Source organism: Cryptomeria japonica, chromosome 11 (assembly GCF_030272615.1).
Source record: "Cryptomeria japonica chromosome 11, Sugi_1.0, whole genome shotgun sequence".
Classification (NCBI taxonomy): Eukaryota; Viridiplantae; Streptophyta; class Pinopsida; order Cupressales; family Cupressaceae; genus Cryptomeria; species Cryptomeria japonica.
The window spans coordinates 417,970,909-418,042,997 of NC_081415.1; the positions used below are offsets into that span (position 1 = coordinate 417,970,909).

Below are 72,089 nucleotides of genomic sequence, written 5' to 3' on the forward strand. Positions count from 1 at the left end.
TGCCTAAGGCAACATTGGAATCCGCCCTTAAGGGTTAGGCCCTTTATCTCTTCAAAGGGTAACGTGTACCCTTTAGGGTTGGGCCCTCTCTCATGCCACATTGTGTGTCTAAACACCCAAAATGAAACGTCCTAAGGAATAGGGTTGGACCCAAATACCAAACGTGGGAAGAGCAATTAAGAAAATAAATTATATTATTTTGTTGCAAGTCGACCTAGATGTTTACCGCCAAAGGGGAAGATATATATATATAACAACTTCAAGATGAAGTAAGATATTCATACACACATTACCAGCAAATGCGATATGCTCTTCTACTTTAGCAATCTGCTCTCCTACACTTGGCGAATCTGCTCTTTGGCGAACTCCAAGGACATCTAGTTATAATTCTGCTTCAGCCTATTGAAGTCATTTTTTGCTGATTTGTTCTTTGGTCATCTACAGCTAGGGCATCATCCTCCATCACCTTGGCAACTTGTTGTTTGGACAGCAATCAGAGATAAGTGTTGTAATCAGAATATTGTATAATTCATAATCAGATCTGAGGATCTCTTCTTGTTGGGTTTTTCCTCCTAGGAGGTTTTCCCAGGGTAATGTTGTCTTGTCTCATTCATATGGTTGGTTGCTTGCTTGCTCTCTATCATTTACTAAGTTGAAAACCCTAACAACAAACATCTATTTTCTAAGTTTATTGTTAATCTGAAGATAAAACTAACATGGTATCAGAGCCCTTGGTTACATATATACATAGATTCTTTCAGATTTCAGTAGTCTTTTATTTCCAGTTTGTTGTTTCATTTTCAGTCAGGACAATGACAGGAGTGAAAGTTGAAGATAGGCTCGAAGGGGCACTTAACTTTGCTGCCTGGAAGGTTCGCATCCTACTTGCTCTTGAGGAAGATGATCTCCTTCATTTTGCGCAAGACAAAGAGCTGACTGCGCCCACAGATCAAGAAGAATTAAAGCAATTCAAAAGGAATGTCCTCAAAGCCAGAAAGTTCATCATTGACTTAGTTAGAGATCACCTTGTCACCTTCATCTCCAAGTTCACTACAAGTAGAGAGATATTCAAACATCTAGAAGGTATTTATGAGATCAATAACCTCAGTAGAGCAATTGCATTAAGGCAACAATTACTTCTTATTAAAATGGCAAAGGAAGATTCAGTTATGTCTTACTTCATGAAGATCTCAGAACTAAAGGATCAACTAGGCACAATTGGACATGACATAGAAGACAAGGATATTGTCATGATATCATTAAATGGTCTTCCAGACTCATGGGAATCCTTCATTCAATCCATAAGTGGGAGATCTGAATTCCCAACCTTTGATCGTCTTCGGAACGATTGCCTTCATGAGGAATCTCGCCTTGCCACAAGAGGAAAACTCAAAAGTCTTCAAGTGGATGATCAACATATACTTGCAGCCCAATGCAAGAAAGGTGGTAAGAATAATCCCAAGAGGAATAGAGATTTCAGACCACCCAGCTCTCAGTATTCTTAGAAGAAGTCAAGAGATCTCTCTCGTGTTCGATGTTTCAGATATGACAAATATAGTCACTATGCTAAAGAATGTTAGAATGAACCCATGCAAAAAGAAGCCAACCTAAATGAAGTCTCAGAACAAAATGAAGACTTTTTATTCATCTTTGTCTTGTCAAGCAGCATACCCTCAGATAGTAACACATGGTTGATTGACAGTGGTGCTTCCAGACACATCACAGGCTATCGTGAACATCTTTCAGACTTAGTAGAAAAGGACACCAGTCTACATGTGGTAATTGGTGACGATGCTCGATATTCGATAAAAGGTTTTGGCACTACTTTAAATTTAGACTCTGATATTTCAATTCACCTTAGTGATATCTTATTTGTTCCTAGAATTAAAAGAAACTTAATTTTTATTACTGTTCTAGAAGATAAAAGTTATCAAGTAGTATTTTCTGAGAATAAAGTACTTGCTTGGCCTAAGAAATCTAGTTTTAAATATGCTTATGTTATTGGAAATAGATATGATAGTTTGTATAAGCTTTCCTCTAACCCTGTTCAAATCTTCATTAACGAAGCCCCTGAATCCTGTGAGCTATGGCATAAAAGGCTTGGACACTTACACTTTCAAGCTCTTCCCTCTCTTGGAAAGATAGTTAAAGGTATGCCTAAACTCAATAAATTTCATGATGATTCATGTAAAGGTTGTGCTATGGGTAAAAATGTTAAAAGTCATTTTCATAAAAGTGAAAGTAGAGCTAAAGAAAAACTAGAACTTGTTCATTCTGATTTATGTGGCCCTGTGTTTATAGCATCCCCTAGTGGATTTCTTTATTATGTAATATTCGTAGATGATTTCTCTAGGAAAACTTGGATCTATTTCTTAAAGACTAAAGAATCCAATGAAGTCTTAAGTAGATTTAAAGAATTTAAGGCATTGGCTGAAAACATCTCTGGTAAAAGAATTAAATGCTTAAGGTCTGACAATGGAGGTGAGTATACCTCTGGCAGTTTTTATGACTTTTGTATTGAGTCAGGAATTAAGAGGGAGTTATGTGTTCCCTACAATCCTCAGCAAAATGGAGTTGTTAAAAGAAAGAATAGGACTATTGTTGAGGCTGCAAAGGCCATGATCCATGATCAAGACTTGCAGACTTTTCTTTGGGCTGAGGCTTCTAGAACAGCAGTCTATATTCAGAATAGATGTCCCCGTCGTGTTCTAAAGAATACGATTCTTGAAGAAGCCTTCTCAAGATCCAAACCTGACATCGACCACTTGAGAATTTTTGGAAGTCTTGTATATGTTCATGTGCCTAAAGAAAAACGAACTAAGTTGGAGCCTTCCAGAAAGAAAGGAATGCTAGTTGGATATAGTGAATCCTCCAAAGCCTTCAGGATCTACATTCCAGGTCAAAGGTATGTTGAGGCAAGTAGGGATGTTACTTTTGAAAAAGATATTGCATTTAAAAAATCAAAAGGTTCTCCTGTTATTGATGAGGCTAATGATAATCAAGATATGAATGTTGATACTAACCTTGAGATTCAGAGGGAGTCTGTTGTGCCTCCACCTCAAGAAGTGCATCATGATCCACCTGAACCTATGGATCCCACGAATGTACCTGGTGACGTTGTTAGCAAAAAGAGGCCACTATGGGTGAGAAACACCATTCAAGAAGCTGAAAGATTTGCAGCCCCCAGTGGTACCTTCAGAGAAAGCAAGAGACCTCAAGTATTCTCCAACTACGTTGCATTGATAAGCAATCTCATTGAGTCTGAGCCATGCAATGTTGAAGAAGTCTTGAACCAACATGCCTGGAAGTTAGCCATGGATGAAGAATATCAATCAATCATCAAGAATGATGTCTGGGATATTGTGCCTAGACCTAAAGGTAAGTCTGTTGTTTCCTCTAAATGGTTATTTAAAATTAAACATAATGTTGATGGTAGTATTGAGAAAAATAAAGCTAGATTTGTAGCTCGTAGTTTTTTTTCAAAAAGAAGGCATAGATTATGAAGAAACATTTGCTACTGTTGCTAGATACACTTTTATTAGAACTATAATAGCCATTGTTGCAGTTAAAGGTTGGAAGCTACATCAAATGGATGTTAAGACTGTCTTCCTTAATGGTGTCATTGAGGAAGAAGTCTATATTGAACAACCTGAGGGTTATGAGATTCATGAAAGAGAAACTCATGTTTGCAGATTAAAGAAAGCACTATATGGCCTCAAATAGGCCCCTCGAGCTTGGTATGAAAGAATTGATAAGTATTTGGTAAGCTTAGGGTTTTGCAAGAATGATGTTGATTCTAACATTTACTTTAAAGTATCTAATGATGAAATGCTAATTTTGGTTCTATATGTGGATGATTTATTTCTTGCTGGTAAAGATGAACTCATTATTAGATGTAAGAAAGAATTAGCTTCAGAATTTGAAATGAAGGATTTAGGCCTAATGCATTATTTTCTAGGTCTAGAAGTATGGCAAAGACTTAACGAAATTTTCTTAAGTCAAGGAAAGTATACTATTAGTATTCTTAAAAGATTTAGAATGATGGATTGTAAACCTATGTCTACTCCTATGAAATCTAACTTAAAGAAGTTGAGTGTTTCTGCAACTAACTTTGATTTTGTAGATCCATCTGAGTACAGGCAGTTGATTGGATCATTGATGTATCTAGTTAACACTAGACCAGATATATGCTATGCAGTGAATGCTCTCAGCCAGTTCATAAGCATGCCTAAACATGTTCACCTTGTTGCAGCCAAACACATCCTGAGATACTTGTGAGGCATAGTTGGCTTTGGGTTGAAGTATCCAATGAAAACTCCAATAACCCTGGAAGGTTACTCAAATGCAGATTGGGCAGGAAGTGTAAAAGACAAGAAAAGTACTTCAGGCATCTACTTCAACTTAGGATCTGCAGTGATTTCTTGGGCTTGCAGAAAACAGTCCTCAGTGGCACTAAGTACAGCTGAAATTGAGTACATTGCAGCAAGTGTTGCTTCTAGGGAAGCAGTATGGCTTCATACGCTTCTCGCTGGGTTGTTTGGACAACCTTGGAAACCCACAGTCATTCATTGTGATAATCATAGTTGCATAAAAATGTCTGTCAATCCAGTGTTCCATGACAGGTCAAAACATGTGGAAACTCATTATCACTTCATTCGGGATATGGTGCAAAGAGGCGCTATTCAACTGAAGTATGTCAATACTGATGATCAGATTGCAGATATCCTTACCAAACCTCTATCCAAGGTGAAGTTTGTGTACTGCATGGACAGGCTTGGCATTTCGGAAAATGAAACCTTGGTTAAGAGGGAGTCTCAACCTCAGTGATGCATTGTGTTGCATCAACCACCCTCTGCGGGCAATGTAAGGTGGTAGTCTTCTCAGGGAGAAGAGTAATTGTTACCATCCTCTGCGGGCAATGTAAGATGGTAGAAAAGATCCTTGCCACCCTCTGCGGGCAATGAAAGTGGCTCCAGTCTATACTTGTGTGCAAGATGGAAGATTTTTGTTATGTAATTTCATTCTATGCTTGTGTGCAAGATGGAAGTCTATTGTGTTCTGATTATATAATCCATTATTTGTTTGTGTGCAAGATGGAAGATAGAGATATTCTGATTATATTCTCTTCTCCCTAATTAAGAGGGAGTGTTGGTTTTAATTAGGGTGAAGAGCGGATTCCAATTGCCTAAGGCAACATTGGAATCCGCCCTTAAGGGTTGGGCCCTTTTATCTCTTCAAAGGGTAACGTGTACCCTTTAGGGCTAGGCTCTCTCTCACACCACATTGTGTGTCTCAACACCCAAAATGAAACGTCCTAAGGAATAGGGCTGGACCCAAATACCAAACGTGGGAAAAGCAATTAAGAAAATAATATTAAATTATTTTGTTGCAAGCCGACCTAGATGTTTACTGCCAAAGGGGAAGATATATATATATATATATATATAACAACTTCAAGATGAAGTAAGATATTCATACACACATTACCAGCAAATGTGATATGCTCTTCTACTTTAGCGATCTGCTCTCCTACACTTGGCGAATCTGCTCTTTGGCGAACTCCAAGGACATTTGGTTATAATTCTGCTTCAGCCTGTTAAAGTCATCTCCTGCTGATTTGTTCCTTGGTCATCTACATCTAGGGCATCATCCTCCATCACCTTGGCAACTTGTTGTTTGGACAGCAATCAGAGATAAGTGTTGCAATCAGAATATTGTATAATTCATAATCAGATCTGAGGATCTCTTCTTGCTGGGTTTTTCCTCCTAGGAGGATTTCCCAAGGTAATGTTGTCTCGTCTCATTCATATGGTTGGTTGCTTGCTCTCTATCATTTACTAAGTTGAAAACCCTAACAACAAACATCTATTTTCTGAGTTTATTGTTAATATGAAGGTAAAACTAACAAGTGGTTGCCACGAAACTTGTTCAAGATTATTGAGTTTGCATTTATTATTGGGAGTTGCTAGCTTCTTGTTTATGCATGTTTTGCAAGATTATTTCTTTATTCCAATTTGTTTAGTATTTTTGGTGTTCTGGTGTTCTGGTGTTCTGAGGACATAACACATAATTGAGAAGAGAGAATGTCAATGCCCAGTTGTAACCATCCAAATTAAACAACATAGATAACACCTAGCTATAGATAGTTTGCTCATAATTTTCCATGCATGCATAGATGTAGTTAAAAGATGAAGCATGCAACAAGAATGTATTTTGAGACAAACAATTCTAGTTGGCTTTAATGCAAACTCGCCTAATTGTAACCATTTGAGTTTAATACCATATATAGCATGTAGCTATAGATAATTTGCACATGATTTTATATGCATGTATAGATATAGATTAAAGGGAAAAACATGTGACAACAATGTATCTTGAGACACAATGCAAAATTGATGTGAAGACTAGATATGCATAGATCTATACATAGTCTAGGGACCTATGTATTCCTCTAATACTGCATTGTAAAGATATGATGCAAGGTCTTTCATTTGGGTGCATTTGTTGTTTTTTGGTTTAGGTTGGTTTTGTGTCAATGTTTGGGTCAATAAGGTCATTTAAGACCATTTGGGATCATTTTGATCCATTTTGGAATGATTAATGACAAGTTGTAACAAAGATGTCAAAATTGTCAAAATTTGTCAAAAAGTTGTCAATGTTGTCATAACAATGTTGTCCAAAGTTGCATTTTTGGTTATGGGTAGTTGGTGGTTGGTCATAAAGTTAGAATGATTGCAAATGTATATATATGTAATCAAAAACTCGATTTCTGGGGTTGGAGAAGGAGAAACAAGAAGAAATTGTGGTTAGAATTTCATTTTTCAGAGTTTTTCACATGTTGCAGTCTGATTTTCTCATTTTGTACAGACTGTATGGACTTGTAACGACCTGCGCATGATTAAATGTGATAGAGGAATGAATCACCTTTCAATTGCTTTTTGTTTCTTGAATTTTCATTGAGATTTGAGACAGATATAGCAGTTTTGGCATTGTTAGGACTGGTTTTTCCTTCATTTTCCAGTGTTACAGTCTGAAACTCGTGATTGTACGGCCTGTATGTTATTGGTAGGGACCTGCACCCATATGGTAAAGACAGAAATATGTCTCATCTTCCATTTCCAATTGGTTTCACAAGATTTCATTGAGATTTGAATGACACATAGCATTTTTGGTAAAAATTGTCCTGAACCCTACCTAGGGTTTCTAGTGACAAAGATTAATTCAGAACTTGTCTTCCCACAGTTGGAAACTCGTGAAAATGGTGGGAAGGTCTGTAACAATATCAACTACAATGCCTCCAAGTGGCAGGATCTAATGTTTTATTGTGCATGAGTTATGGAATAACAATCCTAAGAGGACAGTGTACGACAGTTTTTAGGGCGGCGAACGGAGGGTTTGATCAAACCAATTCAAAGTTGATTGAATGTTCATAGTATATGTTGTTGAAGTTTTTTATAAAAGGCTTGTAGATCTAGTTCAAGTATCTAGGCATCAAACTTGTGTTGTGTGTTTCTTTGATCCTCGAAAGGGCAGATCCATTATGCTTGTCAAGGGTGGAATGTTGCATTCATGCACTAAGATGATGTTGGGAATATGAAATGAACTTTTCCTTGAATTCAAGAAGTCCTGCAAGATGTTGCCAAACCTGATGAGGATGTCACATGTAAGCATGCCCAAAAGAATGCTCAAGAAGGCCTAATGGTAGTGGTTTAGGGCTGATGGCCTAAGTATGCTCATGGTCTATTGATAGGATCTTCGTAGAACATTTTGTTTTAAGTTTGTTTCCAGTCCTTTCTCTGCATCAAGATATATGAAAATATATGAAGATCATGAAAGAGATGTTGGATAACACATAGTATGATGTTAAACTAAGTATTATTTGTTGGCATGTATTTAATTTTTTACTACACAAGAGAAGGGTTTGTAACATCCTTCAGTTGAGACAGAGATATGTCAATACATGTGTAGTTAAGCGCTTAGCCATTGGTCTTTTGCATGCAAGGAATTCACTGACAAATCTCAATTTCCAAACAAGTAACTCATGGGTTAACAATGGAGATCAAAAAACATGCCTACAATTGAAGAATCTTGTTCCCTCATACAATAGATTTTTCTAGAATGGTCAAGGAAGTTACAATGGGCCTAAGTAAGCATATGACACAATGGATGTCACCAATGCGATGTGTGCCACTAATCAAATATGATATTAGAGAAGGGCAGTCCTACACAATCATGCACGTAAATGCTTCAACTTCTCTTTAGCTTCTGCAGTATCCAACTAATACAAGTCCCTTGACCAAACAAATCAGTTGTGTAATATATGCATGGTGATTGATTGAACAAATCAAGTACAACATTGAACATTTAATCCAGTTCTATACTTTACATGGTCGGCTATACAATGGATATGCCAAGCAAAAGCCGATTGGACAAATATCCATCAATAAAGCCAGTCTACCACACCACCCACCTGCTACAACTACACCTAATGGCAATTGATTTACTGAGTGGAATTGGCTGCAAAGACTTCCCAGAAACGAAGCAAAATTCCTGGTAAAAAGTACACTATGAAAGCACATACTTAAAATAAAAGCCAAATAATTGGATAAGATGAGAAGGGATCTAAAGCCTTGGTTTCATCTTCAAGGATGCATAGCAAAGACAAATTATAGTATGCTCATGTAAGCAAACAAAATTTAATTATCTCTCCTCTTGCGCAAAAGGGGCTGATCCCTGAAGTAAATATATGGTTTAAGAATATTAGAATGCCTACAAGAATAAGCATTTTATACCATAAGGATAAAGTATAAACTAATTTAGCTACTACCAAAGGATCGTGATACCAGCCAGCCTATCAGACAATACAATCAACCCTTTAAATTAACCTCAACTATTTCAATAGATATCTTAAACAATTAGATGTTACTACTATCAACATAGGTGATGCAAATAATTATAATACCTCCTTGCTCTCACTTGCCTCAACATATTATATGAAAATGAGATAAAGAAACTTGAAAAACAAAGAGAAAATATTTGAGGTTAGTCCAATTATTTAAAAACGAAATGCAACCCCATCCCAGATGGATATAGGCAATGCATTACAATTATACATTCCAAGTCAAGTTGGCATGCTCATTGCAAACAAACTTCACTTGCACAATATATGCCGGAAACTGACTCAACTTTTAAACAATCCTGACAAAAAAAATAGCCAAGATGAATATCAGAAAACAACCTACCAGTAAAAGGCCGGCCTGAAACCACTCATGTTGCTCAGTCATAGTGATACATGGCCTGGTGTTGCAATAAGGAGGTAAGGAACACCAAGTAAATGCACCATGCACTAGATAACTGAGTGCAACTTTACATCTTTTGTCTGCTTTATGATGTTTTTAGCATTGAGCTCAGCATTTACTAGTACGATAGTTTTTGAATTTGAAGATTGAACTCGTTATTGAGTAGACTAATCTGCGAAGGCCTTGTATATTTGTGCTGAAAAATAATGACAGCATTCACGAAAAACTGCTGACTAGCACCAGATTTGTGAAGACAGTAAGATTTAACTTTTTGCAGCTTTTTTCTTCTTCTTTCTTCTTGAATTATCCTTTATGGCATCTTGCAAACTCTGAGGTTCATTTGCAGAAATCTTTATAACTTGCTCGTTACTTTGAATATCAGTTGCCTTTAAAGACACTAATCCAGGTGAGATTTTGTCCTGCTCCTCCAGCACAACTGCTGTCTGTTCTACTCCTGATATTGTGGCCTTCAAATCCTCCGTGGATTGGCTTGTCTTCTGCAAACTATTTCCTTGTACTGCATCTAATAATTCAGTACCTGCATATTTCAAGTGTTAACAAATGAGATGTTTGCTTTGAACAAGCAGAACCCACTTTCTAAAAACATTTTCTGATTACGAAAACAAGAAATCATGAATCAAAACAGGAGTAGTTAACATTCATAACATCTAGCAACTAGAACAATGACCAGAACTTTTATATATATATATATATATAAGAGAGTCAGCTCAGCATTAGGGCTAATATTTAAATACTTAGTTAGAAGTAGGTTGTAAAGTCAGTTATGGGGTGTGATGGACATTGTTCAATCATACTCCAAATTAAAAGTTCTGAATCAATAATGTTCTCAATTGTGTGTAATCCATTTACATTGGTCATCTAGCCATGTTCTTCAATATGGTATCAGAGCCAACTGTTGTTTTTAGGCAATCAGATGTTAATCTAGTTACTTAAACTATAATCAGATTGAGAATAAGCAGAAATAACAATAAAGTACACAACACAAGACACAAGTACCCTGGGAAAACCTCCCTCTTGGAGGAAAAACCCAGCATCAAAGATTCAGATCGGTTCCTTTATTTATAAGCAAAGTTACCCCAAGTTTCCAGGACGGGGATGGCAGGGGATGGCGGGACGCGTTTCCGGGACGGCAAATTTTTTTGCCAAATTTGGGGACGGCGGGGGATGGCAAAGGGGACGGCTATATAAAATATAGGAAAAATTTAAAATATATAGGAAAATTTCAAAATTCTAAATGTTCATATGAAAACATGGATAAAGCATGCATACATACATTATATTCATATGAAAACAATAAAACATGGATATAGCATGTGTATGATACTATGAAAAGTTGAAAACATTTTAGAATGTAAATTCTGAACATACAACATTGTTAATACTCAATAGACGATATGCAATTATGCATTCATAAATCAGAATTTCAATTCATTCACATTGTCAATATGCATATCATAATAGATATTAAAGAAATAACATACAAAATGTCAAAACAAAGAGGTTAAATTTTCCCTACTTCTATCAACGCAATTTCCCCCCATATTTTTCAATGGGGGTTTGGGGGCAGCGCCCCCAAGGTGGCGTTAAGGGGCATCGCCCCTTGCGCGCTCCCTGTCGTGATACAAGATGGGGTCGAGGGGCAGCACCCCGTGAGGCCAAAAAAACTTATTTTTTAATAAAGGCGTTGGGTGTTATTTTTCTATTGACTCGCCGAGTTTGGCAATTTTTGGGCGATTTTCTAATCTCTGTGTCAAAATACCCAAAGGCTACACTGCTGCCATATAGTTTCATTGTCAAAATTATGAATTAAATTAATAAATTTAAAATTTAATTAATGTTATCTTTTAATTTTTAATAACAATTTGAATTAATAAGGGGCCTATATTAGAAAATTTTGAAAAAAAATTGAAAATACAACTTTTTTTCTTTTTTTAATATTTTTTAATGGCCTTAGATATGGGGGACGTCCCAGCCGTCCCTGGGACGGATTGGGGACGTCCCAGCCATCCCCGGGACGTACGGACGTCCCCCAAAGCTAGGGCAGGCATCCCCCCGTTTCGGGGACGTCCCCTCAAAATGCAAGACAATTTGGGGACGGGGGGAAACGTCCCCTGGCCATCCCCAAGTCCCCGAAACGTCCCCGGGACGGGGACGGAGGTTTTCAGGTCGGGGACGTGTCCCCGGGTAACTCTGTTTATAAGCAAATTACATGAATCAAATTACTTATCTGATTGTAGTGCCAATCTAGGGCAGACTAAACCAAGTATATGCAACTGTGGTATATCTTCAGAGAGAGCAGAATATGGACACCACTTGGAGAAGGAGATCGCTGAAGTATAGGACACCACCTTGCCCAGCAAGCTGTTCAATGGATTCGCTCAATGATCGGATAGACTTGCAGTAGTATGAAGACTTAGATCTCTTCCTTCCTTTGAAGTTCGCTAACTGAATTTACATAAGGCTAACGGAACTTGATGAAGATGATGTGATGTACTTGAAGTGTAAAATGAATCTTGTTTATATACAAGATTCATGTTGAAGTTTTCCAAGTCGGCTTTAACCAAATTGCTGCTATTTTAAAATATTTTAGTTTTGCCCTTTTGGTGCCCAATTTGGGGCCTACATAACTTGCAAGTTAAAACACGTTTCATTTTGGGCCCAGCCCTATTAGACATGTAGACGCTTAACCTTATTACAATATGATAATATTTTAATTGCCATAAGGAAACACATTAAAATATAATCCGAACTAGCTATTCATTTCAACACTCCCTCTTAGCTAGAGAGGATTCTATGAATAATCAAGTCACATAGTGGCAACCATCATGGCTACTCCTATGGATGAAACAAATGATACGTTCACCATAGCTACTCCCGGAGGGTGAATGAACTCATCATGGAATTTCTTCCATGATACCCACCATACCTACTCGCAAAGGGTGGAATTTCTTCAATGATGCCCACCATACCTACTCGTAGAGGGTGGGTCCACCATGCCTACTCGCAGAGAGTGGAATGAGGGCTTTCACCTCAAACTTCTCCCAAAGAAGAATACATCACCACCATGCCTACTCGCAGAGGGTGGATCCACCATACCTACTAGCAGAGGGTGGAACGAAAAACTTCTCCCAAAGAAGAATGCATTACCCAAAAGATGAGGCTTTCTCTGAAGCTGAAAGAAACTGGCTCCCTCTGAGCTTGACAAGCTCCCTCTGAAGCTAAAGATGTCAAGCTCCCTCTAACATTTCCTCCTTTTAGAAAAGGAAGTCTTCATTTGACCTTTGTTCCTCTTGAGATGTCCCTATGCCAACTTCTGCAGAAGAAGCAAGACCTGAATTTGCAATCTCGAGCAAAATGACCATACTTGTCACACTTAAAGCACTAGATGTGAGATAAGTCCTTCCTTTTAATTTAGGGGCAGGATCTGAATCTATGTCTCTATCCCACTTCCTTCCTTTGCCAATAACCATATGCGAAGCAAGGACTTGATTGTCTACATCATAATGATCACGCTCAATTCCTCTTGCTATCAACCGTGACTCTTCTTGTATGCAATCTGCTCTCAAACGATCGAACTTGGGAAGTTCTGATCTTGCACTAATTCCTTGAATGTAATACTCCCAAGATGTCGGAAGACCATTGAGAGCAAGCATGGTCAAGTCACTGTCATCAACAACCTTCCCAATGGATGAGAGTTGATCTCTCAAATCAGAAATCCTGATGAAGTATGCTATGACGGATACACCTTTCATCATCTTGATGTGATGAAGTTGTTGCTTCAAAGCTAGGGCACGGCTGGTGTTGTTGATTTCGTACATCTCTTCCATTGTCTTGAACATTTCGCTGGTAGTCTTCATCTTAGAGATGATAAGTACAATATGATCCTTCACAGAGTCAACCAGCATTCTCTGAGCTTGAAAATCTTTCTTCCTCCATGAAGTCTTTTCCTCTTCTGCCTCAGGTTCAATGGATGATCTCTCCACAAAGTCTGCAAGATCACTTCCATTTAATGCAAGCATGATTCGGAATCTCCATGACGTGAAGTTGGATGCACCATCCAATCTATCTTCAACCCTGAGACAGTTCAACATTTCGAATGAAGTGATAAGAGCAAATGAAAGAGGACGAATGACTACAATCAATCTGATTACCCCTACTTCGAACTTGGCTCTGATACCATGTTTTTAGGCAATCAGATGTTAATCTAGTTACTTAAACTATAATCAGATTGAGAATAAGCAGAAATAACAATAAAGTACACAACACAAGACACAAGTACCCTGGGAAAACCTCCCTCTTGGAGGAAAAACCCAGCATCAAAGATTCAGATCGGTTCCTTTATTTATAAGCAGATTACATGAATCAGATTACTTATCTGATTGTAGTGCCAATCTAGGGCAGACTAAACCAAGTATATGCAGCTGTGGTATATCTTCAAAGAGAGCAGAATATCGACACCACTTGGAGAAGGAGATTGCTGAAGTATAGGACACCACCTTGCCCAGCAAGCTGTTCAATGGATTCGCTCAATGATCGGATAGACTTGTAGCAGTATGAAGACTTAGATCTCTTCCTTCCTTTGAAGTTCGCTGACTGAATTTACATAAGGCTAACGGCACTCGATGAAGATGATGTGATGTACTTGAAGTGTAAAATGAATCTTGTTTATATACAAGATTCATGTTTAAGTTTTCCAATTCGGCTTTAACCAAATTGCCACTATTTTAACATATTTTAGTTTTGCCCTTTTGGCGCCCAATTTGGAGCCTACATAACTTGCAAGTTATAACACGTTTCATTTTGGGCCCAGCCCTATTAGACATGTAGACGCTTAACCTTATTACAATATGATAATATTTTAATTGCCATAAGGAAACACATTAAAATATAATCCGAACTAGCTATTCATTTCAACACCAACAGAATATTTGTGAACTTGTGAAGAAGTATCTTGACTTGTTAATCCAAGATGACAGTCATAGGAATGGCCTAAGTTCTTTGGAGGAATGTTGAGTCGCTCTTGGGAATTGTAATTGAGGAAGCTGAACTGAAACATGGTGCCAGTATTTCGGTTGCCAAAATTACTGCAATCTGCGGATCTGCCAATATTTCAAATGATAAAACTGTGGATCAGTTTTCCACTGTAGATTACTTGTTTTCTGAATTTGAACAAAATGTCTTAAATCTTCCACTTGAGACATTCCCCAAGCTCAAGGAGAAAGTCCAGAGATGCAAATGTGCATCCTCCCTTGTTATAGCCATTAAACAAAGTTCCAGAAGTACCTGGAACTTGAGGGAAGTGGCAGCAGTGAATGAATGAAATGACAGCTCAGAAGGCGGCCCAGCAAATGGATATATATATGCTCTGGGTGTACACATTGTAATTTCTGACCTGGGGGGTATATGATCAATAGGAGGACAAAATAATGAGACACTTGTGCAAGTCAGTTCATTACCGGATGAGAGAATTACCATTAACTTTAAGCAACTACACATTTAGTCAAGATCTAAAATCTTCCTTTCCAAAAAAATTTAAAATAAACATTCTAACAAAACTGATGCTCAGGCAACAGCCTTCAGTTTTGAAGTCTCTTCATTATCCCAACTTCTTTAGTTAAATATTTCTTGGAAGCAGGTCATTCAGAATCAACCACAGTTTTTTTTATTACTTGGAGGGGGTCAATCTCTTACCCTCTAGTAATTAAGGGCTGTCATCCCCCAACCTGGATTATTTGCCTGATGACACCCCCTCTCTACCAGTCAGCCCACCCAACAGACTACCATCTTCTAATAATTCTGTTATGCAATGCCCTGCTTATTTTGCTCTATCCTGCCTCATCTATAGAGATTGTAAATTGATCTCCTCTTCAGTGCTGATATTAGTTTTTTTATGGGTCTGGGTCTCCAGTTTAGGGACAGTGGATTGGACACATATTGAGAAGGCTCAAAATATCATACTAAATCATACAACTTGTTGCAAAAGGACATTTCTAATTTGCATTGTCCAGACCAAGTTTGTTACCTAGCCCCTTCTTTTGAGAATGTCTTCAGGCTCATTCAAATAGCCCAGAACCAGCTGTAAAGAGTTTCAAAATAACACTTTTTTGAATTAAAAAAGATAAAAACCTAAACTGACCCTAAAAAGTGACATAGAAATCAATTAAAACCAAAGGACAAAAACAAAACAAAATCCCTAGCTTTTGTTCCTCAATCACTCAGAACTCCATTTCAACTCATTGCTCAAAGCTGCAAATTTTCTTTGCCTTCAAACATCATACCCTCACCCTCAAGGAGTGTTAGATAAGTGCCAGGAAGATTGAGGAGTTTGCAATAAAAAGAATCTCCATTCAAGTTTTTGGTGTCTTTTATGTTTGTTTGTTTTTTCCCTTTCCAACCTTCACAAGAGCTTCTGTTGCTTTTTAAAATGGCCTATTGTTGTCTTTTAATATCTTGTTCATTTTTTCAACAAATAAAGGTAGCCAAGGGTTGAATTATTTTTTCCTGATAATTGTTTATATAATACAATATATTCTAGAATTGTTGGGAGTTCTAGTTCTATGGGCCAAAGGTCAGCTAAGGCTTTTTCAAAAAATTGACTCTTTTTCATCAGTTGGTGACATGTGACACAATAATTGAATAGCATCCTAGAGGCAAGGGTTAGTTTTGATGCTGTAATTATTACCAAAATGATCATATGAGCTCCTATAGTTGGTTGAAAGCCCATGTGAGATTTGTTGGTCAAGAAATCACAGCTTGCAGTGAGCTAACCAAACATAGCTTGGCAATAGGACATGTTCTTGCATATATCAAAAAGCATTAGGAAGCAAATAGTGCATCCAAAAAATCTCAATTGAAGTCTCATCCTTTGGCAAAGAAAGGATCCTAGAAGCCACTTACAAGGCTCTCCTCAAGTACTCCAATAGTAGCTTCACACTTCTCTTTCTTGCAACACTGTCTTCAAATGAAAAGCATTGTACCTTTTTTTCCCACCAAAGAACAAAGGATGCAGGCCTTTTATAAATGACATTTCAAAATGAGGTGAAAGACAATACAAATGAGCTCATTGTGCATTGTATTTACACTAATGAGCTTCTTTTCAACTTCATAAGATCATCATACTGGCAGGAAATGGCGAGGGGGGTAAATGAGGCCCCCAAAAGGTATACAAGTTACAAAAAGGTACACATCATTTTATTGGCAAAGAAAAGAAAATTTGCAAATATTTCATTGCAGTTCCTTAAGGATTTATGAGCAGAAACAAAGGTGTCCATTGTTTCTAATTGATGTGAAGATTGTAAAAGCAGGCCCCTAATTAATGTCATTGCAATGTGCCCTAAAGGGCAATACTTTTTGAGGTAGTCAATCATGAGGGGCAAGTTAAGATGCAAACTTCATTGCCAACATCCTGAGAGAATCCATCGAGGCAATGGAGCTCAATAGATAAACCAAATCATAACAAACAATATTAAAAATGATTGAGTTGTGGGGTTGGTTGAGGCGAGAAACGGGCATATATTTTGAACACCATGTGTCGTTCACTCACTCAACTTGATAATACAAAAGCTTCACACATAGATCAAGTGTCTGAATCATAAAACAACTTTACACTAAGGCTAATGAGACACAAATGTTCATAACTAATCACCACATGTCATTTGCTGCCCTCGAGTCCTCAAAGTTGAAAATATTGAATTTAAATTTTTTAAATTTCAAATTATTTATTTTTTGTTAAACTCAGTTTAAAGGTTATTTTACAACAACTACTTCATCTTTTAAATTTAAATTTTTGAGAACAAACTTGATATATAAACTTTAATTTATTCAATTTGTTTTTATTTTTTGAGCACCATATTAAGTTGTTGAGACTCAATTCACCTCTCATAATCATCATGAGACAACCTATAAAGGTGTGAAAGGCATTAAGCACCATGGTAATCAGCAACCTTTGTAGAGTATGAAGGCAGACTAGTACAAAAAGGACCATGTGTCAAAGCACTAGTCCTGAATGATGAGTAGTGGACCTGTGTGGAGTTTGTCTTGAGCTACACTGAGCCCATTTTGACTATGATTAGATTCCCTAATATGGTTCAGCCATATTTGAACAAGATACGAAATGTGATTGACTCCATGTCAAAAAAAATGGTGCATGATAGCAACTACAGAGCAAAACCCATCTTAAAAAAAATTCAAGCAGGTGAAAAGAATTGTAATTGAACGGAGGAACAATCTTCACCCTACTGCAAGGACTAGTGCTTCCTTTGATGCCCAAGTATTATAGCACAGAGATACTTTCTTTGCCCGAATGGGTGCCACTATCTACACATTGAAATTAGTGATGGGTAAAAGTCACCATTCACTACACTCTTCCCAAATCCAGATGTAGAGGACATAGTTGTAGGTGATCTTGGAAAGTTTATCTGTCAACAAGTCGCAGCCTTAGCACTCTTCAACACAAGAACAAAAAAGATGCTTACACACAGTGATACCTTCATCATCAACGGTCTACTTGCAATCTGTTGCTATCGAAGTTATCACAAGTATGTATTCTTTATTTTCTACTATCTTTTATTTGGAAACTGTAGATTGAGAGTTTCTCTTCTGCTAACAGAATTGAAGTTCATATTTATTTATCCACTCGGTTCAGCACGATTCATTTGGTAGCGTAAAGGCAGAGGAACTAGTGTATGTGCATTCCAGCTTGCACCTCCTCTCAACAAGCAAGTCAAGTACACGAAGGGGATTACGAGGTATTCCTCTGTAGAGCGCAGAGAATCCTGACTTGAATGATTCTATTCCACATTTTTCCTTAGTCTCAATCAACAATGAGAGGCACAAAGCTGCAACATTGTACACACATGGTGCAGCTTGTGGGAGTGGCATTGACATTGCATATTGTTCTAATGAACCAACTGATCATGTTCATCCTCTTGATGAAGAGAAACATGATGAGTTGTATTGATTTTCCATGTGCAATTGCACTAATATAAACCATTTTAATTTATCTTTGACAATTAAAATTAAATTTTCAATTTTAGCTATGTAAAATGTATTTAATTTCATTTATTTTGTGCAAATTATGATAATTTATTATATTTTTAATATTTGGTATGTATCATACAGCCATACCAAACACAAGTAAAACATAAAATTGGTGAACAATTGAATCTGAGTGAAAAAGAAACTGGTGAACTACCAAATCCAAGTTAAATAGAAATCTGTGAACTGCCAAACCCGAACCCTAACCAGCAATTAGATCTAAACTAGAATAGAGGAACAAAATAGGGTGGAAAAATTGCCCTTGGTAGAACACTACCTCACGATTAAACATGATACTTTGTTGATAAAGCAAAGGTGTTAGCTAATGAAGATCACTATGTGAAAAGACATTTAAGAAGGCCACTGAAATCATGTAATACAATAAATATTAATAACATTAATAAGGATAGTGGTTGGAAAATTAACAATGCTTGGAAACCTTTAGTTCATTATCTTAATCAAATAAAGAATTGAGTAAGTGTACTTTTTTCCATTACCAACAAAGAAGAATAGACATCACTAGGTATTTGGCCGACTCAGCATAAAACATCTTGCACAATGTATTTGAAGAACAGTGAAAGCAATCCATTAACATATCATTAATCCAAAAACATACCTAATGAGGGATCTAGACTTGAAATGTTGAAAAGAAAATTTTAAAAACATTTGTATCAAAATACATGTATTTGAATGTTAATCTGTGAAAAGATAAATGCACTAATTCAATTATAGATAGGTTTGTTAATTAGTCATTGGTAAAGTTTAATGAAGTTAAATGAGGCTTGCTTAGTAGAATTTGATTATCTTCAACCTCCAGCATAAGGTATTTCTCCAAAGTATCTTGTAGTGATACAATTAAAATCGAGACATAAAAAGCCCATGAAATCTAAACATTCCAATTAGAGCTATTTTGATGCTTGTTCGTAAATAATATAACCATCAATGTGTGGCAATATTCAATATCACAAAATATTGAACCAAGATTTCTAAAAATTATGATTAATCAAGGTAGACTTCGACAAAACACATACCAAGAGAAGATTGCAGAAGCTCCATGGAAAGAGGTGCTGAAATTCCCCTTGAATAAGGATCCCTGCAAGAGAACATAGTTTAAAAAACCAATTATTATGGGTTAAAAGTCTAAATGACAAAAGGGACTATTATCCTCAAATGGAGATCTAAAGTTGTAAAATTAAAAAAGAGTTTCACATGAAACATGTAAATTTTCAAAAACATAAACAATTATAAGAGAGAAGTCAGCATAACCATGAAAGATGAACTTACCATTTTGAAGGACCACCACTGAAAAAACCTGCCATTTCTTTTTTGTCATGAATGTTGTGAACTTCTACAGCTACATCACACTCAACTTCACCTTCTTCCACTTCCATATCAATTTCATCCTTACCATTGCTCTCATTCAAGATTTTTTCAATTTCCATAGCATTGTCAACTTGTTTTTGAGTAGTGTTAAGAGTTTCTTCACTCATTTTAATTTCAGATCCATTAGTTGTAGCAGCAACCTGAGGACGATGACGTTTGATCTTCCTTTGGGCTCTCTCCACTGAATGTGCTTCAACCTGCATTAAGAAATTGCATTTATTTTCCTCAGAATTGCATCTAATATCAAAGATAACAATTAAAAATCGCTTCTCGAGTCATAATAAGTAATATTATATTCTCAGAAGTTTAGCTATAATTTATTTTAAAAGTTCTTTAATTTACTGCAAGGATAAAAAGGAAAGATGTACATGTAAATAAATTTTTGGCTAGCATGTTTTCTTCAGAAGTATCATCAATCACCAGAACTTGGATCTCTATAATAAGGGCGAAGCAACTTCAAAAATGCATGAAATGAATGCAAATGTGAACCATGGATAACAACTTGGCTATTAAATTTGACTGTCTCTTTATGAAAGAAATAAAATCTTCATATTTTCTAAAAATTGGAAAAGATAAGTGAGGAACCATAGGCAAGAAATTGCACATATACAAGACACAACACAACACAAGTTAATATGCTGTTAAGGGCATGGTCTGATGTTTCACTTGTACCATTGTTAAATCAGCCACCCAGTTTCAAATCCCTGCTGTGCCACTGCACTTGCAAGCTTTAAGCACTCACTGGACCATTGAGCTCATGAACTTGGACTGCATTAATGCTGGGTCCCCTGTTTGTGGTCTCACCAGCTGGTGCCCAGTTATGCCTAGAATTTATTGTTAGGAATTAGTCCTCACATGAGTGTTTAAGTTAGCATTATTAATATGTGTATAAAAAAAGAGTTATGTAAGTTAATATCGAGTTGTTGAGAAGCAAATTAATATTATATTATTGTGAGCATGTAATTGTGTGTGAGCATAATAATGTGAGTTGTTAACACAACTCATGTAGAGATTTAGGAGTGAAAAATAGGAGGGAGAGAATTCAGGTGATTGAATAACCCGCCTGGATTTAGTGTGAGAGGTTGGTGGAGTTGTCATAGGAGTTTGACAAGTCATCCTATATATTTGTAATATCTTATTGAACGAAGGGGATCTGTCGAAAAAGAAAAGTATTATTGTGCATAAAATTTTCTGTCTGGCTCTGCACAAACTCCCAACATTTACATGTCAATAAAAAAGACACAGAAGTATATATGGATATAGAATATACACAAATTAAAAAATGTCTATACCTCCATAATACAATAATACCATGCTCATGCAGCCTCTTGGAGTATGGTAAACTTGACATATTGGGCCCTTTAAATAGACTATTGTCTTCTTTGGAGGTGTTATTCTCAGACCCATTAAGTTAACTTCTGTTATCCTTGGAATTGTTGCTTTAGACCCAACAAGTTTATCTGAGTTGTGATATTCTTGGGATCTGTATTGAAATGACACTGACATGCTCTGAGGGTGATTAACACACCTCAAGCTATTAGGATTTGACAATTGTCTTCTATGAATAAATGGATTTTGTACCTCATTTTCACAATGTTTGTTTATCTTGTGTACCTCATAGTGCCAGTTATCTTTGGCCATCTATTGGTACGATACATATATCTGCATCACATTTTGCTCTTCATGCTTGTATGGATTTATCTACAGATAACTGAACCTGTTTCCAAATTCTGACGTGGTATCAAAGCTTAGATAGTAGAACCCACAAAATTTGATCCAATCACTCACATAGTTGTGATAGGTCTCTGCCATCATCAAGTGGACATAACTCTCTGAGTTTCTCATCTGTAGAAGAAGAAATTCATTTGCCAGCTCAAGCTTGAATTTGGATGTTAAGGAGATCCTGAAGTGCTCATCATCACTTTATCATCAATTTACTTCTCCAGCAACTGATTGGTGGAGTTTTTAAAATGCCATGGTAGGCACAGAGACCTTGAACTCTCTTCTCTGCTGTAGAGTTTGACAGTGAGAGGAATTTTAAAAAGTTCACATATCTTAAGCAAAAGGTGGATTTTTCCAGAATTAATTGCATATTTAGAATTTAAGAAACAAACAATCAAGTTTAGTTTTGATTTTTCACTTTTCTGGTTTGTCTATCGTTAAAATTACAATTAATAGCATGAACCCATCATGAGCTGGTCGGCCCAGCATTTCCTAACAGTGTTTTTAAACACCAACAAAATTTAATATATAAATATAAATAAAAAGATCAATTAAATTTGTAATTAATTTTCCTCCTGGCCTACATCATCTCTGGCCCACTTGTTTTGGATTTTGGCCTTGTCAGGTATTTTGTAAGAGCAGATCAAAATTTAATATATAAATATAAATAAAAAGATCAATTAAATTTGTAATTAATTTTCCTCCTGGCCTACATCATCTCTGGCCCACTTGTTTTGGATTTTGGCCTTGTCAGGTATTTTGTAAGAGCAGATTTTGTTTTCAAAGATTTTATGAAAGATTCTGATATTGGGTGTATTCCAGTTTCACATGGGTCTGACAGGACGAAAATCCCCAAATACCATAGAAAGTAGGACGGCACCCCTACCTCTTTATTTATAATTTCTCTTTCAGCACACAGGGCTATTCCAGTTGATTCTTTGAACATTGCAGATTATTGGGCGACGGAGAATTGAGGAACTAGGTGTGAACCCAGACCAAGCAGAGAAGGGCAAATCCTCACAACTAGGCAATCATCAACTGTCACTCCTGTGCAGACAAGGAGGCAAGGATACTTTGCTGTGTCTCTCTCGACACCAGCAAAGAAAGGGATCGATTAACCGGAGCAACCAGTAGGACAGGAAGGGTCATGGAGGCATAGAGCTCACACTCACAGATCAAGCCATATTCCTGAGTGAATTTGTGAGTCTCATCACTCAATCACCTCCAGATCAGGAGGCTTTTCTGTAACAGGTATCATCAGAACTGAGTTTTATTCCTATGCAATGTAAATTTGAATTCACCGATTCATTGTAATCGAAGCCATCTCCAATTTGTCCCTGCAATTTGTTCACTTTGAATAATGTCGATTGCTTAATGTGGATATTGATTCGCTCTGCTCAATTACTATAAATCATGTATTTTGTTATAGAGATTTTGAGTTGATAAATTACTTGGTGTAGTGTGGGATATTTCAGTGGTATCAGAGTTTGTCATCCTAACAGCCAGTGTGTATGCAGATTCATGACTGTTAGTGACAGAGAATTGAGATATCAGCAAAGGGAAAAAAAAAAGAGGCTGCCATGTGTGACAAAGATGAAGACAGCTCTCAAGAATTCATCAAGGAGAGCAAGGAGTTTCAGGCCAACATGAGGGACGCCATGGTTGAAATGGTCCAGCTCCTAAGAGGACTGAACCAACAGCTGAGTGTTGGTAGACCTATTCAAAATGGTATTGAAGGGAGTAGCTCTAGTGGTGATAAGGTCTCAGCTAATCCTAATCCAAGAACCTTTAGAGCCAAATTTCTAGAAAAGGAGGGGCAGCACCCATGGAAGAAGAGCCATCCAGCCGGGGAGATGAAATGACAAGACATCAAAATGAATACAATGCCTTAAGCACTGCAATATAAAGAGATGTGTACTTTACAGAAAACTATGAGATGAGAACAAGGAATGGGCATAGGAGGAGAAAAATGATGGGCAGCCTTGAAAGGACATTCAACACTGCTTGGGGTAGATCACCATTCCTATCTTTGATGGATCTGGTGGCTGTTCAGTAAGAACTTGGTTGCAGAACTTGGACACATACTTCTCCTCGAATCCAATGTTTGAAGACGAGGCCATGAAGTTTACCGCATTGCATCTTAAGGGAGTGGCATATGAATGGTGGTATCATGGCATACTAACCCAATGGCATGACTCAATCACTACCTTAGAAGACTTCAGCCAGAGTTTCACAAAGAGATTTGACAGGAGGGATCCAAAGATTCACTTCAAACACAGCTGAAGCAAGAGGGCATAGTGGAAGACTGTAGCAGAATTTCAAAGGCTTTCGATGATGGTTCCAGACATGACAAAAATGGGGCTCAGTGTACTTTTCGTAGAAAGCCTCACTGACCCCTCAAAGGATTGGTAAGAGCATTTGATCCGAATTCACTGCAAGAATCTATTAGGAGAGCTCTAAATTGAAAAAATCCATGGCTAAGAATAGGTTCTATTCCAAGAAGGCATCTCCTATTGTGCGGAAGAGACCTTCATAGAAGAGCATGCATCCACCCAAGGTATTATCCCCCAAGCCAAACCAAATTGAGGTATCTAATAATGAACTCCAGAGGAAAAAGCTATGTTTCACATGAAAAGAGCCATGCCAACCGGGACATAGGTGTTTGGGAAAGAGACAAATACACCATATAGAGGTGGTCTCCAATGAGGATTTAAAGGATGATGAGCCTGAGACTAAGATAGCTGTGGATGAGGCTAAGCAAGAGGACCAAGGAGAAGAGCATCCAGGAGGTACACTAGCAGCACTATTAGGGGCACCTACATATCATGCTTTCCGTGTTAGAGGAATTTTGCAAGGACAAAGGGTGACAGTTCTTATTGATAGTGGAGCCACTCACAATTTCATTGACGAGGGGCTAGTGACTAAAGTGGGGTTGAAGACAGAAGACTTCAAATGGTTTAATGTTACAGTGGCAAACGGGTGTACTCTTCCCTGCAGCTGAAGGATTCAGCAAATGGAGTTGACTTTAGGGGAGATACAAGATGCAAGATGATTTCTATGTTATTGGCATCAATGATACAAAGTTGGTCTTAGGCGTGCAGTGGCTGCACTTGCTTGTTGAATATACTCAGAGCTATCAAACTATGGAGTTGAAGTTCAAATCTAATGGGAAGGAGGTAGTTCACTATGGCCTTTCTAATGGAAGACCCATGATTGTTTCTATCAAGAAGATGGAGGGAGTTTTTCATAGAGACCAAGTGGCATGGGCAGCTGAGTGTTTGATTACAAATACAAGTCCCTCCAAAGATGGGGTGTCCTACCTAGTGATATTTATTGGACATACACAATAGGATCCTTGATAGAGATGGCACACTCGCCGAAAACTCGATGAGTGACAAAAACTCGCCAAGTTTTTGGACCTGGCGAGTAGTAATGACAGGAAAACTCGTCGAGTTTTTGCCAAAAACTCGCAAAAACTCGCCAAGTTTTAAAGAAAAACTCGCCTACGTTAGCATAACAGCAGGAAACGGCAAAAAATACATGCATTTTTTGTTTTTCGATATGATTTTGGGCTGAGAAGGGGGAAACTCGCTTGGAAGGGCCACGCTGAGAGCCCACTATGCCCTCAAGTAATCGCCGAGTTTTTTGGTCTGTCCGTCAGGATTCATATATGGAATATAACATTTAAGTATAAGTGATACTTTAAGTTACATTCCATATATACTGTCAAGATGTTTGAGAGTGGTTTCGGACCTCCAGGAGTTATAATGCAAAATCTAGTTTTTGGAGGATTCTTCAATTTTCCAGACTTAGTCAAATTTCAGGATCCTTCGGCGATGCCCCTTGACCCAAACTTGGGGGCGCTGCCCCCAAACCCCCGTCGAAAAATATAGGGGGAAACTGCGCTAATGGAAGTAGGGAAAATTTAACCTCCGAGTCTGATTAGGCTCCATATAACAACATAATTAGCATTGAAGAAATCCTGGTATTATACATTTTAGAGTTGAAAGTTTGAAACTATGAGGATTCTTCAATTTTCCAGACTTAGTCAAATTTCAGGATCCTTCGGCGATGCCCCTTGACCCCAACTTGGGGGCGCTGCCCCCAAACCCCCGTCGAAAAATATAGGGGGAAACTGCGCTAATGGAAGTAGGGAAAATTTAACCTCCAAGTCTGATTAGGCTCCATATAACAACATAATTAGCATTGAAGAAATCCTGGTATTATACATTTTAGAGTTGAAAGTTTGAAACTATGAGTATGAGTGATGAAATTTCAAATATGATGAAAGTTTGAAACTAGTTTTAGCTAGAGCTAGGAAGAGGAAGTTGTATTTACTTTTGGTTTTACAAAAACTATTTACTATTTTGCTTCCAGCCATTAGCATTTCTCATGAGGATGTGATTTTGTAGACACTTTGCATTTAAATATATCTAGAATCAGCTTGTTTCTTTTGTGTTATCATTTATTGACTCATTGGATGCATCTTCTCATTAAATTTTGCAAAAAAAATGCATTTTTTATTAAAATTAAGCGTGTTTTTACGTTGCCGAGTTTTTCGCCGAGTTTCGCCGAGTTTTTCCCGAGTTTTCACCGAGTTTTTTTCTTAGGGGCTTGGCGAGTCGAGCCGAGTCGCGAGTAGTTCAACTATGCTTGATACCACCAGATAGAGGTTTCTAGCATATGATTGAGCTTGAGGGAGCAAAACCAATCATCACAACTCCATATTGTCATCCTAGAGGATACAAGGAGGAGATTGAAAAAGCGCTTAAGGATCTATTAGATATGAGACGCATATGCCCTAATTCCAGCCATTTACCTCATCTGTGGTTTTGGTTAAGAAAAAAGATGGGACTATGACGATGGGTCAACGAAAAGACAATCAAAAACCACTATCAAATACCCAAGATCAATGAATTGATTGGTGAACTTAACAGAGCAGTGTATTTCTCCGAAATTAATCTACGACCAAGGTACAATTAGATAAGGGTTAGAGACGAGGACCTACATAAAACAGCCTTCAAATGTCCTATGTGTAATGGTAATTGCATTATTGATTGATTCAATAACAGAGGACATATATGCAATTACTAGATGTAAATTAACTAAAATAAACTAATATTACACTAAATGACTATTAATGACTAATTAAATACTTTAATACCTTCCCTTAATGGTCATTCTAGCAACTAAACCAAGTTGCCCCCTAAATTTTACAAGCTTCTTCGGGCTCAGTGACTTAGTGAGGATATTTGCAGTCTGGTACTCAATTGGAACATAATACAACATTACTAATCCATCTTCGACAAGCTTGCGGATGAAATGACAATGAAGCTCAACGTGTTTGGTCCCCTCATGGAAGAATAGATTTTTGGCAAGTTTCAACACCCCTTGATTGTCATAGTACAAGGGAGAAGGACCTACTTGAGACATTTGCATGTCACGAAGCATCCTTTGAAGCCAAACTGCCTCACAAGCTGCCTTAACAATTCCTCGATATTCTGCTTCAGCCGAGGAAAGAGCTACTATCTGCTGCTTCTTGCTGGTCCATGTGACTGCACCTGTGCCCAAACTGAAAACATACCCAAAAGTAGACTTTCTGTCATCAACGAAATCTGCCAAATTTGAGTCTGTAAAACCAATGAGGCTAGCATCTTTGCTTCTACTGTACAAAATGCCAAAGTCAAGAGTGCCCTTCACATATCTCAACACACACTTAGTTTCAACCCAATGTTCAGCTTTAGGGGTTGTCATGAAGCGAGATATGTAGGTCACAGCATAACTAAGGTCAAGTCTAGTGGCGGTGAGATAGATGAGGCTGCCCACTAGTTGCCTGAACACTGATTCATTCACCACAGGTGAATCCGATTTGGCTGATAGTTTCAGCCCCTTTCTCCATTGGTGTAGATGCAGGTTTGCAATCATGCATTTGAAACTTATCCAGCAAACTCTTGGCATACTTTGACTGAGAAATAAAAAAGTGGCCATCTATCTGCCAAACCTCTAAACCGAGCCAATAATGCAGAAGTCACAAATCTATCAAGTCAAAGGACTAGTACAAATTCTGTTTGATCTACTTGATCAAATGTGTTGCACTACCAGTGATGGTCAAGTCATCAACGTAGATGAAGAGGATATCACCACCAATATTCTTGACATACAGATTGGGATCAGAAGGACTCCTCTGAAAGCCTTGATCAACTAACCAATAGAGTGCTTTCACCAATCTACATACCTGGTGTTCTTTATCGGCAACCTTGAAACTAGGAGGTTGCATCATGTAGACCTCTTCCTACAACTCACCATTGAGGAATGCACTCTTGATGTCCATTTGATGGATTTTCCATCCAAACTGGGCTGAAATAGTGAGGACAAGCCGAATGGTGCTCATTTTGGTTGTGAGATCAAATGTCTCCTCATAGTCAATGCCCTCTTTCTACGAGAACCCTTTAGATACTAAGCAAGCCTTGTACTTATCAAGGGTTCCATCAGCCTTATACTTGACTTTATACACCCATTTGCAGCCAATGGGTTTCTTCTCAAGTGGAAGATCGGACATGACCCAAGTGTCGTTCTTTAGGAGACTCTCATGTTCAGCTTCCATAGCCTATTCCCACTCAGGTATTCCTTTAGCCTTTGAATATGTTTGAGGCTCATAGATGCTATGAATGGTGGCCATGAGAGCAAAGTTAATTGTGTTCTTCTGCTTCCTCTTGCATCTGGCTGATCTACCCTCAATAAGTTCATCATCACAAAGATCACCAATGGTCTTGGCCCACCACTTAGGCCAAAGAGTAGAAGCAGCAACATCCAATTCAGGATGATCAACTTCACCTAAGTGCTTGGAACAAAGTCCTCTAGATGCGGATCAAAATTTTCTTGAGGAAAGTCAGGTGGTGCAATGTCATGCCTAGGAGACTCCACAACTTCAGAGTCAGAGTCATATGAATCCCTCCCATCAAGTGGACCTAAGGGAAGACGAACACCCAAATCCTTAGCCTTCAAAGGTTGATCCTCAGGGCTCAAAATAGGAGGAGAGATGAAAGGACCCTCATTCTTCATCAAATACAACATCACAATTGAATATGAGACGATCAATGTCTACATCAATCAATCAATAAGCTTTGTGGTTATCATTGTAGCCCGTGAACATGAGTTTTTGGCTCTTGGAATCCAATTTTGTGCGCTTGGTATCTGGAATCCAAACATAAGCTCTAGAGCCAAAGACCTTCAAATGACTAATTTTGGGCTTCCTTGCAAACCAGGCTTCCTCTAGGGTCATCTTCTTAACAGCCTATGTGGGAGACCAGTTCAAAAGATAGACTGCAACATAAACTGCTTCAGTCCAAAATTTCTTTGGAACGTTTCTGTGCTCCAACATAGATTGAGCTGTCTCAGTGATTGTGTGGTTTCTCTGCTCAACAACACTGTTATGCTAAGGGTGTAAGTTGTGGTAAGATGACGCTTAATTCCATGTGTTGCACAAAAGTTGGAGAAATCATAACAAAATTCCCCCCCATTGTCTGACCTCAGAGTGACTATCTGACGGCCTGACTCTTTTTCCACTAAGGCCTTAAACTTTTGAAACATGCTTAACACCTCTAATTTGTTTTTAAGAAAATACACCCACATTCTTCTACAAAAGTCATCGACAAAGAATAGAAAATACCTAGATCCAATGACTAATGGAGTGTTCATCAATCCACAAACATCGGCATGAACCAACTGCAAGACCTGGATGCTCTCCAAGTGTCAAAATCTGAAAACGGAGCCCGATGCTGCTTTCCATCCTAACAAGCTCCGCAAACTCCATGATTTTGAGTCTAAATCTCAGGTAACCCAACAACCAGACCCTCCCAAACTAACAAAGAGAGATAGTGTACATTCAAGTGCCCACACTGTTGATGCCAGATATTGTTGATGGAAGAACTTTTGGCTGCCATCTCATGCTCCTAAGAATCACCAGTATCAACAAGTCTATAAAGACCACGATCCTCAAGGCCAACAATAACTGTAGTGTGAGTCTCCTTGTCAACAATGTTGCACTTGTGCGAACTAAAGACGACATCCATCTGTGGAGAATGATGCATGATTGACTAACTGACAACAGATTGAACTCCATACCTGGGACAAAGTATACGTTGAGAAATATCAAAGAACTCCCTCCAGACGTGATTTGAACGTTGCCTTTTCCGACAACAATATACTCTTCGCCTCCTCCAAAGATCATTGAATTTGTGAAAGGCATGTATTCTGTAAACCAATCTCAGCGATGTGTGAAGTGTCGAGTGGCTCCAAAGTCAATGTACCAAACAAATGACTTCACAAGATTAGATGGGCGTTTGGCCATGAACGCATAGAAGGCAGACTCCTATTCAGAATGCATGGCAGCATGGGCCTTTTGTTGAGACCCTCCCTATTTAGATTGCTCAAACACCAGTCATTTCTTGAAATCTTTCTTCATATGGCCATACTTATGACAATAGTTGCACTAAATATTCTTCTTAGGATTCTCCGGAGGCTTGCCTTGGCCTTTCTACTGGAAGGACTTGCCTTTGCCTTTGTCCTTATCTAAGGCTTTGGCAGTGAATGCCTATTCAGTGGAGGATGTGTTGGTGTTGCTTCCAAACTGTTGTTTCCATCTATCTTGTTGCAGAAGCTTGTTGTAGAGATCAAGAAACTTCAAGTCAAATTCATTGATGTAATGTTGAGCATCTCAATAAAATGTTCATAAGGCTTTGGTAGGCTCTTCAAAGTTATGACCACCATATCTTCCTCCTCCATTTTCCAAACAATCACCTCCAGCTGATCACGAATGTCCTTTATCTTCGTAAGATGCTCCTGCAGAGACATCTTCTCATCCATCATCATAGAAAACAGCATGTTCTTTAGAAAGAATGCTCGGCTTTTAACTGAGGTTCCATGGAGATCCTTCAAATGAGTCCAGATCTCTGCAGCTGTCTTGCTAGACAGAACTTAAGGCAGCTGATAATCGGTGACTAATAATTTGATGAGCATCACCGCTTCCCGATTGCAAAGAACCAGTTGCACATTTTTGTTTTACATAGAGAAGAACAGCGATGCAAGAAAAAAACACCACAAACTGGTGCACAAAAAAAGAAGTTGATGCAAGCAAAAAATAGGTCAAAGAAACACCAAATGTGTCTGAGAAAAAAAGGGCATGCGAACACAAAAATCGGCGTGCATATACACTGAAAAAAAATCACAACCTTTAGGAAAGAGAAAACCCATCACGCGTTGCACATAGAAATCTCTTAGCGCAATTTAGAGCAGAAACAGCACGATTTTAACACTCAAGGACCCACGATTCTCAGCAGATAAAAGTCGTGACTCAAAGCAAAACAAACTAGATGCAAATATTTTTTATATTTAATGACCTGCAAAAACTCAAAACTCGACCCTCGAAATTGATCACTAAAAATTCTTCGAAATATTTTTAGAATTGCAAACAAATTTTGAATAAAAATTTGCAAAAAAGTTTAGACCCACTCCAATACCATGTAATGGTGATTGTGTTGTTTGTAACTAGGAAAGAGGGTTCGGATTGCCCTAAGGCAACATCCAAACCCCTTCCCTTAAGTGTAACATGGAGGACTGGCCCTAAAAGGGTAATGTGCCCCTAAACAAAGACCAGCCCTATTTACCACGCCACATTAATAACTTGGCGCCAAAATGAATATGTTAAACAAAGTCGACTTAGAGGTCATGTGGTTTAAATGATCATATAAATAATGATCATTTACCAAACACAAGCATACAATCTCATTTCCTCTTGCAAAGCAAAATACTTCTGCAACTAAGTGTGAGAAATTGAGAAGTAAATTGGGCGAACTTATCCAAGGAGGTCAAAGGCATTTGATGTTCCAGATTTCTGTTAGAGAGCAGATTTGATGCAGACTTGAGTAATTAGAAGGGCAGATCTGACCATTAAAAAGCGCAGATCTGATAAGAGGTTGACCGTTGAAGAGTTCAGCTAAGTATTGTATTGGTACAATTAAGATTGAATACATAATCTGACCTGTGGGTCTTTAGTGCTGGGTTTTTCCTCCTTGGAGGTTTTCCCAGGGTATTTGTGTTTGTCTCTTATGCACTTACTTTCATTCTGTCATTTACTTTACTTAATATTAGCAAACAGTTAAATACTGATAATCTGATTACTAATCTGGGTCACAAAATTAACATGGTATCAGAGCTAAGGTGTTACTAACTTCAGATTTCAGTATATCATTTGTTGCATTTAGTTGTTGTTTGTTTTCAGATTAAAATGTCAGGTTTGAGGGCTGAAGACAGACTTGATGGAACCCTTGATTTTGCTGCTTGGAAAGTCCGTATTCTATTGATTCTTGAAGAAAATGAACTACTTAAATTCGTAGAAGAAGAAAGGCTGTCCCCTCCTGAAGATGCTGAAGAACTGAAGCAATTCAAGAACGACTCCCTCAAGGCTAGGAAGATCATAATTGAATCTGTCAAGAATCATCTTGTCACTGTCATATCAAAATTTGCTTCTGCCAAGGAAATAATCAAACACTTGGAAGGGATGTATGAAGTCAACAACCTCAGCAGGGCTCTTGCTCTAAGGCAGCAGCTACTTCACATCCAAATGAAAGAAGAAGACTCAATCATGGCCTACTTCATGAAGATCAACGAACTAAAGGACAAGCTAAGTACCCTTGATTGCCAAATTTCAGATAAAGACCTTGTCATGATTGCATTAAATGGTCTACCTGATGAATGGGAACCATTCATTCGTAGCATTGGTGGAAGAGTTGAACGTCCCAACTTTGAGCGTCTTCAATCTAATTGCATTGAAGAGGAATCTCGAATTGAGGTAAGAGGAAAACTCAAGAACTCTCACAAAGATGATAATCATGTTCTCATAGCTAAGTCTAGGAAAGGTGGGCATTGGAAGAAAGAAAAGAGAAGCAAAGATTTTAGATCCTCCTCTTATGATCCAAGGAAAAAGTCAAGAGATTCCTCCCACATTCGTTGTTTCAGATGTGATAAGTATGGTCACTATGCTAGAGATTGTCAGAATGATCCTAAGGAAAGAGAAGTCAATTTAAATGAAGTTGTTGAACAAAATGAGGACTATCTTCTTATTTCTGCTCTATCAAGCAACGTTCCTACGGACAGTGATGCTTGGATAATCAACAGTGGTGCCTCCAGACACATCTCAGGCTTTCATGAGCATCTTTCAGATCTAACAGAAAAGGATACCAACCTTCATGTGGTAATCGGTGATGATGCTCGATACTCATTAAAGGTTCTGGCACTACCTCTTTAAAACTAGATTCTGGTATTTCCTTACAACTCTGTGATATCCTTTTTGTACCTGGTATTAAAAGAAATCTTATTTCCATTTCTGCTTTAGAAGATAAGAGTTTACAAATAGCATTTTCTGAAGGGAAAGTACTTGCTTGGTCTAAGAAATCTAACTTCAAATCTGCTCGTGTTATTGGAAATAGATATGATAGTTTATATAAGCTTGCAGCTAACCCAATTCAAGCTCTCATTCATGAGGCCCCTGAATCATGCGAGCTATGGCATAGAAGACTTGGACATCTACACTTTCAAGCTCTGCCCACTCTTGGTAAAATGGTTAAAGGTATGCCTAAACTTAGTTTATCCCATGATGATGCTTGTCAAGGTTGTGCAATGGGTAAGAATGTGAAGAACCCTTTTCATAAAAGTGATAGTAGGGCTAAAGAAAGGTTAGAACTTATTCATTCAGATCTATGTGGTCCCATGTCTGTAGCATCTCCTAGCGGCTTCCTTTATTATGTTATCTTCATAGATGATTTCTCTAGGAAAACTTGGATTTACTTTCTTAAATCTAAAGAATCTGAAGAAGTCCTAAACAGATTTAAAGAATTCAAAGCCTTGGTTGAAAACTCTACTGGAAATCAAATTAAATGTTTAAGGTCTGACAATGGAGGTGAATACACCTCATGTAGTTTTTATGAATTCTGTATTGAGATAGGAATTAAGAGGGAGTTTTGTGTTCCCTACAATCCTCAGCAAAAAGGAGTTGCTGAAAGAAAGAACAGGACCATTGTTGAAGCTACAAGAGCCATGATTCATGATCAAGACCTGCAACCTTTCCTATGGGCGAAGGCATCCAAAACAGCAGTTTACATTCAGAATAAGTTTCCTCATCCTGCTCTAAAGAATGTAACCCCTGAAGAAGCCTTTACAGGAATCAAACCTGACATCAGCCACCTAAGGATATTCATGTGCCTAAAGAAAAACGAACCAAGTTGGATCCCTCTGGAAAGAAAGGCATCTTAGTGGGATACAATGAATCGTCCAAAGCCTTCAGGATCTACATTTCAAGTCAAAGGTATGTTGAGGTAAGTAGAGATGTAACTTTTGAAGAAGATATTGCTTTCAAAAGATCTAAAGGATCGTTATCTGATAATGATGATATTGTGATTGAAAATAAAGATTCAAATGTTGATACTAACCCTGAGATACAGAAGGAGTTCGTTGACCTCCTAGATCAGGAAGTTCAGGATGGTCCAGCAGAACCCATGGACTCTACAGATATACCTAAGGATATTGTGGTCAGCAAGAAAAGGCCACTTTGGGTTAGAAACACTATCCAAGATGCTGAAGGATTTGCTGCTCCCAAAGGAACCTTTAGAGATAGCAAGAAACCTCAAAATCACGCCAACTACATTTCTGTAATGTGTAACATCATTGAGTCTGAACCTCACGATGTCGAAGAGGCTATGTCTCATCATGCTTGGAAATTAGCCATGGATGAAGAGTACGGGTCTATCATCAAGAATGATGTCTGGGACATTGTACCCAGACCCAAAGGTAAGTCTGTTGTTTCCTCTAAATGGCTATTTAAAATTAAGCATAACGCTGATGGTAGTATTGAAAAATATAAAGCTAGATTTGTAACTAGTGGTTTTTCTCAAAAGGAAGGAATAGATTATGAGGAAACATTCGCTCCTAACGCTAGATATACTTCTATTAGATCTATAATAGCTATTGCTGCAGCCAAAGGTTGGGAACTACATCAAATGGACGTTAAGACAACCTTCCTCAATGGTGTCATTGAGGAAGAAGTCTATATTGAGCAACCAGAAGGTTATGTAATCCATAAAAGAGATTCTCATGTTTGCAGGTTGAAGAAAGCCTTATATGGGCTCAAACAGGCTCCTCGTGCTTGGTATGAAAGAATTGATAAGTACCTACTAAGCTTAGGATTTCGTAAGAATGATGCTGATGCTAACATTTACTTGAAAATATATATGCTTATTCTGGTTTTGCATGTGGATGATTTATTTATCACTGGTGAAAATAAGTTAATCATGAGATGTAAGAAAGAATTAGCCTCAGAATTTGAAATGAAGGATTTTGGTCTAATGCATTACTTCCTAGGGTTAGAAGTATGGCAAAAATCCAATGAAATTTTTCTAAGTCAAGAAAAATACACTATTGACGTTTTGAAAAGATTTAGAATGATGGACTGTAAATCTATGTCTACTGCTATGGAATCTAACTTAAAGAAGTTAAGTGTTTCTGCAGCTAACTCTGATTTTACAGATCCATCTGAGTACAAGCAGTTGATTGGATCCTTGATGTATCTAGTCAATACTAGACCAGATATCTATTATGCTGTGAATGCCCTCAGTCAGTTCATGAGCTTGCCTAAACTTGTTCACCTGGTTGCTGCCAAGCACATTCTGAGATACCTGCGTGGCACTATTGGCTATGGGCTGAAGTATTCATTTAATAGCTCAATCTTCTTGGAAGGATATTCAAATTCAGATTGGGCAGGAAGTGTCAGGACAGGAAAAGTACTTCGGGTATTTGTTTCAACTTGGGCTCTGCAGTAATCTCTTGGGCATGTAGAAAGCAATCTTCAGTAGCATTGAGCACTGCAGAAGCTAAGTACATTGCAGCATCAGTTGCATCTAGAGAAGCAATGTGGCTTCGCAAACTTATTGTTGGATTATTTGGTCAACCTAGTGGTCCTACCACTATTCATTGTGATAATCAAAGTTGTATAAAGATGTCGGTAAATCCTATGTTCCATGATCGGTCCAAACATGTGGAAACCCATTATCACTTCATTCGGGATATGGTGCAAAGAGGCACCATTCAGCTGAAGTATATTATAGCACAGATGAATAGATTGCAGATATTCTTACCAAACCTTTATCCACGGTGAAGTTCGAATACTTCAAAGACAGACTTGGTATTATGGAAAATGAAGTCCTGGTTGAGAGGGAGCTTCAATCTCAGTGACTTTATCTGCAGTGTTTTGATCATTCTTTGCTTGTGTGCAAGAATGAAAGGATCCACTCTATGCTTGTGTGCTAGATGGAAAATTGTAATTATGTAAAGACCCACTTTTGTATTACACTTTCTATGCTTGTGTGCTAGAACCATCCTATGCTCGTGTGCTAGGTGGAAGATGTAATTCTATGCTTGTGTGCTAGATCCATTCTATGCTTGTGTGCTAGATGGAACTCTAAAGGTTCAGATTATGTATTCTCCTCTTCCCTAGTTAAGAGGGAGTGTTGTTTGTAACTAGGAAAGAGGGTTCGGATTGCCCTAAGGCAACATCTGAACCCCTTCCCTTAAGTGTAACATGGAGGACCGGCCCTAAAAGGGTAACGTGCCCCTAAACAAATACCAACCCTATTTACCACGCCACATTAATAACTTGGCGCCAAAATGAATATGTTAAACAAAGCCGACTTAGAGGTTATGTGGGTTAAATGATCATATAAATAATGATCATTTACCAAACACAAACATACAATCTCATTTCCTCTTGCAAAGCGAAATACTTCTACAACTAAGTGTGCGAAATTGAGAAGTAAATTGGGCGAACTTATCCAAAGAGGTCAAAGGCATTTGATGTTCCAGATTTCTGTTAGAGAGCAGATTTGATGCAGACTTGGAGTAATTAGAAGGGCAGATCTGACCATTAAAAAGCGCAGATCTGATAAGAGGTTGAAGAGTTTAGCTAAGATTGAATACATAATCTGACCTGTGGGTCTTTAGTGCTGGGTTTTTCCTCCTTGGAGGTTTTCCAAGGGTATATGTGTTTGTCTCTTATGCACTTACTTTCATTCTGCCATTTACTTTACTTAATATTAGCAAACAGTTAAATACTGATAATCTGATTACTAATCTGGGTCACAAAATTAAAAGATTGCAAAATTGATTGATTTGATAATGAAATACATATAGGCAATTACAAGAGGATGTTTCCAAAAGAAACTATCGTAAACAGAAAGCAGAAATAGAAAGAATCTAAACTAACTAATATAAACTAATATTACACTAAATGACCATCAATGACTAATTAAATACTTTAATACTATGGGCATTATGAGTTTTTGGTCGTGCCATTTGGATTGACCAATGCTCCTGCCACTTTCCAATCATGCATGAATCAAGTATTCATTCTACAGTTTAAAACAATGCGAGACATGCAATGGATTTCAAAGAATTGATTGAATATCAGAATGAGCAAGACGCTCATAAATAATACAAGGATATTTACAAGAATAGCAAGTTTCTAATAAGAAACTGCTGAGAAGATCGAAGACGATCTGACTAAAATAGAATATACACTATTGAGCATTAATACTAAAATTAACATTATTTTAATATTCTATTACCCTCCCTTAATGCTCAATCTATTAACTACACCTATAGACCCCCTGAATTTTACAAATTTATCAGGACCAAGGGGCTTGGTGAAGATGTCGGCTGGCTGCTCCGAGGTAGGAACATACAACAACTGGATGGATCCGTCTTCAACCAGCTGTCGAATATAGTGACAATGAGTTTCCACATGCTTGGTTCTTTCATGGAAGACTGGATTCTTGGCGAGTTTGAGCACTCCCTGATTATCACAAAACAAGGGAGTAGGACCTGCCTGGGAGACATGCACATCCGCAAGCATTCGTCGAAGCCAAACCGCCTCACAAGATGCCTTAACTGCTCCCCGATACTTTGCTTCTGTCGAGGAGAGAGCCACTGCCTGCTGCTTCTTACTAGTCCATGTGACAACACCAGATCCCAAACTAAACACATACCCTGCTGTAGACTTACGGTCATCAACCGAACCTGCCCAGTCAGAATCTGTGTAACCACTGAGTATAGGATCAGAACTCCGAGTGTACAGAAGTCCATAATCAGGAGTGCCACTCACATAACGCAGCACACGCTTCGTTGCTATCCAATGATCAGCCTTGGGAGCTGTCATGAAGCGTGAAATGTAGCTCACTGCAAAACTGATGTCAAGTCTAGTGGCAGTAAGATAGATGAGGCTGCCCACTAGTTGCCTGAACAGAGATTCATCCACAACTGGTGAGGATGACTGAGCTGAAAGTTTGAGCCCGGGTTCCATAGGAGTAGAGGCAAGTTTGCAATCCTGCATTCTGAATCTGTCCACAAGACTTCTGGCATACTTGGACTGAGAGAGAAAGATACTGTTCTCAGTCTGCCAGACTTCAACTCCTAAGCAGTAATGTAGAAGTCCCAAATCTGTCATATCAAAGGTGCGGCACAAATCCTGTTTGATCCCAGTGATCAAATGTGCTGAACTGCCAGTAATGATTAAGTCATCCACATAGACAACCACAAACAGAATATCATTACTAGAATGCTTGATATACAAGTTTGCATCAGATGGACTCCGCTGAAAACCATGATCTGTCAGGTACTTATCAATTTTCATGTACCAAGCCCGAGGAGCTTGTTTCAGACCATAGAGTGCTTTGACTAGTCTACAGACCTTCTGTTCTTGACCAGCAACCTTGAATCTTGGGGGTTGCGTCATGTAGACTTCTTCCTGTAAGTCACCATCCAAAAAAGCACTCTTGACCTTTCCAACTGAACTGGGCTGCCAAGGCAAGAACGAGCCGTATGGTACTCATTTTGGCTGTAGGAGCAAAAGTCTCCTCGTAGTCAATGCCTTCTTTCTGTGAGAACCCACGAGCAACAAGACGAGCCTTATACTTGTCTAGGGTTCCATCAGCTTTGTATTTTACTTTGTACACCCATTTGCAGCTAATGGGCTTCTTCCCTGAAGGAAGATCAGAAAGGGCCCAAGTGTGATTCTTCTGAAGACTCTGGAACTCAGCTTCCATAGCCTGTTCCCACTCAGGTATACCTTTAGCCTCTGAGTATGTCTGAGGCTCAAAAACACTGTGTATGTTAGCCATGAGAGCAAAATTGACTGTATGCTGCTGTTTGCTCTTATTACGGGAGGTTCTACCCTCAATGAGCTCAGTATCCCTGAGATCACCAATGGTCTTGGCCCACCATTTAGGCCGGAGAGTAGAAGTGCGAACATCTGGAGGAGCTGGAAGAGGCTCAGGATCAGGAACAGGAGCAGCAAGAGGAGGATTATTCTCCGGAGGGAACTCAGGTAGTGCATCATCGAAAATAGATTTTGCATCATCCCTCCCATCAGGTGAACCTAATGGAATCAGAACACGGTGAGGCTGATCCTCAGAACTCTGCTCAGAAGAAGGGGACTGAAAGAATCCTCTGTCTTCATCAAATACAACATCACGACTGAAGATAAGACGTTCAGTGTCTATATCTATCAGTCTGTAGGCCTTATGGTGATCACTGTATCCTGTCATCATGAGTTTCTGACTTTTGGAATCCAACTTGGAGCGCTTAGCATCTGGAATCCAAACATAGGCAACAGAGCCAAAAACCTTCAGGTGGCTGATCTGAGGCTTCCGACCAGACCAAACCTCTTCTGGAGTCTTCCCCTTAACAGCCTGAGTAGGAGAACGGTTAAGAAGATAGACAGCAGTAAACACTGCTTCAGCCCAATACTTATTCGGAACACTCCTGTGTTGTAACATAGAGCGAGCCATCTCAACAACCATACGATTGCGACGCTCGACAACACTGTTTTGCTGAGGAGTGTAGGGTGTAGTCAATTGGCGTTTGATGCCATGGGTATCACAGAAGTTGGAGAATGCAGAAGAACAAAATTCCCCCCCGTTATCTGTCCTAAGAGTAATGATACTATGTCCAGACTCTTTTTCAACAAAGGACTTAAACTTCTGAAAGATACTAAATACATCTGATTTATGTTTAAGAAAGTACACCCACATCTTTCTACTAAAATCATCTACAATAAGCAAAAAGTATTTGCAACCAGTAACAGAAGATGTATTCATAGGACCACAAATATCAGCATGAAGTAATTGAAGTACCTTAGATGCGTGCCAAGACTTTCCATGTGTGAATGAAGTCCGATGCTGTTTGCCAGCTTGACAGGCGCCACATACTCCAAGATGCTGAGTCTGAATATCAGGTAACCCTGAAACAAGTCCCTCCCGAGATAGCTGAGAGAGATACTGAATGTTGAGATGTCCATATCTCTGATGCCACAAAGTGTTGAGAGGAGAAACACGAGTTGCCAGAGCCACTTCAGGAGAATCACCAGTGTCAAGAAGCCTATATAGGCCATGATCCTCTAGACCAACAGCAACAGTAAGACGAGTCTCCCGATCAATGATGGAACACTTGTGAGCACTGAACACCACATCTAGTTGAGGAGAATTCCTCATAATCTGGCAAACAGAGAGCAGATTAAGTTCCATTCCAGGAACATAGTACACATTCAGAAAAAGGAGAGTCCTGCCACCAGACTGTATCTGAACAGTGCCTCTGCCAACAACTGTATACTCCTCACCTCCGCCAAATACAACGGAATCACTAAAGGGGGAGAAGTCTGTAAACCAGTCACGCCGATGAGAAAAGTGACGTGATGCACCAGAGTCGATATACCAAGCAGAAGACGTGGCATGATCTGAAGACCTCTTAGCCATAAAGGCATAAAAGGCAGACTCTTTCTGCTCGGAATGTTCAGCAACATGCGCCTTCTGGTGTGACCCTCCCTGCTTCTTTTGTTCAGAAGCGAGCCTCTGACGGCAATCTTTCTTCATATGGCCGTACTTGTGACAGTAATTGCACTGCACATTCTTCTTCTTAGCTCCATCCTGTGTCTGAGAAGAGCCTTTCTGCTGAGAAGACTGAGAGGACTGAAATTTGCCTTTATCCTTCTGAAAGGATTGAGTTGTGAAGGCATTTTCCGAGGAGGCTGATGTAGTACCACTACCAAACTGTTGTTTCTAGCGATCCTGCTGTAGAAGTTTGGTGCACAATTCTGAAAACTTCAGATCAACATTAGTGGAAGTAATATTGAGGGTCTCAATGAAGTGTTCATACGATTTCGGAAGACTTTTCGGAGTGATTACTACCATGTCTTCTTCCTCCATAGTCCGACCAATAGCTTTGAGCTAATCTCGAATGTCCTTAATCCTCGTGAGGTGTTCCTGTAAGGACATACGTTCGTCCATCATAATGGAGAACAGCTGATTCTTTAGAAAGAATGCTCGGCTCTTGTCGGATGTCTCATGCAATTCCTTCAGATGCTTCCAGATGTCAGAAGCTGTCTTGCCGGAAGGAATCTGCGGTAACTGATCATCAATCACTGAGAGTTTGAGAAGCATAACGGCCTCCCGATTGCGTTCATCAAACTTATCTTGATCTGCACCAGGTGTACCAGGACTGAGCTCTTTTCCCAAAACAAGCTAGTCAAGACACCTATATTCAAAAATGGTCAACATACGTTGTTTCCAGATGCTGGTAAAGATGGCCTCACGCGGTTTGTTTTAACCCACAGAAACAAGCCCAGAGCACGCACAGGGCCGCGGACGCCGCCAGAGACAGAGCCACAATCGCCGAGGGTTGAGGTCGCAACGCGGAGGGGACATTGCAGGTAGCGCGTTGCAGAGAGTTGCAGGTCGCGCGGGACATTGCAGGTCGCGGAACGTTGCAGGTCGCGCGGGAGTTATAGTGCAGGCACACCAACAAAAAAAAAAGGTCGCGCGGGAGTTATAGTGCGGGCACAAACGCACAGAAAAACCAGGCGATAGCCCCCACACAAAAACGTGAATTATAGGTCCTCACACGAAAATGTGTATTACAGGTCCTCACACGAAAATGTGAATTACAGGGAAAAAACTCGCTCAAGATCACTACCGCTCTGATACCATAAAACAATGCGAGACACGCAATGGATTTCAAAGAATTGATTGAATATCAGAATGAGCAAGACGCTCATAAATAATACAAGGATATTTACAAGAATAGCAAGTTTCTAATAAGAAACTGCTGAGAAGATCGAAGACGATCTGACTAAAATAGAATATACACTATTGAGCATTAATACTAAAATTAACATTATTTTAATATTCTATTACAGTTGAGGAAACCTGTATTGGTTTTCTTTGATAACATTTTGATTTACAATAAGACATGAGAGAACCATTTAAAGCATATAGACGAGGTGCTCGGCATACTTGAGCAGAACTCTTTCTATGCCAAGGTATCCATGTGTGAATTTGGGTTGACTAAAATTTAAAATTTGGAGTTGAAAATTAGTGCCCAAGGAGTTAGTGTGGATGAGGAAAAAATCAACGCAATCCAGGATTGGCCTAGACAAAGGAATTTGACGCTCTTGAAGAGATTTGTGGCTCCTTTGACTAATTTGACAAAGAAAGGGGGCATTCTCTTGGAGTCCGGAAGCATTGCAAGCTTTTGATAAACTTAAGGAGGTAATTCATGCCCTGTTTTGGCAATTCTGGATTTTTCACTTCCTTTTGTTTTAGAATGTGATGCTTCAAGGGAGGGCATGGAGCAGTCTAAATGCAAAATAGACACCCCGTAGCATTTGAGAGTAGGAAAGCTCAAGGAGACAAGAAAGAGCTTCTCTATTTATGACAAGGAGATGTTGGCAATCATGCACCCACAATTCAAGAGTAGCATTCCTTAATTTCATCCTAATGATCGTTCTTCAATGGAAAAGTTGTGAAACGAATAGCAAACATCAATAATTCACAAAAATGTTATACAAACCCTCATTTTTCACCTTCCTCCAGAAAATGAATCTTAACAAATTCTGATTTCATCTTTAACCACCTGGAAATAACCTTATAATTCTGGAAATGATGTTTTAATTGTGGAAAAATGTTCAAATTGCAAAGGGAATTGTTCAGATCTGGGTTTGAATAACTTGTTTTCCCTTCAAAAATGACCTCCTTTTAATTCACAACATCAACTAATTCCTCTTTCTCCTTCACCATTTGTCTTGAAATCTGATTTTCCTTGACCAAATTCATCGCTATCTTTGCTGTTGAGTTTGCTGCATGTTTGCTCTGATCTGATTCTTGACACAATTTGCCCTCTTCTAGGTCTGATTCACTTTCTTTAGGTCTGATTCCACCTTTGATTCGTATTCAAATCTGCTACAATCCGTTTGTCCTCTGCTCTTGAATTTGCTTGCTTGTTTCAAACCTAACTTTTGTTTAAATTTACTCTTCCTCTGCTCTAAAATTCGCACCTATCTGCTGTTTGCTCCTTATTCTGCTCTTGATTCTGCACTTTTTTTGCTGACTTCTGCTCTTAATGTGCTCTTATGGTGTACCTAGAAAGGTATCCTATAGCCGTTCTACCTCATCAAGCCACCCTTATTCTCCCTCCTATGATTGAGACTCCCTTGAATCCATCCCAATAATCGATCAATGTAGAAGTTGGAGGATAAACTACAATAGGGTGCCCAAAGCGATCCTCTACCCTAAACCCAAGAGCAGATATACCATCCCTCTTGGCCTCATGTGGCCTTCTGCCATCCATATGAGGTGGTGTCCCTGGTGAGGAATCCTATATCCGTTCTCCCTCCTTGTATTCCCTTCCTCACCTTGCCATGATTGATTCTTGCAATTTAGAAATTCATATTATTACTTATGTCTAACATATATGATGTTATGTGCCATATATATTAACCTATATTAATATGTAAAGAATTGTGCATTATATTGCTGCATATACCAGGCATACATATTAAACATATATATATCCATGCATACCACAATAAACAAGAATGTCACTGCCTGCTGATTAATACAGATTCTGATCTGATTGATGTTCTTTGATGTTCTGCCTTGGTGCCTTCTCCATTGTGGCCCTATTTATTTTATATCTTTATGTCTCTTTGAGGAGAGAAAACCTTTTGGAAGTGGCTACCCCTTTAGAATGGTCACAACCCATTCTTAACCGTGTCTCTTCATGTTCAATCCTTAATGACATCTCTTCACCAAACGTCGCCCCATTCACTTCTTAATCCGCTTAAGGATCTTTGGATATCTTAATCGCTGAGTTTATTAATGGTTGTTTGTGCAATTTGTACAGAATATCTTAATCACTGGGTTTATTACTTGCTGCTTGTGCGATTTGTATAGACACTAATCATTGCTGTTGTTAACCCCTGATCGCTGCCTTCTATGAATTTAAAATTTGTGATGGCTTATATATAAGACAAATTTCCTGTTGATTAACATAAGGATAATACTACTTCTCAGGCAGGGGCATGACAGAGAGTATATGTGAGTAAACAAATGGATATGTATAGTAGATGTTCTATGGCATAACAGTGCGACTTCACAAAAAAGAAATCTAGTTAGCAACCCTTGGTTTGTTTAAAGTAGAAACATTGACTGAAGCTGGTACTGCAGGCAAACATTGAAAGAGAATCCACATAAATAGAAAAACAAAAGGAAATAAGAATTCACTCACACATTCTTTTAGCTTAGCTGTTATGTCAGCTGCTTTCGTAGAAGCAACACGGAAACATCGCATTATTTCACTCTGACTAACACCAACGCCACCTCCTTTTTGAACTGCACATACATCTCCGTGTGTGTTCATTGTGATGGTCATTCTTCCACCCATAACTGCTTCTTCTTTGTAGTTTGGATCCAATACCTGCATGAAACTGCAAAAATTATAGCAAAACTAAACAGGCTGGCTAATGATTCAACACAGATTTCACTTAAAGACTAAGGATGCATATATAAAGGACTTGGAGATAAAAGATAAGTTCAGAGTAACATTTACCACCATGTCTCCTTCACCAAAGAAAGCAAATGTCACAGCAATAGGTAGATGATGAATTATAAGTGGCAAAGGTTCTCTTATCTGCCAAATATAGTACATATCTTAACTGACAAATAGGAAATTCTAAATCATAACTCGCTTCAAAGAAACAGACAAACTAATACAATCTATAACATTGATAAAATGGCTGCTATATAATAAGAAAACCTCTGGTGGATGAATAGTGATTTCCTGGCCATCTTGACCCCCCACACTACACTCAGGCCTACGGAATGACAGCAATGCAGCTAATGCAGCGATATTAGCTGCATCCACAAGATTCCTGAAATACTAACATGATCAGATAACCATTATAAACAATCCATGAAGACAAGAAAGCTCAAAAAGTTATGATGTTGAATTATGTTGAATATTTTTTATTTTAACTTTAAAGGAAAACTCTACCCTCCATTATCCAGGATATTAAGGTCGACCCGTAGCCCCCAGACCGCTTTTCCTGCCAGTATACAAAGTGACTCTGTGTCTATTGCCCGACTTTCCCTGCAGTTTTACACAAGTCAGCTAAGAAATAGTTCCAATTGCGTTCTCTAATATAAACAAGCACAACCCTAAAGATAATAAAAGGAAAAGTTGAAAAATAACAATGTCTGCATGATAAAACATGCCACCACCTCCTAGCAAACAACAGCCTCATAAAAATACAAGACTTGCAAAGTTTATTCCATGAGTACGGAAAAATCATTTTCAAGTCAGTAGTATATCAAATTTCAATACATGCATATGGAAGACCAAGCCGTGCATGCATATATGTTAAGCAAGACAAATGCGACTTGTGGACCAAGCAAAGAAGGGTGACATTGTAACCCCATGACTAGAAAATAAAAAGCCCCACATCAAACCTAACTCACAATATTAAGGGAGCAGACAGCCACTGATCAAGAACATAGACAGTCCATCATAAAGAAATAAGAAAAATTATTACCTTAAACCACGGTCCACAATGCGCCCTAGTTCAACAGCAAATTCCCCAGGACGCCCAACCTCAAATGTAGGATCAGCCATTGGAGAAAACTCAGTAAACACTGAAAGTGTTCCTTCATTTGGCCTGTCACGATAAGGCCGAAGCACCTGTCCTGTCACAATGCCCATGACGTGGGTTTGCCCTAGCTGCACCTCTGCAGCACCATCCTCCCTGTGGGCAGAATACCAACATATAACTTATAAGCTTATACTATTAATACAAGGTGTAAATTTGGCAGCAGATAAGCTTACAGTTTCATATACATAGTGTTTGTTTTCCATGTACTAGCTAAGACTCAAACCATAGCAGCAAAAAATCTTTTGGGGGAAAAATCGGGAAACTAAAAGTATAAGATTTTTTGAAAGAATCAGGATTTAAATGGGAAAAAATCATATTTGAAAAAAACATTAAACAATGTTGAAAAAGAGACAAAACTACTTCTTGTTGAACTTTGAAGGCATCTCCATAGCATAGAGATATAGAGAGCAAAAAAATAGAATTTAGCCCATGAATTGTCCAAACAAAAAGTTTGTCTAAAATAGAAGAGTGCAGTGCAGCATGTAAGCTTTGCTACTAAATGATTCTTTGGTAAGTTCTGTATGAAGTTGATAAATTTATTGCTAAGTTGATAATAAAACAGTTCACTAAATGATATGCGAGAAAACCTCTAGTCTTGTTGTATGATGTGAGTAGATGGTAAAATATGACTAACAACACTGCATTCCAAATTATTATTAATATCAAAAGAATGTTCAATCATAGAAACTGCACTATCATAACAAACTCCAAAAACTTTGAAAAAATAGTAAGGCCTCAAAACAATTACAATAAACATATTTGCATCCCAGTAGGATAAAAGAAAAAACATTATCACTGTGAATTTTTCAAGCAGGAAAATTCAAAGAATATATCATCCAAATAAATATATAATCAATCGATAAAAGAGAGATCATTTCTTATCATAGCTAGAGTCGAATGGCCATGAATTATGCATTTTTAAAGATTCTAGGTAGAAACCAAGTCACATTCAAAAGCTTTGCTATTAAACAAGCCTTCAAAATTATTTGGAGTACTGACTCATATAAAGTAGAAGTAGAAGTAGAAAATAGACATGAAACACATTTAGTATAAATATGCATAATATCAAAATAAGCACACAAAACCACAATGACCAAGATTTTGATGTCACAAAGATTGGACATCTTGGTGCAGTACTGGGTTACATATGATGTTTTTATGCAGCCAAGGGTTTGTACTACAAAACTTGAGAGAACAATAAAATGTTATGAAGACAAAGATGATCTACACATAACATTACCTCTACACTTCTAGTAATGAGACTGTAAAAAAAATGGAAGTATAGCATTGTCATATTCATCAAGCAAAGCAATGATATGATAGAGAACATAAATTAGCATTAGATTCGAGCCATTTAGCCAAGAATATGGATTATTTAACTAGATAACTAATTAACAAGGCTATAATTGTAAAAAAAGAAAGACCATTATATGTTTTTTTTGGAACAAATAATCAACCAACCTTCACAATAACAAATTAGCCGTGCAGAAAATCAAGATAAGTAGACAAAAGATTAAACCATGATAAAGTAGACATAAGATATGAATTAGACACAGCGAGCTAAAATATAACCTCAGAGTATAGACCATTCACCTATCATAATAGTAAAATTCTCTCTTTGGATGGAAGCCTCACCAAAATAAAATAGATTTAATGTGAACAATCCTTGTGATGTGCACATTGAAAATTTTACTTATCGTTCAACGTAGATAAATCCTAGCATCTGAATATAGATAAAATTAAACCATGATAAAATAGACACAAAATATGAAGTATGAATAGCAGGCGAAGATATAACCTCGGAATATAGACCATTCACTTGTCATCACATTAAAATACTATCTCTTTGGATGGAAGCCCAACCAAAATAAGATAGATTTAGCGTTTTTTATCTTGTTAACTTAAATTTAAAGATCCTTGTGATGTTCACATCGAAAATTTTATTTAACAATTTATTCATCTATTTTTATGCACTGGTTGAATTTTGTGTAAATACTATTTATATGACATGAAGTTATAGAACGTATTTGCAGCAGTGTTATAGGAAAAAATTGCCTACCTTTGACTCAAATGCACCGCTTATCAACTTCCTGTGAATTTGCAACTAGTTGTACCTTCTATAAATGTCCCGACAAGTTCCCGTAAATAGTTGTACCCTATAAATATTGCACAACTATGCTATTCAAAGTTTCTCCATTTTGCAGGTTTTGAGGTTCCACAAGTTGGCGAGAGATTGATTAATGTTTCAAATTTAAATGCGATTTTTAGGTGATTTAAATGAAAAAAATTGTTGAAAATTGCAGTCAACGATTTTTTAAAAAGATGGGATATTTTGTGGGGAACAGTCGTCCATGGGAAAGAGTTGACAAAAAGGGTCTAATCAGGATTTTTTTTTGGAGATTTTTGCTTCTCTGACTCGAACATTGGAACTCCCACTAAGACGCTGAGGTGCGCTGAGGTGCTCTACCCGTGAGCTCATGTCCCGTTAGCAGTTGAAAGTGTGGATTGTTCTTCCCCCGCACCAAACACACCTCCTCCCGCCATCCCCTACACTTCTTTGGTTGTGGTCACTACTCTGCCTCTGATACTATGTCATTTTACGTTTAGAAGCTAGGAATCGAACATAGAACCTACCACTAAGGTGTCAGAGCACTTAACCACTGAGCTACACTTTGAAATCAGGAGTGTAGGTTGTTTTACCAACACAAAGTAGAAATTTAATCAGTAAAATTAGGGTTTACCATTTCAGTTTTACCCATCCAGCATTAAGTTTTATGGTTCAAAAGAACAATTTCCTTTCTTCTTTTAGATTTCTCTGTTAAATTCTGCATTCCGCATTAATTACCATTGAATAAGCATGTACACGGAGATGCAATGCACCTATTCAACAAGTCAAATTAGGGTTTTGCGTGCTAGACTTCTCCTTTCAGTTAGTTTCGATCTTTCTAACAATCTTCAATTAAATACTAATGTGTGTGCTTTACTACATGAGAACCAAGTTAAACTATAGCTATGGTGATGAAAAAGCAGAAACAGTAAACAAACCTGCCGAACTTTATTGATACTCTGCGGAAATCGAAAGGGCGACGTCCATCAATTCTTTGTTCGAGTTGTAAAGCCTCTAGTATAAACTTTTTCTCATTCACACTCAAACGAAGGGTGTTTGCCATCATATAATACTTCGGATTCTACTATTTCTCAGAGCTAGAAAAATGCAAGGCATGAGGAATTCTTCTGCTACACCTGAAAAAAAAATTGTATGGAAAAATGTTGGTGATTATTTGTAGTGTGTGAGAAGTAACTGCAGTTTTTTCAGCGCTCACCTGTTTTTGTGCTGAAGAGCAAACTATTTATGTGAGCTCAGACATAAAAGGACTCTCCCGCCGTCTTGTTTCTGCTTCCCTGCTCTGCCATAACTTTCCTTAAATCTCAGGTTGCTTCCGACTTTCATTCATTTACAAATCAATTCATTAAAATGGAGCATTTTAAAACCCTTCTCAGAAAAATAGCCTTCATATAATAAGTTCAGGGTTCCTGATGATCGAACCAGGTATAGAGGTTTATGAGGACTTTTTTAAATATTTTAGGTAAGCAATGGAGAATTTTTATTCTCTGAATTTTACCGTATGGGCAAGCTTAAATTTTTTAATTGTCTCATAAAAAATCTAATATTTAATTTGAGCTACATGAGTGCTAAATTATAGATGTGTTATTAATGGTAAAAAAATCTTCTTAGGGGAAGAAGCTTAGTTTACAGGAATCAGTTATGAGGACAAAAAAGTAAGGTTCCAATTTATTTAGTAGTAGATTTTTCATTATCTTATAGGACCTCCAATTCCATAAAAAAGATCATAAAGTTTTCTTTCCTTTTATTGTGTCAATGTTGGTGGTGTGGGGCTTTGAAGTGAGGAAGAAGGAAGAAGTGGAGCGGATGGTGAAAGGTTGTGTAGAGGAGGAGTGGCTATATGGTTTGCAATCGGTGCTTCCTCATGCTATGGCAAGTGTGGGTTTCTTTTTTGAGGAGAAGGAGCACGGTGCGAAGGAAGAAACGCCAAAACAACTAATGTCGTTTATTCAACGACCAAAGGGCATGAACCGTGACGAAAGAAGGGCGAAGGCATACATTGGGTGGGAGTCTCTCAATTTTTTTCTTCAAGAGAAAGACTCAGTGCGAAGGAAGGGGAAGGAGGCTGCAGAGGCAGAGAAGAACATAGGGTTGAGGTTCGAGCTAAAAGATTATTGGTACAAATGGACCTTTGAAAGCCATGAGGAAGAATTAGGAATTTAGTATTTCAGAATGTGTTTTTTTGTTTAAATGTTTTTCAAAAAAACTTTGTTACAGTTGGAGATAGCACTATTTGCTCAATGTATAAGGCTTTAAGGCTTTTTGGCAAAGCTGTTTTTTTGTATGGTAGTAGTAGATGGCTTGGATATTCTGATGGGCAGGTAGTATGTCAGTATGAACATTGGGGTTTCTCTTTTCTTTTTGGTATGGACGGATTTAGTATCTTTTGACTACATGGACATGGATGATGTAAATTTGCTTATTTAATATTAATACAATACTCAATATTATCAACCAAAAAAAAAAAAAATTCAAATGTTTACAAGATATATCCATAATTGCAAAAGTGACCTAAGCCAATTCACACCCATGAATTTGATCCAAGGTGGCAAATGAAGGGTATCTAGGGGTTAAGTTCAAATTCTAGGGAGGAATGATAAAGTGATTTGTGATATGATGATATGAGACAAAATTGTGCAAAATTGTATCACTTGTATACTTATTATTACATTTCAGACACTTTGATCAAAGAAAACCCAAAAGATAAGGGATGGGGGCATAGATATGCAATTTTCACCATCACATTCCCCCCAGTCAATGTGAATGCATACTACTAAATGGATGCATGCCAAATTAAAACAAGCAATCAACATAGAAATTAAATATGTTTCACTCAAAGGGTATAGATTTGCTCGAATTATACAAATTATTCTTCATTTTTTCTTGCATTGGACACTCCATAAAACCCTACAAAATCAATAATATTATGTAATGAGTAGCATATATCAACCATTTAAAATGATTTTAATCACACCTTGCCAAATGGGACCATCTTTGAGAATAATAAAGGTAAAAGGGTGAGAATTCCACTTGTTATGGAAAGTAATAGAAGCTCTGACTATGTAGAAAAGGACTCTAACCAAATGGATAAATGCAAGTATTATATCTAGATACATACCAAAAATTAACTCGACAAATAGTATGACAAGGAATTTAATTATGTAGAAATGTACATTTGAATATATTGATGAAGCTTTGTAATGTTCCCCTGCCAATATACGGCAAAATGGAGAGTGTGTGGGTGTGACCATACGGTGAAGGTGAGGGTGTATGGTGGAGGTGACTTGTGAGTGTGCTATGTATGGTGAGGGTTTGGAACCATACGGTGCAAATGACAGTGTACGGTGGGGATGTAGGAGATGATGTATGGTGGGGATGTAGGAGATGGTGTACGGTGGGGAAGGTGTAGGTGGTGAGAGGTGTACTATGGTAAGGTACGATGGGGTGTACGATGGAGGTATGGCGTACGGTGGGTTGGTGAGATGTACGGTGGAGTGAGAGGTATGGTGAGGTGAGAGGTGTACGGTGGTATAACCGTACGGTGTGCTCCAATGAATGTGCAGTGAAGGGTTGATCTTTCGTAAGCAATAAATTCTGAATATTAAGAATTCCTTGTGCATGTATCAGATTAACAGATATGCAACTAGAGAGATAAACAATGATGAGATACAAGATTTGCCAAATCTGAAATGAGTACAAATAAACAGAATAGGGTGAGGGGTGAATTTCACCGAAACAACAAATACCAAATACGGAGGGTCTTTCACCTCCAAAATGGCGGTTACCAGAACTCCAACAGGAATTCGCATAGGAGAGAAAAATACCAAAATTCGCATGCCTACAACAATGACTAACACGGCCATATATATGGGCTCCGGGAGACTTCCCGGAGGGTTACAAACGGGCCGACACGACCAACCAAAACTTGCCTAATCTAATTAAATAAAAGGGCCCGAAAGATTTGTTATTAAATTTGGGGCCTTACAATAAAGTAATTAGATTTATTATTTAATTATATCAGGGACATCACAGTCCTCCCGGGCCAAAAATTGCTTGCCCTTAAGCAATTGCAGGTTTGGATGCTCCAGAATTTGCTCGCCTTCCCAGGTGGCATCCTCGATGGGTAGATTCTTCCAGCGTACAAGGAACTCCTTGACTCTGCGTGTTCTCAGCCTCTTTTCTTTGACATCGATGATCTCTGTCGGCTCTAGAATTAGTTTCCCTTCTTCGTTGATGGGTGGCAGATCCTTAGACATTGTGACGCGCTTCCCGACAGCCTTCTTTAGACATGACACGTGAAAAACATTGAGAATCTGACTCCCCTCAGGAAGCTCCAACTCATAGGCAACTTCACCCACTCTCTGAAACACCTTATAGGGTCCATAGAAGCGCGGCTTCAACTTCTCCTTACCACTTGTCTTCAAGGAGGATAGTCTGTGCGGTTGAAGTCAGAGGTAAACCAGATCGCCAACCTCAAAATTTCGCTCAATCCGGTGTCGGTCCACATACATCTTTTGTTGGTTCTGAGCCCTCTGCAGGTTGTCTTTGAGAGATGTCAAGATGTCTAAACTCTCCTGAAGCTAATCTTTGGCCATTGGTGCGCGACTGTCTCCCAATGCCAGGTCAACAAATGAAGAAGGTTCATAACCGTACAGTGCTTTGAAAGGTGGCATGCCTATCGACATGTGATAAGTGGTGTTGTAATAGTGTTCACCCAAATGTAACTAGTGAACCCAAGCCTTTTGTTGAGCTGAGACGTAGTTCCCGAGATAGCCCTCCAGCCATTTGTTCACAATCTCGGTCTGTCCGTCTGTCTGCGGATGGTAGCTCGTGCTAGGTGACAACTTGGTTCCTGCCAACTGAAATAACTCCATCTAGAAGGTACTCAGAAAATGGATATCCCTATCATTGACTATGTTTCGCGGTAGACCGTGTAGGTGGAATACCTCACGGAAGAACAACTCGGCCACTTGAACTACTTGATATCCTACGGGGATGGCAAAAAAATGTGCATACTTGGTTAAGCAGTCAAGTGTGACATAAATGCAATCCTTTCCTTGCACTCTGGGGAGGCCAGTAATGAAATCCATCGAGATGCTATCCCATTTATGGTCAAGAATTGGTAGTGGTTGCAGTAGTTCGACCAGTAGGGTATGCTCAGATTTATTCTACTAACAGGTGGAGCATTCCCTCATATACTACAGGACATCGTTCTTAAGCCCCTTCTAGGAAAACCTTTCACGGATTTGTCTATAGGTTTTCAAGTATCCCGGGTGTCCAGCCAAAGGAGAGTCGTGCATTTCCTTCAAAATCTTTTCCTTCATCTTGGATTCGAGTACCAAATAAATTTTGTCCTTGTAATAAATGATATCGTCAACCACCTTGTATGGATCATCCTGCACTTGACCATCCATCAGTTCGCAGGCAAAAGTGTTCTTGGAGTATTCAACCAACAGGAGTTCCTTCCAGTCCACCAAAATCTGGGATAAAGAACATATGGCAGGCCTTCTTGACAGGGCATTAGCTACCACATTATTCTTTCCCTTCACGTATTCAATGTCGAAATCAAATGCCTGGACTTTGCTCACCCATTTCTGTTTTCGTTCATTCAGATCCCTTAGCTCCAAGAAGTATCGCAAGTTGTTGTGGTATGTCCGCACAACAAACTTTGCTCCGACAAGGTACTATCGAAACTTCGTCAGTGTGTGTATGATGGCGAGCATTTCCTTGTCATAGATGGAATACAACCGCTCAACTCTCGAGAGCTTTCGACTCTCGAACGCAATGGGGTGTCAATCTTGCATCAACACCGCTCCAATGCCTTCCCCTGAGGCATCACACTCCAGGATGAAAGGACGAGTGAAGTCTAGTAGTGCCAAAACTGGACACGTACTCATAACTTCTTTTAATTTGTCGAAGATTTGTTGCGCTTGCGCATTCCAAGAGAAGGATCCTTTCTTTGTCAGATCTGTCAGTGGTGCCCCAAGCTGTGAAAACCCTTTCACAAACATTCTATAATAACTGTACAAACCAAAAAATCCACGCAACTCCGAGAGAGTCTTGGGTGGAGGCCAATCCAAAATGGCCTGAATCTTCTCCTAGTGAACTTGTACCCCCTGGGCGCTGATGATGTGACCCAAGTACAGGACCTCGGTCATTCCAAATTCACATTTGGACCTTTTGGCATACAATGATTGTGATTCCATAATCCCCAATACTTCATCCAAATGCCCCACATGTTCCTCCCAGGTCTTGCTATAGATGAGTATGTCATCGAAGAATACCAATAGGAACTTACGCAGTTGCTTGTTGAAGATGTGGTTCATGCAGGACTGAAAAGTGGTGGGAGCATTGGTTAATCCAAATGGCATGACCAAGAACTCATAGTGTTTGTAATGACAATGAAAGGTTGTCTTTTCCACATCTTGCTCCCTCATACGGATCTAATGGTAGCCGAAGCGGAGATCAATCTTGGAGAAATAGACTGTGCCATGTAGTTCATCCAGTAGCTCATCGATCTTGGGAATGGGGTATCTATTCTTGATAGTCTCCTTGTTCAGTGCATGGTAGTCGACACACATTTTGAGAGTTTCATCCTTCTTCTTTACCAGTACCACCGAGGACGCAAAGGGGATAGAGTTAGGCTGGATCCATCCTTTATCGAGGAGTTCCTGGATCGTTTTCTCTATCTCATCTTTGAGCTTCTTCGGGTGGCGATAAGGTGTGGTGATAACGGGTTTTGCTCCTTCCTCTAACTCGATGGTATACTCAAACCCTCGGTGTGGGGGTATACCAGGTGGAATATCAGCGAAGACCAAACTATGCTCATCCAAAACCGACTGAAGTTCCTCATCCTGGTAGTAAGTCGGTTGCTCTTTCACAGGTTTTGTTGAGATCAAGCAATGTGTTGCCCAGACTACTTCATCGTGTCTAAAGATGGCTTCCATCCTCTTGGCATAAATCTCCCTCAGGCCGCCATTCGACATTCCCCTGAGAACCACCTTCCTACCATCCACCTCGAATGAGAACTCCATCATTTTGAAGCTCTGTGTGTACTGGTCGAGGGTCTCCATCCATTGAATGCCCAATATAACATCTGTGTCATCCAGATCTACAACAAAGAAATCGTTGGTCACTGTGTAATTTCCCATGGTGATGCTCAGTTGCGGAACCAGGTGAGTGCATGATAGGAGATTGTCTCCTACCACCTTGACATCGAACCCTTCATGCTCCTTTGTACACAAACCCCTTTGGGTGACAAGTGATGAGTTTATGAAGTTGAGTGAGGCCCCACTGTCGAGCATGACAAGAACTCATTGCCCTTGGAGTGTACCACGTGCTCTAAATACACTGCACCTTGGGGTACCTACCAGCGTGGCAATGATGCCCCCCCTCCGTACCTGTAGACACTTAAAAATAATTATTTTAATTATTTTTAATTATTCGCATAATTAATTAATTAATTAATTATGTTAATTCAAATTCCTCTCAATGTTAATTAAATATAATTAATATTGTCACTATAGCATATGATTGATTTATTTAATAAATCAATCCCTTTCTTTATTCTTCTAAAAAAATCAAATCCTCACAAATCTTCCTCTTAGCTAATTAATTTCAATTAATGGGTTAACCTACATGATTCCTACAAATCATCTTCTTAATTCATTCTTCTAGAAACTCCCTAAACTCACTTAACATTATTCTTCTAATTTTTTATTCCCTCCACTCATTCTCTCTCCTAGTCAAATTATCCTACAAATATTAATCCCACCTAACATTTCCTCTAATCCCCTCCTAATGAGTCGTTAATGGTTATTCATCATGATTAGCCACAAAGTCAACTATTTGTCCTTTTTATCCAACCACTAGCTTTAAATGCTCTTTTCCTAGGTGAATGTAAGATTTTTGAAATCACACATTCCTCTAGGCATCCCCTCTCCCAAGGAATTTTTAATTCTTTTTTATTCCTCCAATCCCCATGATATCCTTTTTTGGAGAATTTTTAATTCCTCCAATGCATCTTGTGGAGTATGGAGATACGAAATGTCTTTAAGGCATATTTCTTGGTCTCCACACCCTCTCTTGGAGCTTGTGTGAGCTCACAAGTAAATCTTAGCCCTTCATCTCGAATTCATCCTAGCCATCCATTTTCCTCTCCTCTTCCTATAAAATAGGGCTCCATCCTTTCATTCAAAACATCTTGAAATCCAGTAAGTTTATGCTGCCATTTTGAGCCCAGGAAATCATCTTGGCAACTTGATCATCTCATCCTTATCATTTTTCAAATCCATTCCATTTGTGCACAACATTGGAGAGCTATCCACATCCAGCAATCAAATGAGCACATCAAGTGGAGCATTATCAAGGGGTGTCTTCACTTCATCAAGCTCAATCTGAAGGAGAAGGTAAAATAGCAAGGTGAAATGGTCTTTTAATGATATTTTAGCATTCTGCATGTTTATTTCGTTATGTTTTGATCATTTGACCTTCAAATCTGTTTCCCCTCTCTTCATTTTGGCATGCCTGGTGGGACCCATGTCCCTAAGAACTAATGTTTTTTTTTTAGGTTTTTGTGAGTTGTGAGACGCAGGTTCCAGAATAGCGCGACTGCAGAAAAAAAAATAATCTTTTTTGCAGGTTCCTGAATAGCGGCTCTATATTTCTGCGCAACAACTTCTTTTCTATTTCTATTTCGTTTTTGTTTCTGTTCTTTTTCTGTTTTAGTTTCAGTTTCAACACAATAGCTCTGTAATTAGCGCGAGCGTTTTTGTGGGAATTCGAATTCCTGTTATCCGATCTGTTATTTGCTCTGTTTAATTATAATCTGTGTGAAAGTAGGAGAGTATGCTCTTATCTATATAGACAATCAGAAATCCAAACCTTTCACTTTTCTATTTTGTTTAGCATGACTGTATGCTCTGACCGCAGGAAAGTGTGAAAATAGGAGAGTATGCTCTTGTCTATCTAGACAATCAGAAATCCGGACCTTTGACACTTTTCTATCTGTTTAGTGCTATTGTCTGGTCTGTTAATCTGTCTGAAATTTTTAGGTGCTAACTGTAGTCTGCATTTTTTATTTTTTTTTCATTTCCTGTTATCTGCTCTGTTTAAAGATAATCTGTCTGACCGCAAGAAAGTGTGAAAGTAGGAGATTATGCTCTTGTCTATTTAGACAATCAGAAATCCAAACCTTTGACACTTTTCTATCTGTTTAGTGCTACTGTCTGCTTTGTTAATCTGTTTGAAATTTTTAGGTGCTAACTGTAGTCTGCATTTTTTTTTTTTTCATTTCCTGTTATCTGCTCTGTTTAAAGATAATCTGTCTGACCGCAGGAAAGTGTGAAAGTAGGAGATTATGCTCTTGTCTATCTAGACAATCAGAAATCCGGACCTTTGACATTTTTTTTTATTATGTTAAATTTAGGGTTTTGGCTCCGTTAAATCTATGGTTTCTGTCTGTTCTGTTAAATCTAAGGTAAAAAAAAAAAATCTATTTTTTCGTCATATCTTCTTTATCTCGACTCCATTTTCCTCCAAATTTCACCAAATTCTTCGCATTGCCATTTTTCACATTTCCTTCCTTGGAGGCTTTATCCCAAAAATCCACTTTTTGAAGCCCAAAATCCCATATTTCTCTATTTTTAGGGTTTGCCATAACTTCTTCCCCTTTTATCCAATCACCTCCAAATTTTTATCATATTATCCATCTCCAACTTTTGCTTCTTTGCCCCTCTTTGACAAATTTTCCCATTCCTTCATCTCTCCTCCAAAATCCCCATTTTTCACTTGCCTATCCCTTGGAAAGTGGCAAAAACCTAGTCAAACCCCATTTACCCATCAAAGCTTTCCTCAAATCCACATTTGTCATTAGTAAAATAGTTTTTATTCATGTTTTTCTATTTATTCCAAAAAAAAAAAAAAAAAAAATTTTGCCATTTTGTTGTTTTTTGCAAGACGCTTGTTGAAGACTATTTTTCCAAACTACTAATCAAGTTGTTTTGCAGGACGCTTTTTGAAGACTCCATTTTTCAAACTACTAATCAAGTGGTTTTGCAGGTTGCCTAGTTGATCCAACCAAATCTTGTGCATTTATTTAAACTAGGCACCTAAATATTAATTAAAATGGAATGAACCATTGTCTTATGTGTCTTTAAGAAAAGCGTATAGGTAGGAAAGTATGCTCTCGTCTTACTAAACGATCAGAAATCCAGACCTTCCAACCTTTTCTTGTTTGATTGTGTGTTTACCTCTAGCGGACCTGCCATCCCAACTTGCTCTTTGAGAAGGTAAGAGGGGAACGACCCAAGTGAGTACACCTGGACCTAGGGTTCCCAACTCACTATAATAAATAGGTCATTGACTACGAAAGGGTTAATGGTTGGAGCTATATGAGAGTTCACTCTCACATTGGGTGCTTAGTAGGATCCTAGAGATCTCAATCATGCTTGTGTGACTACTAAGTTCTTAGTGCTTCGTTGGTCTATAGGCCTCAATTGCGCTTGCGCAACTTCGAAGGGTAGCTCCTAACAGGAAGACTTACTAAACACCTTGTTCATAGTGGCCAAAAACCTTCTAGTCATTGGTGTAGGAGGTCAGACCTCTGAAGCGGCCCATATTCTTACGGCCTTTAATAGAGACACAAAGTTCGCCATGAGGAGTTTTCATGGGAATTGATGCTTTGCTGCCCCGAGAAGTGAGTGTCGTGGAGAGGAGCTAGTGGGGTCAAGCATCTAAGTGTCCGCTTTGGGTAAGCGTAAATGGGAAACCAATTGGGATTCAATGACTATTGTCCTTGCCAACCTTAAGAATGTTGTATATGAGCATGAGTGTCTTTGATATAATATGCATTTGATCACTGTGTTTTCTTTGTTTGATATATACTTGTCAGGAGTAGACTAAAAACACATCACTATCCCCAAACACTTTGCAAAAACATTTGTCAAGACACAAACAATTATCCAAGTCATTACCCACACAAAGTCCAAAATTGCGTCAAAACTCTGTCCATCCCATTTTTCATAAGCCTAAGAGAGAAGCTAAGAGTTTATCCTCTACGTCAACATTCAAGTTTGTCCTTTGAAACACCAACTATCATCCAAATCAGGGTGGTCGTATCCCTCCAAAGACAACCTAGTCATTTCTTCTAAACCATCACTACTATACCTCCTCCATCAATCATCCTCAAATTTCCTAAGTCCTTTCATCACAAATTTCTTAAGTCTTTTCATCACAAATATCGTGTATGGTCACAACTCGATCCCAAAAGAAAAAGATGGCTGAACAACAATATGGCATGCCAGACATTGGTGTCCTATATGAAGATCCCATGCAAGATCATACACAAAGTGGACAACCTAGTAATCAAGATCGAAGTCAAAATCTTGACATGGTTAACCAAGATGAACTTTGTCTAGAAGTGCAAACTTTCCTAGCGGATTCTTATAACAAAGAGATGATGGAAAAGTTTATTAAACACAATCCTACTACACTTCTAAAAGCTCTCCTTGAACATGGAGCTCAACTTCCACTTGAATTTAATAGATCCGCTCTCACCCAACAACCACAAGGAGACCTCGCTCCCACACAAAGTGTTGCACCTACTATTCAAACTCAATCAATTACAGCCCCATCAATCATCCAGGCTCAATCAATGCCACCCGCGGTACCTCCTACCATGGTCTCCATCCCACCTTCTTCCTCCTTACCATCCATACCACTATCAAATCCGATCTCATCCATTTTCCAACAAACTTATATACCACCTCCTTCTATTCAACCACAAATTTCTATTCCACAAACTTGCCTTCCTCCTAACAATGTCGCAAATTTTATCCGGGCCGTATTCAATCCCGTCACTACAGTTGGCAGACCACAACCAACTATCCCTCAAACCCTAGCAACATCGGTCATCACATCCCACGTTCCCACCTCCTCATCATATCAATATATTGGTGGTGGTGCACCTTCTTTGGTTCATCCAATTCTTGGGGCAAATACAATTCATCAATATCAAAGTCCACAACAAGACCTCATCAAGAAAATTCAAGACATGAAGAATATCATCAAGGACATGAAACAAAGGACTAATAAAAGGAAAACTTATTTGTTCGAAGAGTTTTGCCCTTGTCCTTACAACCCGTCTATATCAGTTGCACCATATCCCCCAGGATTTGAGATCCCTAAATTCACCAAGTATGAAGGCAAAGGAGATCCTCGCGACCATGTCCGAGAATTCCACATCTTATGCCAAGAAGTCTCCTATAGTGACCTTTATCTTCGCAGACTCTTTCCCAAGAGTCTCACGGGAGACACCTTGACATAGTTCTCATCTTTACCATGAGGTTCCATTATCTCTTTTCCAGACTTGGCAGAAAAATTTGTGGCCCACTATGCATACAACATGGGTAATAATGTTTCTATGATGGACTTATGTAATACAAAACAAAGGCCCGGAGAAACCTTCGCCAATTTCCTACAAAGATGGCGACATCTTATCAAGAAATTTCAGTGGGACATGCCAGAACAACATCAAATTGAGCTATTCCAAAAGAACTTGGTGCCTAAACTTTCAAGGCCTTTAATATCTCAATGTATCAAATCCTTCCAAAAATTGACAGATAAGGGCCTCGCCCTCGAACGTGTCTTGTTGGAGGAAGGAACCTTGAAACATTACCAGAAATCAACACAAAATTCTTCCTCTTATTATAGCGACAAGCCAAAATTCTGGTCCAAAAACAAAAATGTGGTCAATGATGGTATAACTGATGCAAACCAAACCGTGGCCACTCCCCCAAAATCCACCACCAACAATCATCAATTCAACAACCAAAATCAATCCCAAAAACCTCACAACAATGTCTCAATCCAGGGACGACCACCTCGATCGAATAACAGGACTCCAAGAGATTTCACTCCTCTGGCTGAGCCTATTGAAGTGGTGTTTCAAAAACTTGTCCAAGCAGGTGTAGTGGTTTTTCCAATCACTCACTCATTTGACCCCAATCAACCTAAATCGAGATGGTATAATGAAAATGAGTATTGTGAATACCATCGTATCAAGGGACATGATACACGAAAGTGTATGAAACTGAAGATCTACATACAAGATCTCATTGATAGAGGTGAGATCGAAGTAGCAAATGCAAAACCTGGTAATAACAATGACAAACTCAAAATGTACCAGGAACCCTTCCCAAAGCATGATAAAGGAAAAGGCTCATCATCTAACGCAATGGGTTATGACTACGCTAATCACGTAACCAGTTTTGATTTTTTGGTAGGCTACATTGAACCTGCAGACAATAATGTCAATGTCATAACCATCCAAGGAGTTAATCATCCCTCTTCCCAAAGCAGACCAAATCCTGCTAGGATAGGCATTCAAGGCGCCATGCCTTCCACCTCCCATTTCCAGAATGACTGCAATGCAACTGCATGTCGAGGAAGAGTCACCATCCAAGGAGTTCCTCCCCTACCAAACTCCCCACCCATGTCTTCCACCCGCCGATATGACCTCCTTGATCAACTTGGGAAGACACCCGCGCAGATCTCCATTTTGGAACTTCTCAAGACCTCCCCGGTCAATAAATTTTTTTTGGAACAAGCCCTTCTCCAATCACGCGTTCCAGATAACATCAACGCCACCCAATTCCAAGCCCTCATTAGAAACCATGCTTCCCAGCAACACATTGTATTTAACTCCAAAGATGCTCTCGCAGATGAAGACCATAACAAACCTTTACACATCGAAGCTCTTATCCACAAGCACAAGGTCAAACATATCCTAATAGACGGTGGATCCGGGCTTAATCTGTGTACATACAAATTAATAAAACAATTGGAACTTTCTGAGGATCTGATAAACACATCAGGAAGGATCACAATAAAGGCATATGATGATGCAGAAAGAATTTCAAAGGGCATGGTCACTTTACCTCTTCAAGTGGGCCCCATTACAATTGAAACCCCTTGCCAAGTACTAGATCTTGACCTCCCCTACAACATTCTCCTCGGGAGGCCATGGATTCATTCCTTGTAGGCCGTACCCTCCACCTATCACCAATGCATCAAATTCCCCTATAACGGAAGAGAGATCACTATCAAAGGTGATCCCCAACCTTTTCAATATAGCAAACTATTAGAGGGGAAGCATCCGTATCATTGCCCACTAAATAGACCCTCGCCAACGCCTCCATCTGACACATCAAATGTTGCCTCCACATCATCCCAACCAGATAATCAAATCAACATCTTGGACAATGGCTGTGGAGAATACAAATTGGAGGACGTCTTATTAATAGGCAACCTCCCTCTCTCTCCTAAGTCATTTGGCAAACCAAAAGAGATAAAAAAAGGACCCAAAACCAGTCATGCAATGTCAAAACACCACCTTCCACCAATGGGGCCCACTTGATAATGAGAGCCTCGAAGCAGATATCTCTTCATCGCTGTACTGGGAAGAAGATGAAGATCCAATAAGAATATCCAAAGAAATGTACCCAAAAGCATCTGTCATAGTTGAAAAAATGGGTTACAAAGGACACGGCCTGGAACCAGAGGAGAAAGGAAGAAAAACACCCATAAATCCTATCTCCTACAGATACAACAAAGGCTTGGGGTACACCCCGATGCCTAAGATTACTATCGTTGGTGCCCCTTCTAGTCCTTCTTCGGATATCGAAAGCGCCAACAAAGAGGAATTCCACGAAATGCCTTATGAATATGAGAAAGATATCTTCTTGGATGCTTACATCAATACCATCACCCCCGTAACCCCTCCCACTTCACATGAGCTACATCTTGTCCATCCTGAACTCATTGACTGGGGCCAACAAGACAAACCCACTTTAGATAGCTGCGTCGACGATAATGCTCTCATTGCTCTCCTAACATCACAAAATATGGAAGATTGTAGCAGAATCGAGGGTATTAAACTACACGAAAAGGGATACTTTGGTAGTTAGGTCAATTCCCTTAGCCACAAAAAAGATAATAAAAGAAAAAGATATGGTTCCTTAGGTGAAAACCTCCCTGAGGCACCTTTGGATGAACAAGAAATAAAAACAAAGGGCGTATCTGAAAGTGAAAACCTGGAAAAGGGACTTGACGATGAGGGATTTGACCTCCCTACCACTGGTTACCTTCCACAGGACAAATCAAATTTGTTGATAGAAGAAACATACAGCATCAACATGGGCACCGAGGTCATTCCGAAAAATGTGCTCATTGTCAAATCCCTTACAGAAATCGAGAAACAAGACTTCATCAACTTCCTGACAGAGGTAAAAATCAATTTTGCATGGTCCTATTCTGATATGCCAGGGTTGGACCTTGCCTTGGTGGTTCACAATCTCGCCGTTCGCCCAGATGCAAAACCTATAAAACAAAAATTGCGTAAAATGCACCCACATATTGCACTCCTAGTCAAGGCGGAACTCCAAAAGTTGTTAGACGCGGAATTTATCAAACCAATAGATTATGTTGAATGGGTCTCCAACATTGTACCTATCGGCAAACCTGATGGGGGCATCCGCATCTGCACAGATTTCCGATATCTAAATATAGCTTGTCCTAAATATGATTTTCCGCTCCCTAATATAGACATGATTGTGGACCTTACAGTAAGACATAAAATGTTATCGCTAATGGATGGGTTTTCTGGATACAACCAAATCAGGATAGCAGATGAGGATCAGCATAAAACTGCATTCACAACACCATGGGGTACCGTCTGTTACCGGGTCATGCCTTTTGACCTTAAAAATGTTGGAGCTACGTATCAACGAGCAATGACAACAATTTTTCATGACCTCTTGCACAAAATTATGGAGGACTACGTGGATGATTTGCTAGGAAAATCCAAGACAAGGCAAGAACACATCCCCATTCTAAAACAGATCTTCGAAAGATTGGAAAAATACAAGCTGCGCCTAAATCCCAAAAAGTGTGTGTTTGGCGTCACATCGGGAAAACTACTAAGATTCATTGTTTCCCGCAGAGGCATCAAGGTTGATCCTGCAAAGGTAAAAGCTATTATGAAAATGCCTCCGCCAAAAACTCTTAGACAACTGCGCAGTCTCTAGGGAAAACTCTAGTTTGTCAGGCATTTCATTTCACAGCTAGCAAACAAGTGTCATCCATTTGCACACCTATTGCGTAAAGACACAAAATTTAAATGGGATTGCCTATGTCAAAAGGCCTTTGAGAAATTAAAAGAATATCTAGCATCACCTCCCATATTGATGCCTCCTACTCCTGGAAAACGCCTTATTTTGTATATATGTGCTACTGCAGTGGCATTGGGGGCATTATTGGTGCAAACAGATGATCAAGGGAAGGAACACGTCATTTACTACATCAGTCGGACGTTGGTAGGATATGAACTCAATTACACCCCCATTGAAAGAGCATGTTTGGCATTAGTGTTCAGCACACAGAAACTACGACACTATATGCTAAATAATAAGACAAAATTAATTGCTAAAATTGATCCACTTAAATATCTCTTGTCCAAAGTTGCTCTCACTGACAAAACTGCCAAATGGGTCATGCTCTTAAGCGAGTTTGACATTGAATATGTGGACAGAAAGGCAATCAAGGGACAAGTCATTGCATATCAGTTGGCTGAAGCTCCACTTCCAGGCGACCATCCTCTTCTCACAGAATTACCAGATGAGTTCATTATGACTGTTACCACATCCTCCACATGGAAATTGTATTTTGATGGCTCCTACACTCAAAATGGATCAGGGGTAGGAAAATTATTGGTCACACCTCAAGGAGATGGCATCCCCAAATCATACAAGATAGCCTTTGCATGTACCAATAACATAGTAGAATACGAGACCCTCATCACAGGTTTACACTTGGCTATCCACTGGAAAATAAAGGAATTACAAGTCTATGGCGATTCCCAACTCATCATAAAACAAGTCAATGATGAATACCAGACAAAAGATGATAAACTCCTTCCCTATCGTACCATGGTTGAAGATCTTAAGCAACATTTCACGGCAATCAAGTTTGACCAAATCCCACGAACAAACAACAGGGTTGCAGATGCAATGGCCACCATTGGCTCCCTCCTTCAAATGCTAGCACACAGTCAGAAGTGCGAGTTCTTGGTCGAGCAATTGTTTATACCGGCATACGACCTACCAGAGTCTGAAATGGTGTGTGTTCTCGTTGGTCCCGAGTCCCCTTGGTACCAAGAAACCTTTGCTTTCCTCAAAGACAAAACCATTCCCCCACACCTCACCAAAACCCAATAGCAAACCTTCATCCGCCGATGTGCCCGTTACACCATCCTTGCAGACACCTTGTTCAGAAGACATTTTGATGGTTCCCTCCTAAGGTGTTTAGATAAACAAGAAGCAGAATGGGCATTACGCGAAGTACACGAGGGTATTTGTGGGGCACACTCAAGTGGACTCACATTGGCTAAAAAACTTTTGAGAACAGGATACTATTGGCCTAAAATGGAAGAAGATGCATACAATTATGTGAAGAAATGCATCCCTTGCCAGCAACATGGTGACAAGATTCATGCATCGTCACAAGAATTGCAGCCATTCATTACACCATGGCCCTTCTCGCAGTGGGGGCTCGATCTCATTGGGAAAATCCACCCTTCATCTTCCAACGAACATAAATTCATTATCACCACCACATAATACTTCACCAAGTGGGTAGAGGCTATCCCTCTTACTTTCACCACCGACAAGCAAATATCCAAATTCATCCTAAACTACCTAATCTGCCGATATGGCATCCCAAAAGTTATCATCACAGATAATGGTAAACAATTTAAGAATTAGGATATCAAAGAACTCTGCCAAAAATTCAACATCCAACATCGCTTCTCCACTCCATATTACCCCCAAGGCAATGGCCAAGCTGAGGCTTCTAATAAAACCCTAATAAAAATCCTCAAAAAGACAGTCAATGAAGCAGGCCGTGATTGGCACCTCCAAATCCATCCTGCATTGTGGGCCTGCTGCACTTCCATCCACACCCCCACAGGTGCCACTCCTTATTCCCCATAGGTGCCACTCCTTATTCCCTAGTATTTGGTTTTGAAACCATCCTTCCCCTTGAGATCGAGATCCCCTCTCTAAGGGTATCGCTGCAAAACATCCTACCAGAGGAAGAATATAGAATTGCCCTCTTACAAGAGCTAGAATTGTTAGATGAAAGGCGCCTCAAGGCCTTGAATCATCTTCGGGTATATCAAAACCATCTGCGCATGAGTTATCATAAAAAAGTCAGAACCCGAGAATTCCAAGTTGGTGATCTTGTCCTCATGGAAAATCAGAAAAATCTACAAGAAAGAGAAAAGAAAGGCAAGTTCGAGCCTAATTGGCTTGGACCATATGTAATCACAGTGAAATATGGATCAAGAGCTTATCAGTTGGCTACTCTTGAAGGCGATCCTTTGGATGATCCAATTAATATCATGCACCTCAAAAGATTTTATGCTTAGTCCTCAGAAAGTCTTAAATTGTCAAAAAAAAATCAAGAAATTTTTTTTAAAAAAAATGAGAAAAAGATCCTGAAAAAAATCGTCACTTTGGTGAAAACCTGGCAAATAGGCACCTTATGACACAAAAAAAATAAAAAATCAGAAAAAAGAAAAAAGAAAAAACAATTCGTCCATTAGTGAAAACCACTTGGTGGCACTATGGACAAGTACCTTGGTGAAAACCTCTGTGCAGACGCCAAGGTAAATAACTAGATCCACTATCTATCATGTTGATACTACAAATCATCTGCCATCCAGCCCACCCATGCGCAACATTCCTTCTTTTCCATCTCCCAATAAAACATGCGTATGATGATAAAGTCTTCGCCTGAGTCATGAATAAGGAATGTCCCATTGAAACTGAGATTTTATGCCTCTATGTGTAAGCTTCAAGAAGTCTTGAGAAATAATCCTAAGTCCATCCTAGTTCTACTCTTGGCAAGAGGTATCATGTGGTCACAAGGAAGAGACTTGTTAGATTTTGTTAGATCTTTTCATATAGGCTTGCATCTTTTGCCCTACGACTGCCACTATTTACGACTGCCTGGGTTCTTCCATATCCAGGTATGTTATGATAGGTGCATACTGGGGCATATTTCATAGTATGGCATGTTTTGGATCCTTCTTGTATAAATCGACAACCCGGTACTAGTGTTTATCAACACTTACCTTCTCGTGTATAAGAGGTATCAGTGTGTTTGAGGGTTTCCTTGCATGAACCCACAACTCTGTATTAGTGTTTCTTAATACTTGCATTGTTGTGTGCAAGAAATTTCCGTTTGTCTACAGAGTTAGTCCACGCCCTGCGTTTCTCATGGCATCCTGATTTCTATAATCAATGGTGTAAGTCACTCAGGGCACATCAAACTAGGTTGGCTCTCCACATTTGTTGTGCACAAAATCTCACCATCATTCCATCAAATCCTAAACTCAATAATCCCATGGAGTTCTCAATTGCCCCCATTTTCCTCCGCGGTCTCACATCTCGTATTCTTCTTTCCAAATACCTCACGACTGCTTCATATTTGTTCCTCATCTATCCCTTCCACCTTAATTTTTCTTCCTCTATTTTTTTTCCTCACATAATCAATTATGATTCTGATTCATGTCTTATACAGGATGTATCCTTCCTGAAACTAGACGCTCTGATCATGTCTTATACAGGATGAATCCTTCCTGAAACCAGACATTGTGATCAATCATGTCTTATACAGGATGAATCCTTCCTAAAGCCAGATGTTGTGATTTGATCATGTCTTATACAGGATGAATCCTTCCTGAAACCAGACGTTGTGATCAGTCATGTCTTATACAAGATGTATCCTTCCTGAAACCACACACTCCGATCATGTCTTATATAGGATGAATCCTTTCTGAAACCAGACGTTGTGATCAATCATGTCTTATACAGGATGAATCCTTCCTGAAACCAGACATTGTGATCTGATCATGTCTTATATAGGATGAATCCTTCCTGAAACCAGACGTTGTGATCAGTCATGTCTTATACAGGATGTATCCTTCCTGAAACCAGACACTCCGATCATGTCTTATATAGGATGAATCCTTCCTGAAACTAGACATTGTGATCAGTCATGTCTTATACAGGATGTATCCTTCCTGAAACCAGACACTCCGATCATGTCTTATACAGGATGAATCCTTCCTGAAATTAGATATTGTGATCAATCATGTCTTATATAGGATGAATCCTTCCTGAAACCAGACACTTTGATCATCTTTGTCTTATACACGATGAATTCTTCTTGAAACCAGACTGAATCTAGATCTTATCAATCGAATCAAATCAAATCTATCGGGATATCAATTTCGCAAAACTCCAAAGATCAAATACCTCAATTGATCTCCCGAGGGGGCATCACCATACCATAATCTATCAATCAAGAGCAAGGGCATCCTATCAAACCAATATCAGCATCAAAACAAGATTATTCTTTGAATCAATGTGTCATCACACCCCGCTTCAAAGAGGGGCAAAATGTAGACACTTAAAAATAATTATTTTAATTATTTTTAATTCCTCGCATAATTAATTATGTTAATTCAAATTCCTCTCAATATTAATTAAATACAATTAATATTGTCACTATAGCATATGATTGATTTATTTAATAAATCAATCCCTTTCTTTATTCTTCTAAAAAAATCAAATCCTCACAAATCTTCCTCTTAGCTAATTAATTTCAATTAATGGGTTAACCTACATGATTCCTACAAATCATCTTCTTAATTCATTCTTCTAGAAACTCCCTAAACTCACTTAACATTATTCTTCTAATTTTTTATTCCCTCCACTCATTCTCTCTCCTAGTCAAATTCTCCTACAAATATTAATCCCACCTAACATTTCCTCTAATCCCCCTCCTAACGAGTCGTTAATGGTTAATCATCATGATTAGCCACAAAGTCAACTCTTTGTCTTTTTCATCCAGCCACTAGCTTTAAATGCTCTTTTCCTAGGTGAATGTAAGATTTTTGAAATCACACATTCCTCTAGGCATCCCCTCTCCCAAGGAATTTTTAATTCCTTTTTATTCCTCCAATCCCCATGATATCCTTTTTTGGAGAATTTTTAATTCCTCCAATGCATCTTGTGGAGTGTGGAGATACAAAATGCCTTTAAGGCATATTTCTTGGTCTCCACACCCTCTCTTGGAGCTTGTGTGAGCTCACAAGTAAATCTTAGCCCTTCATATTGAATTCATCCTAGCCATCCGTTTTCCTCTCCTCTTCCTATAAAATAGGGCTCCATCCCTTCATTCAAAACATCTTGAAATCCAGTAAGTTTATGCTGCCCTTTTGAGCCCAGGAAATCATCTTGGCAACTTGATCATCTCATCCTTATCATTTTTCAAATCCATTCTATTTGTGCACAACATTGGAGAGCCATCCACATCCAACAATCAAAGGAGCACATCAACTGGAGCATTATCAAGGGGCGCCTTCACTTCATCAAGCTCAATCCGAAGGAGAAGGTAAAATAGCAAGGTGAAATGGTATTTTAATGATATTTTAGCATTCTGCATGTTTATTTCATTATGTTTTGATCATTTGACCTTCAAATCTATTTTACCCTCTTCAGTACCAATGTGGAGATTCTCTCCGCTAGGGTGGTTTCTTTGGCAGATTCTTCCCTTGGGGGTTCACTTTCCTCATGCTCCTCTTCTCCATCGGACATCACTTCAATATAGTGAATCTTTCCTTTCCCCAAACATTGGTGTCTTGGTTCCCATGGCTCCTTGCAGGTGAAACAAAGCTTCTTCCTTCTGAGTTCCTATCTCGTGGCTTCATCGAGTGATGACCCCTTCGAAAAGGGTTTATTATTCATCTCCTTCAGAACAAAAGGTGGTTTGGTATGTGCAAAATTTATGGAAGAGGAAGATGTTGTCATGTTACGAGCCTTTTTTATTGCTTTCGTGAGCATGTCGGGGTTGAACCCTTTCACCCAACCTTTCAGTGGTTCCATCAATCCGTCCATGAACAAGACCACCAATCTCCACTCTGAGATGTCAGTTACCAACACGGATAGTCTCTGGAATTCTGTGACATAACTATCCACATGTCTCGACTGCTTTAGTTGCACCAACTCCTTGAAATTGAGTTCTGGATCCTTCCTGTCAAATCAATCTATGATCTTCTCTGTGAATTCGGCATAGGAAGTTATCTGGTCATGGTCGAGGGTGACCATTCCATGATGCCACCATTCATGCGCGACCCCTTCCAGGTGGAGTGTTGCAAACTTGATAGCTTCATCTTCAGGCATCGAGTTGAGTTGGAAGTAGGTATCTGCTTTTTGAACCCAGGCTCGTGCTGAGGTTGCTCCGGCCCCATCAAAGGATGACAAGTTGATCTTGCCAACCTTCCTCTTGATGTCATTTTTATAGTGTCCATAATGGCCTCGACTTCTATCGCCCGAGTATTTCATCTAGAGCTCCACATAATCCTTGAAGGATATGTTCCCCTAGAGATTTGCATCCCTCCAATCTTGGTTCAACTGTGCTTGCATCTCCTAAAAGGTGGGCTCTTGCTCCCCATGTGGCGCTTCTGATTTCTGAGGAAACGTCGGCATCAACGACTATGAATGTGAGCATTGGACATTTGACCTTCTCATGACCGAATCATCGCCCTGCCCATTCTGTTCTCCATTCGATTTTCCCAAGGCCAATTATCGTAAGGTTTCCTCCATGATTTGTTGTTGTTGCTCTCCTCTAGTTAAGGTGTCATTGAGCTGAGATTGGCTTTTGGTTATCTCCCTTAATAGTGCCATGAATTCTCTTGCAAGATCTTGTGGTTCCCCCATTCGATCGGTCAAACGGTACCTCCTTCTGGTGTACACTTGCATCCACTACACGATAGGCTGGAAAAATCACAAGCTCTGATACCACTATAATGTTCCCCTACCAATATACGGAAAAATGGAGTGTGTGGGTGTGACCATATGGTGAAGGTGAGGGCGTCTGGTGGAGGTGACATGTGAGTGTGCTACGTACGGTGAGGGTGTGGAACCATACAGTGCAAATGAGAGTGTATGGTGGGGATGTAGGAGATGATGTACGGTGGTGATGTAGGAGATGGTGTACGGTGGTAAGGTACGGTGTGGTGTACAGTGGAGGAATAAAGTACGATGGAGGTATGGCATATGGTGGGGTTGGTGAGATGTATGGTGGAGTGAGAGGTACGGTGAGCTGAGAGGTGTACGGTGGAGGTATGGTGTATGGTGGGGATGTACGGTGGAGGTGTGAGGTGTATGATGGTATAATCATACTATGTGCTCTAGTGAATGTGTGGTGAAGGGTTGATCTTCCGTAAGCAATAAATTCTGAATATTATGAATTCCTTGTGCATGTATCAGATTAACAGTTATGCAACTGGAGAGATAAACAATGATGAGATTCAAGATTTACCAGATCTGAAATGAGTACAAATAAACAGAATAGGGTGAGGGGTGAATCTTACCGAAACTACAAATACCAAATAGGGAGGGTCTTTCACCTCCGAAATGGCGGATACCAGAACTCCAATAGGAATTCGCACAGGAGAGAAAAATACCAAAATTCACATGCCTACAACAATGACTAACACAGCCATATATATGGGCTCCGGGAGACTTCCCGAAGGGTTACAAACGGGTCGACACGACTAGCCAAAACTTGCCTAAATTATTTAAATAAAAGGGCTCGAAAGATTTGTTATTAAATTTGGGGCCTTACAATAAAGTAATTAGATTTATTATTTAATTATATCAGGGACATCACAAGCTTTGCCTAGTATTAGAAGAAATGACAATACATATCATGCATCACTATGATCATAACCATAAAGAAATATGGTGATAATATATACCCACTCCAATTGGTTGCATGAAAAGGATACAAATAATTAGAGATAAAGGGGAAAATTATAATACCATGTTAAGCACACCAAGCATGTAATAATATGTCGAGTATAGACATCTTGTAAAGTAAAAATATATGATAAACACAAAGATAGCATCGTGTGAACATGTAATGGACAATACTGTGTAAGGCACTACAAGCATGTAAATATTGTACATAGGTTACATCATTGATGTCAAGGAAGCTTAAGAACATGTCAAAGGATGTTGATGTCAAGGAAGCATGAGGAGGTTTGTTGGACAAAAATTTTCATTGATACCATGATGGAATACCCTCTAGCAAAATGTTAATGTTATCACTATAAAAGAAACATAGGAAGTATGCACTAGAATCACTTGTTCCAAAATGATTACCACATATTCTAATGTCTTCAAGTGTTTGCATCAAGTTTTTGAAGCTCATTGCTCAAAGTTGGTATTGTAGGTATTGTACCAATTTACTTTGTTGTTATTTTTGGTACTGCATTCTACCAACAATGATT

General features: G+C 38.9%; 1 protein-coding gene across 1 annotated transcript; it reads right to left on the reverse strand.

Moving 5' to 3' along the window:
- Positions 1–9,014: 9,014 nt before the first annotated feature.
- LOC131073616 (exosome complex component RRP45A) lies at positions 9,015–49,180 on the reverse strand. The gene is made up of 10 exons (XM_058010093.2): positions 48,867–49,180; positions 48,589–48,786; positions 45,427–45,636; positions 44,889–44,984; positions 44,652–44,766; positions 44,445–44,525; positions 44,124–44,312; positions 19,641–19,936; positions 19,388–19,449; positions 9,015–9,837 (listed from the first exon to the last, which is right to left on the reverse strand). The coding sequence occupies exons 2-10, from the start codon at positions 48,714–48,716 to the stop codon at positions 9,563–9,565; spliced, it is 1,452 nt and encodes a 483-aa protein (XP_057866076.1). The 5' UTR covers positions 48,717–48,786; positions 48,867–49,180; the 3' UTR covers positions 9,015–9,562.
- Between the last annotated feature and the right edge of the window lie 22,909 nt (positions 49,181–72,089).

Bases quoted from the DNA above. Each gene is read 5' to 3' on its own strand.
- LOC131073616 (XM_058010093.2), bottom strand. From the start codon at position 48,716: ATGATGGCAAACACCCTTCGTTTGAGTGTGAATGAGAAAAAGTTTATA. The intron at 44,767-44,888 runs GTAGAGTTTTCC...TTAGTATTTCAG, and splicing joins AATATCCTGGATAATGGAGG to GAATCTTGTGGATGCAGCTA. The intron at 19,937-44,123 runs GTGAGTGAATTC...TTCTTAATGCAG, and splicing joins CAGCTAAGCTAAAAGAATGT to GTTGAAGCACATTCAGTGGA.